Raw genomic sequence first — 72,089 nt, forward strand, 5'->3', positions numbered from 1 at the left:
TGGTTCAGAGTCAGACCCAGAGCATGAGGGGGAGGCAGCTGCCTGGCCGGTGGCAGAGCAGCGGCTTACCAGACTGCATGCAGTCAATTTGAAGGGACCACAACTGCTGGTGATTTTAAAGCATCGGAGCTGCAGGATAAGCAGGGGCACTACAGGCAGCAGCCACGTGAAGGGTTATTAGAGCGGCTGTTAAGGTTGTGGGATGCTGGGTCTGATGTGGTTTATTTTACTAGAGGGGAACTGGATAAGACGGGGGCTTTGTGCCAGGATGCCAGATGTGCAACACCCTCCGCACCCTGCAGCAGCAAAACCGAAACATTTCTCCCTCCCTAATGGAGTGGGTGCTGGGTGCAGCATGGTGAACCTGGCCGACTGCCGTGGACATCGATGACGGGCTCACCAGGTGGGCTACTATCACAGCAGGAATAAACCAACTGCGGCAATTAGCAATGCTGTCCAGAATTTATTCCTCCGAGTTTATCAGACCGGATCAGATCCCCAGGAGCAAAAGCATCTGGACTAGGATGCTGTGAACCGTCTTTCCACATCTCCTGCTGTGAGTCTTCAGCAGCACCTGAATGTCACCTGCTCTGCAGTGTCTCTGGTGTTTATGGCACAAGTGAGTCTCCTGAAGGTCCTTGCTGCAGCTCAGCTTCTCTTTGTGCTGCAGAAAGTGAGCCCTGGGTAACTGAAGCCCTGTGGGGATGAAAGCTCTGATCTGCCCTTGCCCACACCTCTATGGCCTTTCAGCATGCTCTTAGGAAGAGTGAGCACGAGCCAGGGGAATGAGCACTGGTCTCTTCAAACTCATGGGGCAGAACTAGAGTGAGACAGGTGCCACAGCTTCTCCTTGCACACTCCATGAGCGGTCAGTGGGCAGAAAAGCAGAGTCAGCAGGCGTTTGGAGACTTGCAATGGGGGATGCCATGCCTCACCCTCAGAGGTGCCAGGCTCTGCCCTCTGAGGAGAGAGGAAACCCACACCTTTCCCAGAGGCAAAGGTACCTGACTTGCTGGGAGCCAGAGGAAGCCAAGTTACTGCTACAGACTCGCACACAGGATTCCTCTTTCCTACACGGGAGGTGCACAGCGTTCTCCTCCGCCCCTGCTTTAGGTCAAGGGGAGCAGGAGGGCATGATTCCTCTCAGCTCTCTTTGACTTGCACCTCGTGACAAGGAGACTCCTCTGCCTCTCCACTGAGTGTGAAAGGGAGAGAGGAACCCTGGGAGGTCATCCAGGCTGCGCAGCTGCTCAGAGCATGGTGTGTAGTGAAGTCAGACCAGGAGGCTCTGGGCTTGTCCTGTGGCGTCTTGAAAACCTCCAAGAGGGGACACTCCATAGCCTGTCTGGGCAATGTGTTCCAACACCTGACTCTCCTCGTGGTCATTTTTTCCTTTATGTCCAGTCAGAATGGAGTGGCTTCACTGCTCTCTAATTTTGCCACCTGAAAGTCTGCCGAAGGATCTCTCTTGCCCAAGTATAGATGTCTTTAATATAATAGCTACATCTGACCTTATCATCGAGCCTCTCTTCTGATTCCCCAGGAAGAAAAGGTAGAATTTAGGAGGCATGACTTATCCTACTTCATGTGGGCAGCTGAAACCACTCTAGAAGTATCTGCTCCCTTTGTGGACCATCATCTTTCCTCCAGATGAAGACATGGTCCCCTTGGCCAACAGGAAACATTATGAAGAGAGTGATTTACCAGAAGTGCTCTGCACAAATGAATGAGAAAGCAATGGATTTCCTTAAGGAAGGCTCTCTCCATGGACCCCAGAGGAAGTACAGAAGAGCAGCTTAGACTTTGCAGCTTTCTCCAAGGTGTATACAATTGTCTGAGACTGATTGCACCTCCTCCATTCTTTAGCTATTTGCAGTTATCACTTCTGTTTCTCATTCCCCATCGCAGCTGCCATTCTAGCTCTAGAAATGGGGCTTAACATGCAGTCACCCAGGACAAATCAGGTCCAGTTTGCCTTCACGCAGTGCTTGGATAGAGCAAAGAAATATACATAAGAACTCAAATTCGCAAAAGCAAAAGCTTGTGCCAAATTGTTCCTTTCTTGCTCAGAAATGCCCCAGCTCCCATCTCATCCTGGGCATCATCTTATTCTAGGTCCACATCTGGTTAACATAGTGCAAACTGCCAACAAAAAAGAGACAGTTTAGTCCTCTTTCTCAGTGTGTTATTGGGAGTTTGATCTCATTGCAGTTCCACGCTTGTGTTGGAGCTCCATGTTGCTTTCTGTTCATACGGGACACTTGAAGAACCAGGATGCAACTCCAGAAGTGGCTGATAGGTCCTGCCTCTGCCTTCTGCCTGCTCCACAGTGTAAGCCTTGGCAAGTAACTCAGTGCTCTCTCAGGTGTCAGCTGTGTGGCATTCAGAATAGCCTGAAATGGCTGCACTGCAAAAGAATGGGAGTATCAAGTATGTGAGTGTGGGATATTAAGGTCCTGCTACCCCCAGGAATAAGGAAATACGAATACAGAGATATGCAGGTGAATTTTTTCCACCTAATTTCAGTTGTCAGAGCATCTAGTTCAAGCTCAGGTCTAAATCTTAGCTCTGAGCTTAAGCTAAGCTAAGATCCGAGCTGAGACCTAAACTCTAAATCAGGCAGCTAATTGCCCTGCACTAGCCCCCGGCTGTACAAAAGCTTTGAAGATTTCATCTATTTTAAGCTTTGTTTTCTTAATTATACCATCTAGACCAGGATAATGGCTGGAAAGTCAATCATTGAAGCTATGCTGTGGGGCTAGTAAGATTGTTCCTGCTATCCACCAGGATGGAGAGGGGCAGTGAACAGCCTCTCTGTGAAGGATAGTGCCATGCCATACCCAGCAGAGCGGTTCCAAAGGTAGTTTATCTTTGATGTTAATCCAGCTGTGCTGGTATTGCACTTCTGCCAGCCCCAGCTCTCACTTGCCTGAGTGCTCCAGGGTCCTCACCTGCTCTGTGGCAAAGTCTGAGTTGGGTTTGGTGGCAAACCCGGGTGCTGGCATTGCTAGGCAGTCCGATGTAAAAAGCACTGTCCTCTATCCTCTTTTTCCCCCACTCCATCCCCCAAAATTAGATGTGTACACTTGGGAGGCTTCTATGCAACTGTTCAATTTATGGACCAGCCATAGCATTTTACCAGCAGCTGTTTCTTTCTTCCTTTACAGCAATGATCGTCTCAATTTTGTAGATTTTGTTCTCTTCAGGGTTCATTTTTGAAAGTTCTTCAGGGAAAAACGTCCCCTTGATTGCTTCCTGACTGTAGTCTATTAAACAGTACACTGCTATCCGACCCCTTCTCACAGCTCTTGCCATACAGCTCGCAAGCTACGTTTCCTTACTGCACCCCATCCCTGCCCTTCCCTGCTAGCTGGGGAGGGGGCTCCGTGGGAGGAAGTTCCTGTGCCTATGGCAGAATCTGAAACCCTCATAGCAAAGCATTTTCTCCAGCTCTCAAGTCTTGTTTCTTTTGCTTTGCCTTTTTTTTTTTTGCAGTGGGTGAGCTGGGGTGGGGAGAGGGTTGGATGGAAAAAGTGTTCTCTGTCCTTGAGAAATGAAGACCCCAGGAAGAGATTCTGCCTTGGCTAAACGGAGATATTTTAAGTGCAGACAGCCACAGCTTGATGTACCCTTCCATCAATGAAGAGAATAAGTTGATTTTCCAATGGGATGCAAATCATCCTAAGGAAGATGCCTCGGAGGAGATTCAGTTCAGAGAGCTAGACACCTGACTGTGGGTGTTCTTGTGCAGGTACCTCCACATGAGCTGCGTAGTTGATCTCACATGGAAATATACTCAGTTCATAGGGCTGGGGAGTAATTCCACCGACCAGCCTTCAATGGCTTAAGCAGCTGTCTAGTGCCATTTTACATGTCCTAGGATATCCAGCCTGTTATCTAGCTGTTGCAGCAGGTGGCTGCCAGTTTCTTGCATGCCCTGGTTTCATTTACCAGCCCCGTGCAGATAACTTTACACACTACAGAGCATCCCAAGTGCCCACTCCATGAGCCGGGAGAAGAAGGAGCTGAAGACTAAAACTTTTGGTGGTGAGTGGAAGTTCAGGGATAAAAAGGGCAGGTGTTACATAGCGTGGCTTGTGATTTCTGATTGAGAGGCACCACTCAAACAGTGGGATCTGGGGGATGCGGAGCAGTTTTCGGATACCATGAGGTTCCTTGTGAAGACATTGGGTACCAACAGATGGGGTCAGATTGCAGGGGGCCTGCAGGCTAGGCCTGAGGAATATCAGGAAGATTGAAGTTGCAAGGATTATATTTCATCCCTGAGAGGCACTGCTTGAGGATGGAGGATGATGTGGGGAGAGTTACACAGGGCTGGGGCTGCAGGGATGTGCAGACTGCATTGAAGCAAAGCATTAAAACTCTGTGAGTGCATGCATGTCAAAAATGGAAGAGGCACCCCACATCAAAGGTGCTTCTTGAGGGAAGAACCTCTGTCCCTTTCCTTTGTCTTCCTGCAAGTGGTGCCTCTGATGGTCTGGTCTAATCAGTGATTGGGGAGGGACATGGACTTCTGGCAGCAGCTCTATCTCTAACAGCCCTCAGCAAGCCCCATTAAACCTCCAAGGCACTTTAGTCCTGTGATTTCACTTCACGCTGGGAGACTTTCCCCTGGGAGTTTGTAAGACTGTGGGAACCCTAATGAGCTTGTCACTGCCTCTAATCCACAGGGTGCCTAGTAGGAGAAATTAAGAGTTTTGTTAAGCACAAAAGTTTTGAATGAGCACATGATGTATTCTGGTTTCATTTGTTTCTCATGTTTAAGCCTAACAAAGTTACACTAGAGTGTTTCAAATGAACTTCATGAATGTCCATTTCCAGTGGCCATCTAGTGCTATCCCATGGAATAGACGTGGGACAGTGGGACATCTGTTACCATAAGCAGCCTTCTAGGGTGCACTAATGTCCCAGAATTTCAGACCTTCCTCTTCCCGCTGGTTCTAGTTATCTGCATTATGACCTTCCTGGGGAATATCCACTTCGTTATGCTGGTGATTGCTGAGCAGCATTCCCATGCCTTTCAATTCTGCCAGGCATGGGATGTGTTAGTACCCTATTCACTATTTTGGGAACCCCTTCTACCAGAGACAGACAGAGGGCTTTCTCAGCCATCTCCTTCCACCTCCCTGTAGTAAAAATTTCTACAGCACCCTAATCATTGTGTATCTCTTACCAAAACCCAACACCCTGCCAACCCCTAGCAAAGGGTTTTCTGTCTTTTACACAGCCCTCACTCTTCTAATCAAGATGCTCAGGTTGCCATTGATAATCCCATCCCCAACCAGTTCTTTTTATCTTTCATATCATGACAGAAAAGATGCATTTAACCATGCATGCATGCATCTCTCTGAATGTGCGTCTTCAGCCCAAGAGAGATGGTTCAGTGATCTGCATGAAGTAGATGTATTCAGGAGATAGATTCCAAAACTGAGCAGCCTGTTGTCACCTGATCTGAGAAAGAACAAACTGAGTTTTAATACTTTCCTGTTCTAATATAGCTTTGGAACAACTTCTGTGTTTAGGATAGCTGGGAAGCAGGTGTGCCAGATGTGTAGTAATGTTTACAGGATTAAAGAAGTCGCTACCATGGCATGAAGAGGTAGTTTTGAAAATTTTAATTCTGTCTTCCTCTCTCAACAGTTGTCCCTTCATGACCATTCTCTTTCCACCCCTTAGTTCCTTTTCCAGAATACGCTTCCGTCTTGAACTTGTGTAGTGCTTGAAATATGCAGCCAGGTCCATGTCTTCCAGGGATCAGAAACGGAAGAGGGCATCCATGTTGCTACAAGCTGCTTATCCGTAGATTGTTCTTTTGTGCTTATCACAAAAAAAACTGGGGGGCTGGAATCATACTGACACAGGGGAAACTCTCTTCCCAAGCTTGTAGGGTGCATTATCAAAAGATCATATGGAGTCCCTCCGTGAAAACAGTGACTTAGCAGAAGTCTGGTAGGGTGGCCTTTGCACTTGTGGAGTTGAGCTGTCTTAGTTTGTGTTAATCATTTGGCCTCCCTTTATACCTGGGAAAAGGAATAGGCAGCTGTAGAAAATTATTTATCTCACTTGAGCTGGTTTATAATTTAGGAGGAAACTAAAGAGGAATATCATCATATTTCCGTCAGAAGGAAGCAAAAATGTTTGAAAGTTTTACACAGAAAGAAGACCTACTCTGTTGGATGGCAGCATGGGCAGAGTCTTCCGGAAAGAAAGTAATGGAATGCAAATGATTTCTGGCCTACGTTCTCTCATGCAGATCTTAGAAACTTACTTTGGGCACTTACTTTCTCCTGTCACATTCATGGAGCATGTTACTGATGCCTTTACAGGAGTAGGCAACACAAGAGCTTCAGAGCCACACTCTTGCTGGCTGGGGTGAATGCAACTTCTGTTGTCAGTACTTTCAGAAGGAACACAGCATTTTAGATCTAAGAAAGGCTTTGCAGTGGACTAGAATATTTCTGTGTTCATTTAGCAAAGTCCTCAAGGTCCACCTTTTTTTTTTTATTTACTTATTTCATTTTCAATTCACCTATTAAAAAAAAAAATCCATTATTCATACAGCTCAGGTATCAAGGAGGTGGATAGCTATTTAGGGGACCTTTATCCACAGAAGAAAGTCTGTTATTTACTGAGCACATTTATTACAGGAAGCAGACCCTGTTGTCAGGAAATGCTGCTGATATTGCTTATCTTCTGGGTCTCCTGGGTATCTGCTGGCCCACGTAGTGCCCCTGCAGCCCAGAGACACAGGCATGTCATTTTGTGTGTGCTTCCTCCATTCAAGGTACATGAAATCAAGTGAGGGCTGTTGATCACCGCTGACAAAATGCGTGCTTTGTTTTGTTTTGTAGTGTGGCAGTGAGGATATGTGCTGCATGCCTTAGGGCATAAAATACAGTTCGACTTCTGCACAGAGCAGAGGAAGCAACACCCAGCACAGTCTTGTTTGTACCCCTTGCAAGGGGGAACTCTTGGAGTGACCTGTTCCTTCAATGGAAGAAGCAAATTCCTGAACGAACTGTCCCACCACTGCACCTGGACTTTTCCCTGGTGTGAATAAAGTGAACAGTCTGGAGCCCATGCCATCAGAGCAAAGCAAGCACCTAAGATATTGGTGTAGAGGTAGCAGTGGACAAACAGTGAGGTTCTGTTATTTCTATGCTGTAACCAGAGGTGTGGCTCTCACAGATAGTCAAACCGTAGCTATCTACCCAGAAATATCAGAGCCGTTAATGCAACAGTGACTTTGAGGGGGATTTTCCACAATAAGATGTCTAAGATAGCTAAGTTAAAGCACTATCTGTGATTCCAAAGTCTCTTCACCGAAGATAACTTGTTGGGATTCTTTGCCAACTTAAAGGGGATGGGAGTCATCCAACTAACTAACCTCAAAATTTTCATGCTAGGCATTTAAGACTAAACTCATCCATCCTGTGTATCTGTACTATTGGGAGTGAGTGATTTAAATAATAAAAAAGTCTCTGAGATAGAACGATAATATCATATTTTTATTTAAAATGAATAAACAAATTCTGGTTTTGATTCTCATTCCAAAACAACGTATTTGTCTTGCAAATCGTGAGTGAAAATGAATCCATGAAAATTACAAAATGGCAAAACCATGACAAGGATTAGAGAAAAGGAATTTTTTGTTTGCTTTTGTTTGGTGAAGGGGTTGGAGAGAACTTAAGGTCTAGATCTAATCCTTGGGGCTGCCGAGGACGCACCTCACTGAGCTAGAGTCCCTCGCCTGTGCAAATTATAACACATTGCCCAGCATATGGTTGGGTGCACCTGGCATTTCCTATGAAAAAGTTGAGCTTCCAATTCTATGCTCAGTATAGTTCCTCTGAAGTACGATGGACAACTAGCGTAAGAGGAGATGATATAATCCTCTAGACTACTGATTCTTCCCCACTGTCAAAGGAGGGCAGGCAATGCACTCAGCTTAGGGCGTTAAAGTTACAAATGTTTGTTTGTGGACAAACTAATTCCACTGCGTGAATCTGTTCTATCAGATGAAGTATTGGCTCTGACGGTATTGTGTCATAAGCACTGGGCATTTATTTCATTAAGCTTGACCTGTGGACAATTGCATTGTTACTCAACAATTAAATTACTGACCAATATTCTGGATTTTGTTGCAGCTTAAAAGAGAGCTGATGTTAGGTGGGTAATTTAGACTTTATTTTGTCTCTGTTCTTGTCCTGACCAGGGGGTTAATGGGGAGAAGTAAGTGCCACTTAGCAGAGAAATAAAGCCATTGTTGTTCTCTTTTTATTTGTTCCACCTGTTTTCTGTCTCTTTCTAAAGGCAAAGAGGTTCAACAAAGTTCTGCCACCAAAATAAACAGGCAAACGAGATTGTGTGACAAGGAGAAGCTGCATCCAAACTGGAGCAAGGTGAACCATCTTGAGACTTTGGTGTGCCAAGGAAGGAGGGACTCCTCAGCTTGTTGCTTTCTGTCTCAGTTTCCACACTTAGAAAACACCATCACCAGGGTATTCACCAGGGTTTGTAAAGTGCTTTTAGACCATTTGAAAGGCATCCCTATCTAACGTTTGGGTCTTATCATGGTGATATGTTTCAGGAGAGAAACTGGTGTGATTTCATGAAACTTCACACTGCTAAGAAAGAAAGGTGTAATTTCAGCAAATGAATCCTAATCATTTGTTCCATTCCACCCCCCTTCCTTTCCCCTCCACTTACAAAATCTCTTCTCAGATGGAAAAACATTTTCTGGAGATTATCACACTTCTCTTCAAGCCCACCTTGAGAGCCTTCTTCATCTGCTCGTTCCTCAGGCTGAAAATAAAGGGGCTCATTAGAGGAATTACCATTGTGTTGAGCAGGGCCACTGTTTTGTTATAGGAAGTGTGGTGACTTGAAGGCCGCATATACAGGAAGATGCAGCTACTATAGGCCAAGACGACAATGGTGAAGTGAGAGGAGCATGTAGAAAATGCCTTGTTCCGTGATGAAGCTGAGGGCAACTTTAGTATGGTGTTAATGATGTATAGGTAGGACATTGCTGTCATGACCAGTGAGCCAAAGAGGATGATGAAAGCGTTCATGAAACTTACCAGCTCAAAAGTCTGTGTTTCTGCACAGGACAACTTGATCAAAAGCACAACGTCACAGAAGAAGTGGTCAATACGATTGTCATTGCAGAAGGGCAGCCTGACAACTAGGAGAGTGGGGACAACGGTGACCAGGAAGCCTGCAGTCCATGACCCCAACAGGAGCTGAACACAAAGCTGACTGTTCATGAGCATGGGGTACTGAAGAGGGTAGCATATGGCCACATAACGGTCGTAGGACATGACAGCGAAAAGGACAAACTCAATGTTGCCCAAGAGGAAGTAGAAGTAGCACTGAGTTATGCAAGCTGGGTAGGAGATGGCTTTGCTGCCCATCAACAAGCTTGCTACTGTTTTGGGTATGATGGATGTAGTGATGAAGATCTCCAAAGAGGAGAGGTTGCAGAGGAAAAAGTACATAGGTCTGTGGAGGTCTCGGTCAGAAAGAATGAGGGCAACGATCAGCAGGTTTCCAACTAAGATCACCAGGTAGGAAGCCAGGAAAGTGATTGCTATTAGGTACTCCTGATGGTGGAGGGAGGGGAAGCCCAAGAGAAGGAACTCTGTGACAGTCGTATGGTTCAACATATCTGCAACTGAGCTGCAGTGAGTAAGAGAAGATGGTGAGTGGAGGAAACGATTCCTCAGAAGGTTAGAGGAAGTGGAGACAGGTAGAGAAATGTACTGTAATGAAAGAGATGCATGCGGTTACTCACAAAAAGTCTGTAAGGAAAACAGAGAAGAGAGGAGAGGCAAGGAGAAACAACATAGAGCAAGGAGACACCATTTCAAACAGTAACAACAAACTTAGTTTCTAGGTTAGAGTAGGAATCCACTATTAACAACACGTAAGTTTTTGCATTTGAGCTCCTCACTCAAGTGTCCTTTTATAGCCAATGGAGAAAAAAATAGACATTTCTCAGTCATTCTTTCTCTAGTCTATCTTAAATCTGTATTTTAGGATGAGAGAAAATGCATCCTGGAGAAAGATAAAAACATCTCTTTAAAGCGACATTAACTTTTTGTTTAGGTAAGGAATGGAGAGAAAGCAGAAAGAGGATGGTGATAAAGGAGGAGGCCACTGGGAAATAAAGGTAATAGGAGGGACAAAGCCAAAAAGAGGGAAGACATATATTCTATGATTAAAACTGTGGTCTTTCCCTCCAAGCTTGAACTATTCCCTATAGAGCAGAAATCTTTGTAACCAGATTTTTCTTCAGTTGCAGCAATCTTTCTTGCTGAGAAATGGTTTTGATAAAACATGCTGGCCATCAGAAGGAAAAATAAAAAAGTAATACAAGTAATACAAAGGAGAGAGAAAGAAAAAAAAAAGAAAATCCTAGGAGATAAAAAGATAAGTAGGGAATTTCATCAGCTGGGGATAAAAAAAAATAAGCGCCCTATCTTGTAAAACAAATAAACAAACAAACAAACAGAAACCCAGAAGACTTTTTTTTTTTTTTTTCTGTGAACACTGGAAAAAACGAAGCTTGGTTTCATGTGGAGTCGGTCCTGAATTCATTACCCGAGCTCTTGAAGATGTTGAATTCTCTATGCAGTCCTCTCAGGACAGTCTACCCCTATGTAGACCATTTCCTTTCCATCCTGCCGCTTTTGCTCACAGAACTTGTATAAGCCCAAAAGAGAGAAAGAGGTGGTAGGAAACTAAAAGCACCATCTCAGGAAACTGGCTTCTCCTTCAGGAAAACCCTGCGTTTGCCTTCCTCTTGAAAAGTCCCCTCTGAAGGTCCTGTGCAAGAGCTGGAGCTGTGAGCAGTCCTGACCCACGCAGCACTCTCTCAGCAGGAGAATGAACCTGCCCTGCTGGGGGTCCATCCTCGTACCCAGAGCTGCTCCCTGCAGCACTGTGGGGAGTTGTCCAGGCAGGCTGAGTGCTGACCCTTGCAGGTGGCAGAGTCACTGCCCCGGGCACACAGCACCCTGGGGCGCAGGGACACTGTTCTGAATTACAGCCCTGGGCAGACCTGTGTGCACACCCTGGCTTCATCCCCCTGCATCGTCCCTGGGGTGCAGGGACACTGCTCTGAATTACAGCCCTGGGCAGACCTGTGTGCACACCCTGGCTTCACCCCCCTGCAGCGTCCCTGGGAGAAGGCAGCTGGATGCCGTGTCCCGGTGATGGTGTGGGAGGGAATCCCTGCTCTGAATGATCTCCTCCTCCTCAACCCTGGAGAAGCCAGGAGAGTGACCCTGCCAGGAACCTCAGGAGTGTTGTCCTTCAGCCAGAGACTTACCATGCAAAGGGCTGTGAAGATTTCTCCCACAAATGAGCTCTCCTCTGTCTTCCCGCTCCAGACTGCCTTTCACATCTCTCGGTCTTGTCTCATCGCATGTCAGAAAGAGCAGGCAGTGCCTGGATCCCTGCCGCTCTTTGCAGAGGAGCTGCTCCTGGATGCAGCTCTCTCTCGGCAGTGCTGCCCTGTTGCCACGAACTCCCTGCATCCAGGAACCCGGCCCTGCTCAGGAGCTGAGGCCCAGCAGAAGGTGTGATTTTCTCTGTCCCTTGTGCTCCCTGCTCCTGGGAAATGTTCACTGAGGCAGACCAAAATACTCATCCATGATCCCTCTCTAAACAATGGAGAGAGACCAGTTAGAGTATTGCAGTTTGTCTCATCAGAGGATGGTTATCTAGGAGAGTTGGAAATGTCCCACTCCAGATGCCCCTATTCCCATCTCTTAGCTAGGCAGGACACCTCGGCAGGGACAAGACGGGAGTTCATTTTCCCACACTGCAGGTATTGATTCAGATCAGTCAATCTAGGCATCTCCTGCTGGTTTAAAGCCCCTAGGATGGAGCGGGATTCAGATCCCTCCCATGAGCTCTGCAAAAACACTGGAGGTGGGATCCTCCTTGCCAAAGCTGAAGTGAGCACAACAGAGATGTCTGCATGCGAGCTCCTTGGCTACACTCCCATTATAATCAGTGGAGATGAAGGGTGGGAGTCAGCTGGTCACCCACTAACACTTGGTGAAATTTTAAGAGACAGAGGTGGTCCAAGGCATGTTCCAGTGTCTGCTTGCTCTGATGGCGCAACTCTGAGACCTCTATCCTTCTAGAGCATCAGGTGGGGGCCAGGTGGGGAATTTCCTTCATCGTATGAACAGTAGAAGCCTCACAGTGCTAGATGTCCCCTCACTCTGAAGCTGAGAAACATGCAGATCCCTCCATTATAAACAGCTGATGTATTTCAGTGCAGACACTCGATTCAGTGATGTATATTAGGCCTGCAGTGCCCTGTCCAATGCCTGGGGTGTCCAGCACAACCCCCTGTTTCTAGCAGATCCAGCATGGGACCTAGAGGAAAACCATGCCCCTTTGGAGTGTTTGCTCAGGAGGTGTCCCAGGGCACCTCGAGTTTCCTACCTGTGCCTGAATAACTGAATCCCACCACTGCATTTGGGCAAAGTCTGAACCATCAACATCCAAGCATGCTGCATAGATGGGAGGCACATCACACCAAGGCCTCCACTCATGTCGCTGCAGGCTGTCCCAGCTCAGGGACTTCTTCATTGGCACCTTGTCCTGCCTGGAGATTGGTTCACCTCTGTCACAGGCCTCAAGGTGCTGCAGATTCAGCTTGGGCAGCAACCCCCTCTCCTGCCATTCCTGCATGGCCCAGCCCTGTTTCTCCCTGGCCTTGGGTACTAGACAGTTTGCCATCTCAGTGGGAACCTCCTTTCACCACTACATTGCCACCTGCTATCTATGCCAGCATGTCTCTGCTCTGAAGTAGAGCCATTGCACACACAGTGTCCTTGGCCCTTGGTCACAGGTTTCCCCATGACCAATCTTGGCTTTGTGCTACAGCTGAGGCTCTACAGCCCAAACAGACACAAGTGCATGCAGCCTGGGGCACAGCAGGAGGCACTGGAGACACACAAGCTGTCACAGGGCTGCCACATGGTTGGAATAACTGAGATGTGGTGGGTTCACTCGCACGACTGGAGGGCTGTGACAGTAGGGTACAAGTTCTTCAGGAGAGACCAAGGCAGAAGATGAGGAGGGGGATGCCCTTTGTGTGAAGGCACAGCTCAGATGTATGGAGCTCTTCCATGGGACAGACAAGGGGAGGCAACTCTGAAGGGCAGGGTAGCTCGGGAGAGCCAGCAGGTCTTTAAGGACAGCATCCACCAAGCACAAGAATGGTCCATCCTGATACTCAGTTAAACTACTAGACACCTCAGGAGACCAGCTTGGCTGAAGAGGGAACTCATGCCTGAGCTCCAGTGCAATAAGGCAGCATATGGGAATGGGAAGGAGGGAGAAACTGCAAAGGAGGCATTCAGAAATATTGTCCAGTGAAGTAGGGATGGTGTTAGGGAAGCCAAAGCTCCCGTGGGATTGACACTTGCAGGGATGTCAAGAGCATGAAGAAGAGCTGCTACTGCTTCAGCTGCAGTAAAAGAATGCAAAGGAAAATGTGGGCTCACTGCTGAACGGGGCAGGGAATCTAGTAGTAGCAGATGTAGATAGGTCTGAGGCACTCAATGCATTCTTGGCTTCAGTCTTCACCAAGAAGGTCTCCTGGGTCGTAGCACCTAGAGTCAGAACTCCAGAGGGGAAAAGTGACCAGCAGTGGATGAGGTCTGAGCGAGGGATTACTTGCAAGAACTCAGCCCATACAAGTCTAAGGGACTGGATGGGTGGCATCAGAGGGTGTTGAGAAAGCTGGCTGCTGTCGTAGCAAGGCTGCTCTCTATTATTTTTGAAAGGTTGTGGAGATGAGGGGAGGTCCCAGTGAGCTGAAAAAGGGCTGTTGTGCCCATCCTCAGAAAAGGCCACAAGGACAACCCGGGGAGCTACAGGCTGTTCAGCCTCACTTTGGTGAGCAACGTGTCATGGAGCAAATGCTCTCGGACCATAGTTCTGGGCTCATGCAGGGTGTCCCTGCTCCAGCGCAGGTTGCCTTCAGGCCACATTATCTCAGAGGTGTACCCTCTGGGAATGGAGCGCCTCCTTCCAAGGGCCTCTCGTCCTGCCACGGGGCACCACGGAGAAGATTCTGGCTCCACCTTCTTTACTCCCTCCCATCAGATGCTTATAAACCTTGATAAGAGCCTTTTCTGAGCCTTTTCTTCTCCAGGCTAAACAATTCCAGGTCTCGCAGACTTTCCGCATGTGAGACATGCTCCAGTCCCTTAATCATCTTTGTGGCCCTTTGCTGGACTTGCTCCAATATGTCCACGTGTCTCCTGTACTGGGGAGCCCTGAACTAGACACACCAGTCCAGATGTGGTCTCACCAGTGCTGAGTAGAGGGGGAGGATCACCTCCCTCAACCTGCTGCCAATGCTCTTCCTAAGGTAGCCCAGGATGCCATTGGCTTTTGCTGCAAGGGCACATTGCTGGCTCACGGTCAACTTGGTGTTCACCAGGACACCCAGGTCCTTCTCTGCAGAGCTGCTCTCCAGCTGGGGGGCACCCAGCCTGTACTGGTGCATGGGGTCATTCTTCCCCAGGTGAAGGACTTGGCATTTTCCTTTCCTGAACTCCATGAGGTTCCTCTCTGTCCTTTTCTCCAGCCCGTCAAGATCACTCTGAATGGCAGGGCAACCATGTGGTGTATCAGCCACTCCTCCCAGTGCTGTATCATCAGCAAACTTGCTGAGGGTGCACTCCTGAAGCCAAGGGCATGGGACAGAGCTTTGTAAGCTCCTGACAGGGTTCTCCTCCTCCAGGAAATGGTCTTCTGGTTGGGCAGCAAAGTCTTGTTAGAAGGCCAGTGTCTCTGTAGTTTCCTTCTCCCAAGCGGGACCAGGGAGATGCCATGACTTTCTCTGGGTCAAGCCCCAGCCCCTGCTGCAGAGACACATGGCCTGGAAGACCTTAGAGTCAGCCTCCGGGTACACAGAGCAGCAGGAAGTCAAGCTTCCAGCTTCTGCTTGAAAGCCAGTTCATGCTCAAAGCTAACAGGCGTGTTTCCAGGAACCATTTGAAGCACAAGGACAGCAGTTGCCTCAGTGATGAAGACTTCACACTTGCTCTACAGGCAGTGAAAGCAATGAAGAAAACCCTAGCTGATCAGTTCAGTACTGAGCTCCACCTCTTGGTCACTTCCTTGGGTGTCACGGGCCCTCCTCCTGCTCCTCACCCACTTCTGTCTACCAAAAGCTCTCCCAAGCCTCCTCCGCTCTTTCTGTCTCCCCATCACATTCCCCAGAGCCCTTTGGACCCCTTGTCCCCCTGGTTTGGCCCCATGGGGGAGGAGGGATTCCAGCACCACTTGTGTGCACCCCTGTGCACCCAGAGCTGCGAGCTGCGGTGGCTGGTGCTTCCCCCCACCCAGCAGCACCAGCCCTGACCCCAGGGGATGGCTGTGGTGGTGCCAAATGCTCCCACAACTGGGGTCACATCTGGAGCTTTGCTCCAGCTGTGATTGGAGACTGGTCCAGCAGAGACCCCCACCAGGAACAGCTGCTCTCTCTTCAACCTTACAGTTACAGAAGGATGCTGAGTGTGGATAAAATGCCACCCTGACTGGTGTACATGACCACACTCACTAGAGACAGGTGGATATATTTCATATGGACAATCACTCATAGCACACATTCTTCAGAATTCCTTCACGCAAACCCTTTGCAAGCAAATGCTGTGGTCAAAATGGACCCCAAGATGCAGGAAGACTGGCCAAATGTCTCTGTGCATCAACCCTACACGAGGTGATACATCAGCTGGAAGCACAATGACATGGGGACATGCTTCCTGAAAGACTGGTGAGGAAATTGAGGAGACACTGGGCTACTCCAGCCACTCCTCTGCACCCCCTGGATGTATTGGAAAATGAAGGAATGGGTTGAAACAAGAAGAGATCTAGAGCCCAGCTTAGACAAAGACAGGGTCCAATAGTCCCCTGGGAACACTGGAGTTCAGTAACAAGCCTATGGGCAGAGGCTTATGCTCTGCTGGGGCTGTCCACACTGAGTACAAAGGAGGTGGACTAAGAGCCTGCCTATACTCAGGGAAAGGGAAAGCCTTGCTCAGTGCCACCACGGATGAGATTGCTCTCATTGAACTTTAGGTGAACAATTCAGAGGTCAGAACAGAGGTGCCTAGTCCTAACTTAGATGCATTAAGATGGTAAGAGAGGTCTGCATTATGTTGGCAGTTATAACTCTGAACCCTCAGGTTCACACTTCCTTTTGGAGGGGTAGAAGATAGTCAGGTGGCCCTTAGGAACCAATGTCTCACTGCTGAAGAGCTCCCAGAGGTCTGCAATGAAGATGCCTACATGTCAGTCTGTCACTCCAGCCTCCCTCTGCCCTTAGAGAGGAGGAATCTGTTCCTCTCCTCTCCTTTAGAAATCCATTCTGTGAAAAGTTGAATCATGTCCTAAACTCCACTGACTAACCTAAGGCAACCTAAGGTGTCTACCTCTTGAACATTTAAAATCTATCCTTTCGATGTCCAACATTAGAAAGATAAGGCAGGGAGTGTGACAGTAGCTCCACAGAAGCTGCTTTCACAAATTACATTTCTTGATAGCACTTTTAAAGATTTGGTGTTTCTCTCTCTTAGACTGCTTCACAAAATGGATCTACATTTCTGCAGGGATTAGGTCACCTGGGTACCAGCTATCATTTTAATTAATGTCCTGTCACCCTCTCAGACCGACTCTGCTGAGGAGCATCTCAGGAAAGCACAGGGGACCGTGATTCTTCAGGGAATACCAAAGGGCTTTGGGTGGTTTTACTTGAAAGGAAAAAAAATTCAGAGCTTACTTCTGTCTGGCAGCACAGTGCATCAGAACAAACGGCATTAGCAGCTGACTCAAAGAGGCTCTGCAAGAACCTTGAAATGAGACATGCCAGATTGTTCTCTCAAGGTTGTGGGAGGAGAGGGAAGGAGATGATGGTCTGCAGAAATTCTGCTGGCCTTCTATTTCCCCTTGACAGTGTTTCCTGCACATAGATTAATGTAAGTAACTGCTTTGCTGCATTTCACCTCATTTTTCTTTGATTCTTATTGTTGTTGTTGTTGTTGTTGTTGTTGTTGTTGAGTTCCTAGACTGCCTGCCTGCCGGTGACTGTCCTCCTTTGCCTGTGATATTTCTCAGGCAATGAGACCTTGCTGAACAGTTTGTGTCTATGTGCCTGAGTCTCTGCCCCTTCCTCTGCTTTAGCTTGTTGGCCAGGTCCAGCTAAGCTGCACAGAGTAGTATTGTTCTCTCTTTTGGGCTTATACAAGTTTTGTGAGCAAAAGCAGCAGGATGGAAAGGAGATGGTCTACATAGGGGTAGACTGTCCTGAGAGGACTGCATAGAGAATTCAACATCTTCAAGACCTCAGGTAATGAATTCAGGACCGACTCCATATCAAACCAAGCTTCATCTTTCCAGTGTTCACACACACACACACAAAAAAAGTCTTCTGCAGTTCTGTTTGTTTGCTTGTTTATTTGTTTTGTAAGATAGGGCTTTTTTTGTCTTATCCCCAACTGATGAATTTCTCTACATATCATTTTGTCTCCTAGGATTTTCTTTTTTTTCTCTCTCCTTTCTATTGCTTGTACTCATTTTTATTTTTCCTTCTGGTGGCCAGCGTGTTTTATCAAAACCATTTCTCAGCAAGAAAGATTGCTGCAACTGAAGAAAAATCTGGTTACAAAGATTTCTGCTCTATAGGGAATAGTTCAAGCTTGGAGGGAAAGACCACAGTTTTAATCATAGAATATATGTCTTCCCTCTTTTTGGCTTTGTCCCTCCTATTACCTTTATTTCCCAGTGGCCTCCTCCTTTATCACCATCCTCTTTCTGCTTTCTCTCCATTCCTTACCTAAACAAAAAGTTAATGTCGCTTTAAAGAGATGTTTTATCTTTCTCCAGGATGCATTTTCTCTCATCCTAAAATACAGATTTAAGATAGACTAGAGAAAGAATGACTGAGAAATGTCTATTTTTTTCTCCATTGGCTATAAAAGGACACTTGAGTGAGGAGCTCAAATGCAAAAACTTACGTGTTGTTAATAGTGGATTCCTACTCTAACCTAGAAACCAAGTTTGCTGTTACTGTTTGAAATGGTGTCTCCTTGCTCTGTGTTGTTTCTTCTTGCCTCTCCTCTCTTCTCTGTTTCCTTAGACTTTTTGTGAGTAACCGCATGCATCTCTTTCATTACAGTACATTTCTCTACCTGTCTCCGCTCTCTCTAATCTTCTGAGGAATCGTTTCCTCCACTCACCATCTTCTCTCACTCACCGCAGCTCAGTTGCAGATATGTTGAACCATACGACTGTCACAGAGTTCCTTCTCTTGGGCTTCCCCTCCCTCCACCATCAGGAGTACCTAATAGCAATCACTTTCCTGGCTTCCTACCTGGTGATCTTAGTTGGAAACCTGCTGATCATTGCCCTCATTCTTTCTGACCGAGACCTCCACAGACCTATGTACTTTTTCCTCTGCAACCTCTCCTCTTTGGAGATCTTCATCACTACATCCATCATACCCAAAACAGTAGCAAGCTTGTTGATGGGCAACAAAACCATCTCCTACCCATTTTGCTTAACTCAGTGCTACTTCTACTCCCTCTTGGGCAACATTGAGTTTGTCCTTCTGGCTGTCATGTCCTACGACCGTTATGTGGCCATATGCTACCCTCTTCGGTACCCCATGCTCATGAACAGCCAGTTTTGTGTTCAGCTCCTGTTGGGGTCATGGACTGCAGGCTTCCTGGCCACCATTGTCCCCACTATCCTAGTTGTCAGGCTGCCCTTCTGCAATGCCAATCGTATTGACCACTTCTTCTGTGACATTGTGCTTTTGATCAAGTTGTCCTGTGCAGACACACGGACTGTGGAGCTGGTAAGTTTCATGAACGCTTCACTCATCCTCTTTGGATCACTGATCATGTCAGCAATGTCCTACATATACATCATTAACACCATCCTTAGGTTACCCTCAGCTTCCTCGCAGAACAAGGCATTCTCCACCTGCTCCTCTCATTTCACCTTTGTCATCTTGGCCTATGGTAGCTGCATCTTCCTGTATGTGCAGCCTTCAACTCACAAAATTTCCTATAACAAAATAGTGTCCCTGCTCAACACAATGATAACTCCTCTGATGAGCCCCTTCATTTTCAGCCTGAGGAATGAGCAGATGAAGAAGGCTCTCAAGGTGGGCTTGAAGAGAAGTGTGATAATCTCCAGGAAATGTTTTTCCTTCTGAGAAGAGATTTTGTAAGTGGAGGGAAAAGGAAGGGGGGATGGAACAAATGATTAGGATTCATTTGCTGAAATTACACCTTTCTTTCTTAGCAGTGTGAAGTTTCACGAAATCACACCAGTTTCTCTCCTGAAACATATCACCATGACAAGACCTAAACCTTCGATAGAGAAGCCTTTCAAATGGTCTAAAAGCACTTTACAAACCCTGGTGAATACCCTGGTGATGGTGTTTTCTAGGTGTGGAAACTGAGACAGAAAGCAGCAAGCTGAGGACTTCCTCCTTCCTTGGCACACCAAATTCTCAAGAATAATGCAATTATTCTCAGATCAAGCTAATAAAATAAATGCCCAGTGCTTATGATACAATACTGTTAGAGCCAATACTTCATCTGATAGAACAGATTCACGCAGTAGAATTAGTTTGTCCACATATAAACATTTGTAACTTAAATGCCCTAAGCTGAGTGCATTGCCTGCCCTCCTTTGATCATGGGGAAGAATCAGCAGTCTGGAGGGTTATATCATCTCCTCTTGCACTAATTGTCCATAGCATTTCAGAGGAACTATACTGAGCATAGAATTGGAAGCTCAACTTTTTCATAGGAAATGCCAGGTGCGCTGAACCACACGCTGGGCAATGTGTTATAATTTGCACAGGTGAGGGACTCTAGCTCAGTGAGGTGCATCCTCTGCAGCCACAAGGATTAGATCTAGGCCTTAAGTTCTCTCCAACCCCTTCACCAAACAAAACCAAAGAAAAAAAACCTTCTTCTCTAATCCTTGTCATGGTATTGCCATTTTGTCATTTTCATGGATTCATTTTCATTCATGATTTGCAAGACAAATATGGTGTTTTGGAATGAGAATCAAAAGCAGTATTTGTTTATCCGTTTTAAATAAAAATATGACATTATCATTCTATCTGAGAGACTTTTTTATTATTTAAATCACTCACTCTCAATAGTACAGAAACACAAGATGGATGAGTTTAGTCTTAAATGCCTAGCATGGAAATTTTGAAGGTAATTAGTTGGATGACTCCCATCCCCTTTAAGTTGGCAAAGAATCCCACCAAGACATCTTCAGTGAAGAGACTTTGGAATCACAGATAGTGCTTTAACTTAGTTATCTTAGACATCTTATTGTGAGAAATCCTCCCCAAAGTCACTCTGGCACTAATGTCTCTGATCTTTCTGGATAGAAAGCTACAGTTTGACTATCTGTGGGAGCGCCACACCTCTGGTTACAGCATAGAAATAACAGAACCTCACTGTTTGTCCACTGCTACCTCTACACCAATATCTTAGGTGCTTGCTTTGCTCTGATGGCATGGGCTCCAGACTGTTCACTTTATTCACACCAGGGAAAAGTCCAGGTGCAGTGGTGGGACAGTTCGTTCAGGAATTTGCTTCTTCCATTGAAGGAACAGGTCACTCCAAGAGCTGCCCCTTGCAAGGGGTACAAACAAGACCGTGCTGGGTGTTGCTTCCTCTGCTCTGTGCAGACATCAAACTGTATTTTATGCCCTAAGGCATGCAGCACATATCCTCACTGCCACACTACAAAACAAAACAAAGCACACGTTTTGTCAGCGGTGATCAACAGCCCTCACTTGATTTCATGTGCCTTGAATGGAGGAAACGCACGCAAAACGACATGCCTGTGTCTCTGGGCTGCAGGGGCACTACGTGGGCCAGCAGACACCCAGGAGGCCCAGAAGTTAAGCAATATGAGCAGCATTTCCTGACAACAGTGTCTGCTTCCTGTAATAAATGTGCACAGTAAATAACAGACTTTCTTCTGTGGATAAAGGTCCCCTAAATAGCTACCCACCTCCCTGACACCTGAGCTGGATAAATAATGGATTGTTTTTGGTTTTTTTTATTAGTGGGTAAATTGAAAATGAAGTAAAGAAAAAAAACAAAGGTGGACTTTGAGGACTTTGCTAAACGAACACAGAAATATTCTTGTCCACTGCAAACCCTTTCTTAGATCTAAAATGCTATGTTCCTTCTGAAAGTACTGACAACAGAAGTTGCATTCACCCTAGCCAGCGAGAGGGTGGCCCTGAAGCTCTTGTGTTGCCTACTCCTGTAAAGGCATCAGTAACATGCTCCATGAATGTGACAGGAGAAAGTAAGTGCCCAAAGTAAGTTTCTAAGATCTGCATGAGAGAACATAGGCCAGAAATCATTTGTATTCCATTACTTTCTTTCCGGAAGACTCTGCCCATGCTGCCATCCAACAGAGTAGGTCTTCTTTCTGTGTAAAACTTTCAAACATTTTTGCTTCCTTCTAACAGAAATATGATGATATTCCTCTTTAGTTTCATCCGAAATTATAAACCAGCTCAAGTGAGATAAATAATTTTCTACAGCTGCCTATTCCTTTTCCCAGGTATAAAGGGAGGCCAAATGATTAACACAAACTAAGACAGCTCAACTCCACAAGTGCAAAGGCCACCCTACCAGACTTCTGCTAAGTCACTGTTTTCACGGAGGAACTCCATATGATCTTTTGATAATGCACCCTACAAGCTTGGGAAGAGAGTTTCCCCTGTGTCAGTATGATTCCAGTCCCCTCCCCCCACCAGTTTTTTTTGTGATAAGCACAAAAGAACAATCTATATCTGTGGATAAGCAGCTTTCAGCCGCTTGTAACCACTATGTAGCCGCCCTCTTCCGTTTCTGCTCCCTGGAAGGCATGGACCTGGCTGCATATTTCAAGCACTATGCAAGTTCAAGACAGAAGCGTATTCTGGAAAAGGAACTAAGGGATGGAAAGAGAATGGTCATGAAGGGACAAATGTTGAGAGAGGAAGATAGAATTAAAATTTTCAAAACTACCTCTTCATGCCATGATAGCGACTTCGTTAATCCCATAAACATTACTACACATCTGGCACACCTGCTTCCCAGCTATCCTAAACACAGGAGTTGTTCCATAGCTATATTAGAACAGGAAAGTATTAAAACTCAGTTTGTTCTTTCTCAGATCAGGTGACAACAGTCTGCGCAGTTTGGGAATCTATCTCCTGAATACGTCTACTTCATGCAGATCACTAACCATCTCTCTTGGGCTGAAGACGCACATTCAGAGAGATGCAGGCATGCATGGTTAAATGCATCTTTTCTGTCATGATATGAAAGATAAAAAGAACTGGTTGGGGATGGGATTATCAATGGCAACCTGAGCATCTTGATTAGAAGAGTGAGGGCTGTGTAAAAGACAGAAAGACCTTTGCTAGGGGTTGGCAGGGTGTTGGGTTTTGGTAAGAGATACACAATGATTAGGGTGCTGTAGAAATTTTTACTACAGGGAGGTGGAAGGAGATGGCTGAGAAAGCCCTCTGTCTGTCTCTGGTAGAAGGGGTTCCCAAAATAGTGAATAGGGTACTAACACATCCCATGCCTGGCAGAATTGAAAGGCATGGGAATGCTGCTCAGCAATCACCAGCATAACAAAGTGGATATTCCCAAGGAGAGTCGTAATGCAGATAACTAGAACCAGCGGGAAGAGGAAGGTCTGAAATTCTGGGACATTAGTGCACCCTAGAAGGCTGCTTTTGGTAACAGACATCCCACCGTCCCACATATATTCCATGGGATAGCACTAGATGGCCACTGGAAATGGACATTCATGAAGTTCATTTTAAAAAACACGTTAGTGTTTCTTTGTTAGGCTTAAACATGAGAAACAGATGAAACCAGAATACATCATGTGCTCATTCAAAACTTTTGTGCTTAACAAAACTCTTAATTTCTCCTACTAGGCACCCTGTGGATTAGAGGCAGTGACAAGCTCATTAGGGTTCCCACAGTCTTACAAACTCCCAGGGGAAAGTCTCCCAGCATGAAGTGAAATCACAGGACTAAAGTGCCTTGGAGGTTTAATGGGGCTTGCTGAGGGCTGTTAGAGATAGAGCTGCTGCCAGAAGTCCATGTCTTTCACCAGGCACTGATTAGACCAGACCATCAGAGGCACCACTTGCAGGAAGACAAAGGAAAGGGACAGAGGTTCTTCCCTCAAGTAGCACCTTTGATGTGGGGTGCCTCTTCCATTTTTGACACACGTGCACTCACAGAGTTTTAATGCTTTGCTTCAATGCAGTCTGCACATCCCTGCAGCCCCAGCCCTGTGTAACTCTCCCCACATCATCCTCCGTCCTCAAGCAGTGCCTCTCAGGGATGAAATGTAATCCTTGCAACTTCAATCTTCCTGATATTCCTCAGTCCTAGACTGCAGGTCCCCTGCAATATGACCCCATCTGTTGGTACCCAATGTCTTCACAAGGAACCTCATGGTATCCGAAAACTGCTCCGCATCCCCCAGATCCCACTGTTTGAGTGGTGCCTCTCAATCAGAAATCACAAGCCACACTATGTAGCACCTGCCCTTTTTATCCCTGAACTTCCACTCACCACCAGAAGTTTTAGTCTTCAGCTCCTTCTTCTCCCAGCTCATAAAGTGGGCACTTGGGATGCTCTGTAGTGTGTAAAGGGCTGGTAAATGAAACCAGGGCATGCAAGAGACTGGCAGCCACCTGCTGCAACAGCTAGATAACAGGCTGGATATCCTAGGACATGTAAAATGGCACTAGACAGCTGCTTAAGCAATTGAAGGCTGGTCGGTGGAGTTACTCCCCAGCCCTATGAACTGAGTACATTTCCATGTGAGATCAACTACGCAGCTCAAGTGGAGGTACCTGCGCAAGAACACCCACAGTCAGGTGTCTAACTCTCTGAACTGAATCTCCTCCGAGGCATCTTCCTTAGGATGATTTGCATCCCATTGGAAAATCAACTTGTTCTCTTCATTGATGGAAGGGTACATCAAGCTGTGGCTGTCTGCACTTAAAATATCTCCGTTTAGCCAAGGCAGAATCTCTTCCTGGAGGTCTTCATTTCTCAAGGATAGAGAACACTTTTTACATCCAAACCCTCTCCCCACCCCACCCTACCCCACACCTCCCTCCCTAAAGAAGCAAAGCAAGAGAAACAAGACTTGAGAGCTGGAGAAAATGCTTTGCTGTGAGGGTTTCAGATTCTGCCATAGGCACAGGAACTTCCTCCCACGGAGCCCCCTCCCCAGCTAGCAGGGAAGGGCAGGGATGGGGTACAGTAAGGAAACGTAGCTTGTGAGCTGTATGGCAAGAGCTGTGAGAAGGGGTCGGATACCAGTGTACTGTTTAATAGACTACAGTCAGGAAGCAATCAAGGGGACATTTTTCCCTGAAGAACTTCAAAAATGAACCCTGAAGAGAACAAAATCTACAAAATTGAGACGATCATTGCTGTAAAGGAAGAAAGAAACAGCTGCTGGTAAAATGGTGTGGCTGGTCCATAAATTGAACAGTTGCATAGAAGCCTCCCAAGTGTGCACACCTAATTTTGGGGGATGGAGTGGGGGAAAAAAGAGGATAGAGGACAGTGCTTTTTACATCGGACTGCCTAGCAATGCCAGCACCCGGGTTTGCCACCAAACCCAACTCAGACTTTGCCATAGGGCAGGTGAGGACCCTGGAGCACTCAGGCAAGTGAGAGCTGGGGCTGGCAGAAGTGCAATACCTGCACAGCTGGAATAGCATCAAAGATAAACTACCTTTGGAACCGCTCTGCTGGGTATGGCATGGCACTATCCTTCACAGAGAGGCTGTTCACTGCCCCTCTCCATCCTGGTGGATAGTAGCAACAATCTTACTAGCCCCGCAGCAAAGCTTCAATGATTGACTTTCCAGCCATAATCCTGCTCTAGATGGCATGATGAAGAAAACAAAGCTTAAAATAGATGAAATCTTCAAAGCTTTTGTACAGCCGGGGGCTAGTGCAGGGCAATTAGCTGCCTGATTTAGAGTTTAGGTCTCAGCTCGGATCTTAGCTTAGCTTAAGCTCAGAGCTAAGATTTAGACCTGAGCTTGCACTAGATGCTCTGACAACTGAAATTAGGTGGAAAAAATTCACCTGCATATCTCCATATTCGTATTTCCTTATTCCTGGGGTAGTAGGACCTTAATATCCCACACCCAGATACTTGATACTCCCAGTGTTTTGCAGTGCAGCCATTTCAGGCCTTCTCTGAATGCCACACAGCTGACACCTGAGAGAGCACTGAGTTACTTGCCAAGGCTTACACTGTGGAGCAGGCAGAAGGCAGAGGCAGGACCTATCAGCCACTTCTGGAGTTGCATCCTGGTTCTTCAAGTGTCCTGTATGAACAGAGAGCAATATGGAGTTCTAACACGAGCACGGAAGTGCAATGAAATCAAACTCCCAATGACACACTGAGGAAGAGTACCAAACTGTCTCTTTTTGGTAGGCAGTTTGCACTATGTTAACCAGATATGGATCTAGAATAAGATGATGTCCAGGATGAGACGGGAGCTGGGGCATTTCTGAGCAAGAAAGGAACAATTTGGCAGAAGCTTTTGCTTTTGCAAAATTGAGTTCTTATGTATATTTCTTTGCTCTATCCAAGCACTGCGTGAAGGCAAACTGGACCTGATTTGTCCTGGGTGACTGCATGTTAAGCCCCATTTCTACAGCTAGAATGGCAGCTGTGATGGGGAATGAGAAACAGAAATGATAACTGCAAATAGCTAAAGAATGGAGGAGGTGCAATCAGTCTCAGACAATTGTATACACCTTGGAGAAAGCTGCAAAGTCTAAGCTGCTCTTCTGTACTTCCTCTGGGGTCCATGGAGAGAGCCTTCCTTAAGGAAATCCATTGCTTTCCCATTCATTTGTGCAGAGCGCTTCTGGTAAATCACTCTCTTCATAATGTTTCCTGCTGGCCAAGGGGACCATGTCTTCATCTGGAGGAAAGATGATGGTCCACAATGGGAGCAGATACTGCTGGAGTGGTTTCAGCTGCCCACATGAAGTAGGATAAGTCATGCCTCCTAAATTCTACCTTTTCTTCCTGGGGAATCAGAAGAGAGGCTCGATGATAAGGTCAGATGTAGCTATTATATTAAAGACATCTATACTTGGGCAAGAGAGATCCTTCGGCAGACTTTCAGGTGGCAGAATTAGAGAGCAGTGAAGCCACTCCATTCTGACTGGACATAAAGGAAAAAATGACCACGAGGAGAGTCAGGTGCTGGAACACATCGCCCAGACAGGCTATGGAGTGTCCCCTCTTGGAGGTTTTCAAGATGCCACAGGACAAGCCCAGAGCCTCCTGGTCTGACTTCACTACACACCATGCTCTGAGCAGCTGCGCAGCCTGGATGACCTCCCAGGGTTCCTCTCTCCCTTTCACACTCAGTGGAGAGGCAGAGGAGTCTCCTTGTCATGAGGCGCAAGTCAAAGAGAGCTGGGAGGAATCATGCCCTCCTGCTCCCCTTGACCTAAAGCAGGGGCGGAGGAGAACGCTGTGCACCTCCCGTGTAGGAAAGAGGAATCCTGTGTGCGAGTCTGTATCAGTAACTTGGCTTCCTCTGGCTCCCAGCAAGTCAGGTACCTTTGCCTCTGGGAAAGGTGTGGGTTTCCTCTCTCCTCAGAGGGCAGAGCCTGGCACCTCTGAGGGTGAGGCATGGCATCCCCCATTGCAAGTCTCCAAACACCTGCTGACTCTGCTTTTCTGCCCACTGACCGCTCATGGAGTGTGCAAGGAGAAGCTGTGGCACCTGTCTCACTCTAGTTCTGCTCCATGAGTTTGAAGAGACCAGTGCTCATTCCCCTGGCTCGTGCTCACTCTTCCTAAGAGCATGCTGAAAGGCCATAGAGGTGTGGGCGAGGGCAGATCAGAGCTTTCATCCCCACAGGGCTACAGTTACCCAGGGCTCACTTTCTGCAGCACAAAGAGAAGCTGAGCTGCAGCAAGGACCTTCAGGAGACTCACTTGTGCCATAAACACCAGAGACACTGCAGAGCAGGTGACATTCAGGTGCTGCTGAAGACTCACAGCAGGAGATGTGGAAAGACAGCTCGCAGCATCCTAGTCCAGATGCTTTTGCTCCTGGGGATCTGATCCGGTCTGGTAAACTCGGAGGAATAAATTCTGGACAGCATTGCTAATTGCCGCAGTTGGTTTATTCCTGCTGTGATAGTAGCCCACCTGGTGAGCCCGTCATCGATGTCCACGGCAGTTGGCCAGGTTAACCGCACCATGCTCAGCACCCACTCCATTAGGGAGGGGGAAACGCTTTGGTTTTGCTGCTGCAGGGTGCGGAGGGTGTTGCACATCTGGCATCCTGGCACAAAGCCCCCGTCTTATCCAGTTCCCCTCTAGTAAAATAAACCACATCTGACCCAGCATCCCACAACCTTAACAGCCACTCTAGTAACCCTTCACAGGGCTGCTGCCTGTAGCGCCCCTGCTTATCCTGCAGCTCCGATGCTTTAAAATCACCAGCAGTTGTGGTCCCTTCAAACTGACTGCATGCAGTCCGCTAAGCCGCTGCTCTGCCACCGGCTGGGCAGCTGCCTCCCCTTCATGCTCTGGGTCTGACTCCGAACCAGGGAGGTCGTCACAGTCCCAGATATTGCCATCCCAAATATTCATTCACCACTTCTAATTTTTCAAATATACTTCAGAAAGGAAACAGACGGGTCTTTTCCAAAGTATTCATATTCATATTTCCAAAGTATTCATTGATGAAAAGAAATGAAAAAATGGAAAGGCTACATCTCTGATTACTATGGTATACTGAACCAAAGTTAGTGTAAGTCTGTACTACTTTTAGAATGACAGCGTATGAAGGAAAAAAACAAAACAAACCATGCATTTCTCTTTAATGGTAACTCCTTTACACAACTAAAACTGGAGAGCATAAAAACAAGCACTCAGAAGTACCATCTTCTGCATCTGAAATATAGTCTATCCAAGAAAGAAAACACATGGAAGCTAATATCAAAGGTAATTCACAGGTGGTGGGAAATGCAAAGAGCAACAAAATACATTTTAGTGTTTACAGAATGCTTTGTCTTTTTTTTTTTTTTTAATATATATTCTCCATGATTTCCAGCCCGTATTTGATTTGGGCCTTCCTGTCCCGTGAGCTGATGCTTAACCAAAGATAGAAGACATTCCAGATGTCTTGTGAAACACATATAAATATGCAGCTTAAATGATTTAGATCATAATAGGTCACCTTTCAGGAAGGGTTCCTTGGAGGAGTTTATTGAAGATAACACTTCTGAGACCTGTCAAATCCCAAGTTTTCTTGGATGAGAGGCATAGCAGTTGCTTCTCTCTCCTGTTAATAAAGGCTTATTGGGGGGTAGTAGCAATAAACATGATTGGTGTGGACACTCTTTTCTTCTAATATGGCAGTATTCTAGAAACTCTTTGCTTCTAAAGCAGTAGTATCCCCCACTTAGCACTTAATTAACCATCCAAGTAACTCCCCAGTGCAGTGAAATAAGGGGCTGGGGGGGCAGGGTGGGCAGACAGGGTCCTGATCTCTCCCTGCCAAAGGGCTCGCTCCTTGGGCATCTCTGCTGCAACCTGCACACTGCGCACTGCCCCGGGCACCAACACAAGACAGCCAGGGGCTGACATCCAGGAGGAGACCACAGAGAAAAGTCTTGACACAGTGAGATATTTTTCTCTAACATAGTTAACAAGGAAACGGTCTTGTCATGATGGAGCGCTCAGAGGAACTCTTGTGAGTGGCAATGCCACGGTTGTTACCTTTCCAAATGGGCAAATAAGGAAAACTTCCCAAGACAAAGTATTTCTTCAGAAAAGAATTGGCCTCTTACAACCACTTCTCCCAGATGCGCATACTACAGTGAGTGAGGTTGCAAGGCCTCAGAGCTTATTATTGAGCTGAAAACAAAGCAAATCCCAACATTGCTTTTGGACCCTGAAAATACTCGCCTGATGCTCAAGCACTTTCCTCTAAGTCAGCAAGAAATACTTGTAGGGTCATAGCTGAGGATCAGCTTGCAAAGTTGAAGCGGTTTTATGCAAATAACTCTGCAAGGCCCCCCAGAGTTATGGTCCTCACCTTCGCACATGCTCCTCTCTTCTCTGAGGGAGTTGTTTCTAACCTGGCAGGTCAGCTGTCCATCTCAGCTGAGCACATTTCGCAATGTGTCACTAGGTTGGCTGAGGCCTGCAGTTTGTGAAACTCTTGCCAGGATCTCCTGCCAGGATGACCTAACTAAACCCCCAGGCTCAGCTGCTCGGAGACAAGTAGCACCACCAGCACCCAAGCCATGGGCCTGCTGCTGGTCTATCAGCTGCTAAGGCAGGAGTGACCTTGCATGCACATGCCCCAGCCAGGAGCCTGCTGCTAGCCTCTCAGAGGCTGAGACAGAAGTGACCTCCCAAGGAAGAACACAAACCTTCTCCATCAGAGAAGCTGAAAGGCCATCAGCAGCCGTGTGGGCTTGGGAGATGATTGTAAGATGATCTCCTCTGGCTGAGCAGCTGATAGGCCAGCACTTGGCTAATGCTTGGGGCAATTGGTTGTGAGGTCACTTCTGCCTGAGGACCTGATAAACCACCAAGAGGCACAGGGCTGGGATGTTGATGGTGAGGTCATTTAGAACTGAGTAGCTGAGAGGCCAGAAACAGTTGCAGGGCTTGGATGGTGACTGTGAGATCACTTCTATCTCCGCCGCTGACAGGCCAGCAGCAGGCACATGGCTCACATGGTGATTGTGAGGTCATTTCTGAGTATGTGACTGGATGGAAGCAAGAGCATGCTGATGCCATTTCCCTAAGAGAAGGAGAAAGATGAGCAGCAGGCCCCTTGGCTTGGCAGGTGCTTATGAGGTCTGTTGTGTCTGGTCAGCTGAAAGGCCAGCAGGAGGCTGATGGGTGGGGACATTTTTGTGAGATCAGTTGTGTTTCAGACGCTCATAGGCCATGAGAAATTCCAGAAGAAGAGCCCATGTGGCATGGGAGCAAGCCAGGAGGAGAAAACCCATGCCCTGTGTTCTGGCAAAAATGCTGTGATCGGTGGCACAAGGTCCAATGGTGGCCAGTTACTAGCAACATCCCTCGGTGATCAACGCCTAGGGCAACGCTCTCTAACTTCTACATTAATGCCATAGGATGGAGCACACTCTCAGCACGTTTGTAGACAATGCGCAATTGAGGGGAGCCCCAGAGCAACCTCATCCAGTTCCCTCTGCTTTGAGCATGGGGTGGGACTAGGTGACCTCCAGAGGTCTCATCCACCCTAAGTGCTGTGATTCTGTGAATCTTTCCCGAGAGATCTCGGTAAAGACGGCATAGGCAGAGGAAGAAGAAAGGACAGAGAGGCAGAAGAAGAGATAGGAAATATGTCAGTTTAAAAATAGTACTTCCTCAGAACAAAGTTTCTCCATTCAGAGTGTTGGGAAGAAAGGTCTCGGCATGACTGACTGTACCTGCATATATATATATGCAAATACAGGGAGCAAATACTATAATTCATGCACATGGTCTTGCCACTAAAAAAGAAAGAAAAGCTTCATTAGAACTGAAAAAAATATCTGAACTTCTGGAAAGGAATATATAATTTCTTTTCCATTTTTGTATGGAGATATTTTTTGGATAGGTTTTCAGGCCTTTATTCCTTTGCCCACATAGAGGGGCTATTGCTGCCTGAAATGCCCAGGGGTACCTGTGTTCCCATGTAGTGCTGGGAAATGTGACCCAGGACCTGCAGGAACCTTTCTGAAGCGTTAGCTGGTCACCAAGAGAAGTCTCTCAAGACCTCTCAGGAAGAAACCTTCTTTCTCTCCCTTGACTAAAAGGGAAGTCCAGACAACTGCATTAGACAGAGACAGCTGCACTGAAGGGCTCTGGCGTCGGGTGAGACCTGTCTCATCCCTGTTGTCACCTCAAATGGAGTTGCACTTCATTTACTGTGCAGGGAATGCAAAGGGAGTGCACCTCGATGTTTAGGGACTCCTTTAAGACATCACCACAACACAGGTGTGCTGAGATTTGTGCAAATTTGGCCATCCAAAAACAGAGTGTTTCATTGAAGCTGGTTGCCCTGCTTCCCCCTATCAGTCGAGAGAGCTCGACACCTCAGAGCAGGAATGGCTCTGCCCAAAGAGTAAGGAGTTGCATGGACTGTCCCAGGCAGGCAGTGGTTTGGGCCACTAAGCTCTGTGCGAGACATAAAAGTATTTCTTTTTAATGATGTGGGCCTGATTATAACAAAAATGTTTAGAAAATGTCAATAAAAATGAAACAAGAAAGAAATTTTAAAAAGGATGTAAACAAGGAAATGTTTAGTCACACTTTTCAGTTTTTAACATTCTTTGTTCTTATAGCCCTCCTTGATTATGTTTTTGTGTTGTTGTTGTTGCTGGTGGTGTATTTTGTTTCTTAATATACTGGTCTTTAGAGGTGATTTTGGTGGTCTTTGTTAAGGAAAGTGATTTTCAGAATTGGGGTGGGATGCTGTCACAGGGTCATGGACGTCTGGTGCCATTGTAGGTGCCCTGGTCCCTCCTGCCCAGCCTCCTTCTGCAGCCCTGAGGGGCTCTGGTCTCCCACAGGTCCCCTGTGAGAGTTGCCAGGCCCAGGCAGGTACCTCAGAGACACCGGGGCCTCTCCAAGTGCTGCTGGGTGTTTTTTGGGTAGACACCTGAGCCAGGCCTGGAAAGGTGAAGAACTGTTTTCAACATTCCAAAAATATGAACACACTTTCATCAGCAAAAATGATTGACTAATGTCAACGTCAATGTTTTCCCATGATGAAATAGTGGAAATTTTCAGGAAGAGTATTAATCTCAGGAGAAGAAATGTTGATCTGTCCCTCTCAACCTGCGTTACCACTGCTCTGTCCGTTATGCTGTGGATGTGGTATTAGTAATCTTTCACATAGTTGCACATGTCTTGATTCAACTGATCATTTCTAAAGGCATCTTTGCATCAGACTGTCTGGACTTAGGCACTTTCCATAGCTGCCCAGTTTTCCTCCTCCTCCCTTTACTCTTTAGCCATTCAGATACCTCTCAACTCTCTGGTTGCTGCTCTGAGCTTCAGAGGGTCTGAAGCTTGCCTCGTCTTTCAGGAGTCGTATTGTCTCTTTAGCCAACTCCTTAGCTGTGTTTCCGTCTCTCCTTTCCTATCTATCATCTGTCAAAAACATCTCAGGAAAAGTTTTTCTTGTGGAAAGTGCACCTCACTGGAGGCAGCTTGGCCTTAACATACAGTTGGGGAGTGTATTTTATTTTTTTACTAAACTCTATCACCTGTTGTATTTGTTTATTTGCAGTTAAGAAAAATCCTCCTGTGTCTGCAACTAGTTCTCTAAGGAAAGTAGGTGGGAATCAGTACATAGGAGCTGTAGCATTCAGCTACAGACTTGGGTGGAAAAGGTGCGCTCTAAGCCCCCAGTGGCTGATGAGGGAAATGGCAGGGCTGGGGAGGTGAGGAGGAAGGTTGGCCATAAACGTCTCACATGAAGGATGCTGCTTTTCCTACATGTCCAGACTTCCTTAGGGAAAATGAATTCCCTTCTTGTCCCCGGCCAGGTGTCCTGCCCAGTTAAGAGATGGGAATAGGGGCTTCCAGAGTGAGACACTGCGACCTCTTGCAGATAAACGTCCTCTGATGAGACAAACTGAAATGCTGGAATTGGTCTGTCTTCAGTGTTTAGAGAGATCATCAGTGCTTATTTTAGTCTTCCTCAATAAACATTTCCCAGGAGGAGGGAGTACAAAGGACAAATTAAGTCACATCTTCAGCTGGGCCGCTGTTCCCAAGGGGGGCCAGGCTCCTGGGACAGAGGGAGCTCCTGGCAACCTGGCAGCACTGCTGAGAGACAGCTGCGTGCAGGAGCAGCTCTTCTGCAAAGAGCAGCAGGGCTCCAGGCACTACCTGCAAGTGCCAAGATGAGATGAAGAAGATGAGCAAGATGAGTGAGACAGAAGTTCAAGGCAATCAGGAGTGGGTAGACGGCTGAGAGCTCACTGGAGGAGAAATCTTCACAGCCCCTAACACAGTAAGTCTCTGGCTGCAGGGCAATGCAGCTGAGGCATCCTGAGGTTTTCTCTAAAGCTAGCACATCCCATGGCTGATAGGGTCTGTCAGGATGGGTATCCCAGTCCCTCTCGTGTGGGGCAGGAGATGCTTTAGAGCAGGGATTCCCAGCCACTCCGTCAGAGGGAAACGGCGTCCTGCTACCTTCTCCCAGGGATGCTGCAGGGGTGTGAAGCAGGGGTGTGCACACAGATCTGCTCAGGGCTGTAATTCAGAGCAGTGTCCCTGCATCCCAGAGTGCTGTGTGTCCGGGACAGTGACTCTGCCTCCTGCGAGGGTCAGCACTCAGCCTGCCCGGGGAACTCCCCAGGGTGCTGTGGGGAGAAGTTCTGGGTGGGATGATTGACTGCCAGCAGGACATGTTCATTTTCCTGTTGAGAGGGTGCTGCATGGGTCAGGGCTGCTCTCAGCTCCGGCTCACCCTGAGAACATTTCTGGAGGGGGCTTTCCAAAAGCAAGGTCAAGACAGGCATACCTGAAAGGGAATCAGGAGTCTCTGCTTTCAGTTTTATTCACTTTGTTGGGATCTGTCAGGTTTAAACAGGGGATTGAGACTGCAAAATAGTGACAGTGAGAGAGGAACAAATGCCTTCATGCACCCCTCAGCCTACAGACAAAACCAGCATCACCTTTACAGCTTCATCAAGGTTTCTCTCAGATGCTCCTTAGCCCCTGCAAACACCGAGGTGCCCCTGGGCAGTGCCCTGCCCCCGGGAGGTTTCTGCAGGGCAGAGCTGAGCACCCAGTGGGTGGAATGGGGTCTGTGAGCACTGACATGACATGTGGCACAGAGAAAGAGCTGCCTGCAGGGATAGCTCCAGGCATAAGAGTCTCGTTCAAAGTGTGAGAGGAAACTACAAGCTCCAATGTCTCATCTCCTCTCCCAGCACAGCCCTCAAGGCTGTGGGGTCCAGGGCATGGGCTGTTTCCTCGCAGATGGACATCCGGAGAGGAGAAACTCCTGAGTGTCCCCTGTCTCTCCATGTCCCTTCTTCCTTTAGAAGAAATATCATGCTATTGCTGTGTGTTTCCCCACCTGTCCATGCTGCCCTTGTCCTTCCCCTTGGACTCTCTGGGCAGGGGCATTTCAGAGGCAATTCAGACACCAATCCTGCAGGTGCTGCCATGCAGACATGTCCTTGGCATTGAAGTGCCCAAGTGCCCCTCTAAACTGTGGGGCTCCGGGCAATGCCGTTTGGGGGCTGGGAAGGAGCCAACTCTCTCTTCAGGACACCCCATCTTTAGGATGTCTGACTGTTTCTTGGGGGTGTCTGGCTGAGCTTCAAGCTGCCCTCCAGAAGGGCACAGCTCTCCCATTGCATCTGTGTGTTATCTAGGTGCCCCATGGAGAAGCCACCTAGATGCTAAGGCCGTGAAAATACTGCATGTGGGCAACTGGCAATACTCCGATGTCTTCCTGGCTAAAAGGGGAGTGCTGAGACCTTCCTCAGATACTCTGAGAAAGGCTCCTGGGCTTGGTGATCTGCATTTTGAAACCAGATTCCTCTGCTCTCAGCAGAGTCTTTTCTTTTTATGGTAACATGAGTTCAGAAGTCCTCCGCCTCAGAGGTGCACGCACAGGGCAGCTGGGAACAAGACTGATGGACACGCCAGTTCTCCTCGCTCTGCACTAAAGACAGAGTGAAGCCTTTGGCCTCTCAGGAATCACAGCTATTCACTCTAAGTGCAGCTGCAGTGCTGAGGATCTCTGTCTCCAAGAATCCTCCTCAGGGGTGACAGGGGAATCTAAAAGAAAACAAAAGAATCCTTAAAGCTATTGAAGAGCACACATTGTCTAGAACGGAGAGTGAAGATGCTGGAAAGCCCTTCAGCATTGTGAGTGGATGAAATCTGACTAAAACTGTGACTTTGAAAGTTTAGTCACCTGTGCTCCCATGTTCCCACTGCTGTGGGTCAGGACTGCCTCCTCCGGAGCCCATGGGAAGAGGCCCCTGCTCCTCCCGGCAAACTCAGGCAGCACAGAGGGGAGCTCAAGCCATGGAGCTCAGTGACGGTCCTGGCAAGATGAGGAGAGATAATGTGTATGTTTGGGGGGGTTCTATGCAAAACTATTGCTCATACAAAACTGTCTCCTGTCTTCTCACTGTCTCCTCTTCCTTGGATAGTCACAGTGGGCCCTGAGGGAGCAAATGCCCAACAGCAGCTCCCCCACTGAGTTCCTCCTTCTGGCATTTGCGGACACACGGGAGCTGCAGCTCTTGCACTTCTCGCTCTTCCTGGGCATCTACCTGGCTGCCCTCATGGGCAATGGCCTCATCATCACTGCTGTAGCCTGCGACCGTCGCCTCCACACCCCCATGTACTTCTTCCTCCTCAACCTCTCTGTTCTGGACCTTTGCTCCATCTCCACCACTGTCCCCAAATCCATGGCCAATTCCCTGAGGGACACCAGGGCCATTTCCTACTCAGGATGTGCTGCTCAGATCTTTCTGCTTGTCTTTTTGGTCTCAGCACAATATTCTGTTCTCACAGTCATGGCCTATGATCGCTTTGTTGCTATCTGCAAACCCCTGCACTACGAGACCCTCATGGGCAGCAGAGCTTGTGTCAAAATGGCAGCAGCTGCCTGGGCCAGTGGTTTTCTCCATGCTGTGCTGCACACTGGAAACACATTTTCACTACCACTCTGCCAAGGCAACGTCGTGGAGCAGTTCTTCTGTGAAATTCCCCAGATCCTCAAGTTCTCCTGCTCAGACTCCTACCTCAGGGAAGCTGGGCTTATTGTCATTACTGCCTGTCTATTCTTTGGGTGTTTTGTTTTCATTCTTCTGTCCTATGTGCAGATCCTCGCAGTCGTGCTGAGGATCCCCTCCGAGCAGGGACGGCACAAAGCCTTTTCCATGTGCCTCCCTCACCTTGCTGTCGTCTCCGTGTTTGTCAGCACTATCATGTTTTCCCATCTGAAGACCCCCTCCATGTCCTCCCCAGCTCAGGATCTGGTGTTTGGAGTTCTGTACGTGGTGGTGCCTCCAACACTGAACCCGCTCCTCTACAGCTTGAGGAACAAGGAGCTCAAGGAGGCACTGAAGAAATTGATTCCACTGGGACAATGTCAGCACCCATAACTGTCCCACATGCATCCACTCATCGTTCACAGGGTATCTGGCATCAAGGCTCTGTGTTCTGGTCTTTCTTTCCTACTTTTTTACATCATTGTTAAAAGAACAATTGTTTTGCTTCATACCACTTTCCTCAGGAAACTCTCATTTGAATCTGACGCAGAGACCGTGTTGAAGCAGGAAGCCAGGCTTCCCCCTTCATCAGCAGAGATGGGGGAACCTCGGAGGCCGCTAGTCTGAGCTCCCTCAGATGCCCCCAGTGCAATGAGGGGAGTTTCCCTTTGCAGTGTCGCTTTTGGCACTGACACCAAGGGAGTTCAGGGGAACAGAGTCAGGCTCGGATGAGCACAGATGGGCTGAGACCATGGGTCCCGTGTCCATTAGGAGAGCAACACTCAAAGCAGAGCAGGAGCAGAGAGGAGGGGAGGGGAGGAGAATCCGGACACAGCTTGTGGGGACAGACCCTGTGCTCCTCACAACCATCCCCCCACTGCCACAGCAGGAATTTCTGGGTTGCAGCCTTTGCATGGGACCAGCAGCTTTCCTGGAGACACATCCAGCAAAGCCAGCAGGACTTTCTCCTTTCAGGGCTATTCTCCCTATTTCCACCTGATCCTGCTGTGCTCTAGTGTGGCTATATGGGCTAAGCGCTCTCCTAACGTGGTGGTGGTAGCATTGTGCTTCCCTGTGCATTCCTGTGAAGACAGGCAGGAGCAGGCTTTGAGCACCTTTATGCCAGAGCTGGTCTCCAGAACAACATTTCTATAATAAAAGGGGATCTCCTCTGTGATGTGCCTGAAGTCTGGCCTTTCTTCAGAAGGGGGGGAGTCAAGAATACTCCCAAGGGATTGCACCACAAAAGGGCTTGCTGTTCTGCTTGTGAACTCTGTGGGCTCTGGAGAACAAGCTCAGAGTCTCCAAGTGATCTGTTAGGAACCACAGATTGGATTTGGGGCTCATTTCTCAGTGACCAGTGCCAGTGGAGATGGAGAACAGTCTCTGAGTTGCCTACCCAGGGCTATCGCACAGGTGACAGTGCCACTGACAGATGGCCACTCTTCTGGAGGGGAATCTGAGCCCCCAGGAGAGCTCAGGGGATCTCCAGGGACAATGTGTGCCTGGGGGTGGGCAGTGAGTGGAGCCTCACAAAGTGAGAGACAGTCCATGGTGGAGTAAGCAGAATGTACAGCACTAAATCCAGGTATGCACAGGGAAAGGAAGGCTCTGCAACCTGCGGAGAGGCAGTGGGGACCCTGGAGGACCGGGAAGGGGGCCTGGAGAGGGATTCGTGCACCCTCTGTGAAACACCACAGGCTACAGTTAGTGCCCACCCAAACACATCTCCTGCCATTGCAAACACCTTGGGGTCACTCTGAGCACTGTCCATGAGCACAGGCACGTGCCAGCAGTGTCAGTGGTGGTGATGCCTGTGTGGTTGGGCCCGCTTGCCACCTGAGCAGCATGGCCAGTGCCGAGTCAGGAGTTCCCCTGTGGTCCCATGGTCCCACAGTTCACTCACGCTGCAGAGCAGCAGTGTCAGCGTGGGGCCCTGCGGGGAGCACCAGGGAAGGGTGCAGGCAGGGCTGGACAGGCCAGCGTGGACATTCGCACGTGGGGAAAGGCTCTGTGGGGAGCAGGGATGTCCCAGGAGAAAAGCAGGGCAGCATTCAGCGATGGAAAATGAGAACGAGAAACAGGTTTCTCTGCGCCGCAGCTCAGGGCAGGCTGCTCTGTCCCTGAGGCAGCAGGAGGTGCCGGAGGGGCTGCAGGGCCAGGGCTCTCGTGCTGTGCTGGTCAGCGGGGTGGGCATGGAGGGTCTGCAGGCAGACAGGGAGGGGGATCTGCTGGACACAAGAGCAGGGGAGACAGAGTGACGGGTGTCATTGCGGGGCCTCCTCCCCCTTGCCGGGGAGCTGCTGCCCTTGTCCTTGGGCCTGGCCTGAGTTACGCTGCGGACATGCCTGTGCCTGGCCCTGCACCTCTCAGGCCCTCACCCAACCCAGTCCCCATCCTGCTGACCTGACTCCCCATCTCTATCTCAGACATACCTATGCACTGCAGTCAAAAAAGCATTGGCAAAGAAAGGTGGATGCAAGCAGATCCCAGAGAAGGTTGTGGACACAAAAGGTCCCCATACAGCAACTCTTGCTTGACAGCCAGATTAAATATGGAAGGAGTGATTTGGGTTTGGACCTGCTATGCAGCTACACTGCACAGCGTGTTATCTGGATGAAAAAGTGAAGGCAGCCCCTTGGGTCTGGTTTTACGATGGGCAGTTAGGAGAGCAGGGCTTTCTGTATCACAGCTCAAGTGTTTATGCACCATTTGTGACTGGGTTGCTGCTACAAAGAGTATGCTGTCAGGAGCAGCAAGAGCGGAGCTGCTGCATACGGGAAGGGGATCTGGGAGCCGAGTGTGGCGGCAAGGCAGGCAGGGCAGTGACCCACTGGCGAGAGGTGCCATCCTGCAGTGCCCGGCCAAGAGGAACAGAGCAGGTTTGGGGATGGTAACCAGCATCAGGCATGGTCCAGTGATCACCAGAAAAGACCGTAGGGCTCCAACCAGCCCTGCTTGGCATGGGAGGTTGCACTAGAGACCTCCAGAGGTCCCTTCCCACCAAAACTCCTCTGCGACTCCATGTACAGAAAGACCGTGGGCACAGAGACAGTCTCTACCTGTCCTGCAGGCTGCTCTGTTGGTGGGCAAGGGACAGAGCCCTTGGCCATCCCCACGCTTCCTCGTCCTCCTCTGCCTCTGAGTGGGACATCGCCTGGGTCCAGATAGGGCCCCGCTCATGGCCCCAGCGCAGGTTGCTCCCTGCAAAGGGTGAAACCCTGACATTCCCAACACGGAGCTGACGCCAAAGCAGCATCCAGAGCCCAGCCAGCCCCAGAGCCATCAGCCCTCCCTGGCCCAGCCACAGGGCCCTGAGAAGGACTGCTCACCCTGCCCCACTGTTCCCCTTTCCCCTGTGGTCAGCAGCAGCTCTGCCTGGCCAATGTGGGGACTGTGGACCCCACAGGACTGGTGTCCAGCGGTGCCGGGGCACTGGGCAGCCCTGTAGGCGTGTGGGGTGTTCCCCGCTGTGCAGGCACAGATGTGTGCAGGTGAGCTGTGCTGCCCCAAGGCAGGCAGGCAGTGTGGCCAGCAGCGTGGCGTTGGGGGGCTGTTGGGGACCGCCAGCTCTTCCCCCACCAGGGCCTCTATCAAGCACTTCGTGGAGGGGTCGGAAGGAGAAGGCTCCCTCCCGATGCTGCTGGCTGTCTGGCGAGAGCTCAAGTGGGCTCTGCCAGATGGGGATGCCGGCAGGGCCTGGGACGCTCTGTTTCCACCCTGCCCCACTCCCAGAGTCCAATACTCTATGACCAGGGTCTCTTACTTTTCCCATGCAGAGAGGATGTAATGCTTAGTATCAAATGTACATATCTGAAGACATTTGACATTACATGTGATTTGAATTTAGCAGAATGATACAGCTATATACTGAAATCACAACACACGTCTAACTTAAACTTAGCAGAACATTGCAATTGCAATATACAGTTGGGACACAGTGCAAATGTGATTCCCATTACTGGTCCCTGTAACATGCTGGAAGCCATGGAGGCTCATGGGCATCTCCCAAACACAAGAGATGGACACAAACCGGGGGGGACATATCCATAGCTCCGCTCCATTCAGCCCCCAACCTGCCAGGCCCCTGCATCTCAGGGCGCAGAGCCTGGCACCCAAGGGGAGGGGGGGGCTCACCCTGTCCCACAGCACAAGTCTGCATGCCTGGGAGGAAGTGCCTGTGACTCGGCCTCTCCCTTCCCACTGACCATCATGGGAGGCTGGGGGACCAGCTCAGGCCATCAGGGCTCTCGAAACCTGAGAGAGTCAGTGAACAGACAGTCATCTGCAGGGAGGTGAGGGGAAGCCCATGCATGGGATCTCTCCTCCTGACTTTTCCTCAGGAGTTTGGAGGAGTCCTGATGATTTCTCTGCCTCAGTTTCCTTTTCAAAGGGGCATGTCCCAGGTTTAGAGCGAATGAGAGTTATGGGGAGAGCCACATGCCAGAGGAGTTTTCAAAGTTTCCAGGAGCTCAGAGGTTTCTTTCTCCTGCCAATTAAGCACTGTTCTTTCTCTGCAGTCCCTGGGGAGAGACGAGCTGCAGCTTTATCCTTCAGAGACTCCTTAGTGCTATTAACCCCAGGACAGTGTGGAGAGCAGGGGGCATGCATGTGCTGCTGGACACATGCCACAGGAGCTGCTAGAAGAAGATGGCAAGGGCAGAGCAATGCTTGAGCCCTGGGACAAGGTTTGCAGAGAGCTCAAGGAAGAGAAGGACACGGTGGGGAAGAGACAGGAGCTGAGACCTCAGCTTGATCGTCCTTCCCAGGAACAATCAGCACAGAGGTCGTCACATCATCCTGAGGATTGCAGCTTTGTGTTGTGTCTTCTGAGTCAGGTCTGTTCCTCTGGAGCTGGTGAGGCTTTGCATGGTGGCACCTCTGGGCAAGAATGGTACGGGCATGTCCTTTTTTGCATGCCTTTCCCCCACCATCTCCCTCTTCCCTCTACGCATTTCCTCGATTCCCTTGTTTGATGAGCAGAGTGCTGGTGAGCTTGCCAGTGGGTGCAGAGTTAGACTTTATGCCTTTGCTGCTCCTGGGCCACCCCAGGGCCCTGTCGGGGGCACCCACACCTCAGCTGGGAGGTGGGATCCAGGTAGAGGGCTGTGTTTCTCCAGCAGGGAATTCCCTGGCCATGCACACGGGCATATCGCAGAATCACGGAATCGCTGAGGTTGGAAGGGACCTCTGGAGATCATCTAGTCCAACCCCCCTGCTCAAGCAGGGTCACCTAGAGCACATTGCACAGGATTGCGTCCAGGCGCGTTTGGAATATCTCCAGAGAAGGAGACTCCACCACCTCTCTGGGCAACCTCTTCCAGTGCTCTGTCACCCTCACAGTGAAAAAGTATTTCCTCATGTTCAGATGGAATTGTCTGTGTTTCAGTTTGTGCCCGTTGCCTCGCGTCCTGTCGCTCGGCACCACTGAAAAGAGTCTGGTCCCATCCTCTTGACACCCTCCCTTCAGATACTTGTACACATTGATAAGATCTCCTCTCAGCCTTCTCTTCTCTAGGCTAAACAGGCCCAGCTCTCTCAGCCTTTCCTCATAAGAGAGATGCTCCAGTCCCCTAATCATCTTTGTAGCCCTTGGGCATATCTTGGGCATTTGCCTTTAACAGGAGGGGAACAATGCTTCTTCCCAATCTCACCCAGCACTCACCATGGAGACACCCACCCCTGCTCCCAGCAAAGCTGCTCAGGGAGCCTCGCGAGTACAGCTGTCAGGGCTGAGGTCCAGCTGCTGGGCTGCACCGCGAGGCAGCCCCAAAGCCCTCAGAAACCATTGCTGAGGGGGGAACTACACAAAGCAAATGATCTTCCCTGTGCTCTTCTCTTCCACCCTGCTCAAAATCTCTCTTGCCCATATTGGCTGATCAGCTCAGGTGTCCATCTTCTCTCACATCTATCTCACTTTTCTCTCTCAAGCCTGTGGGGGGGGGGGCGGCTCTCTGAGAGCCCTCTCACGCAGTCATGCTGCACGGTGCCATTGATGTCAACTCCTGATCCACACACTGTCAAAGGAAGCATGCAGCCTGTCCCTTCCAAGACAAGTGTTTCAGAGAGCTGAAATCAGCTGCTTGGTGCAGTGCCCCTCCTCCTCCTTTGGGGAGAAAGGGCTTCTGGCATGATGTGCTCACATAAAGGGATTTTCTTGCCTGGTAGGGACTGTGGTTGCTCTTCAGAATAACTTCAGGTGTAGGAGAGACCCTGTCACAGGCTGAGCGAATGCTTGCTCTCCTCTAACTCCCCCCGCAAGCAGGAAATGAGCACCTCCGTGGAGCAGCTCACCTCTGTGGTTCCCCTAGAAGGGGCTTCTCTTTAGATACACGGCTTAAGTCTCCGGGAGAACCATATTCTCTCCTTTCCCTAGTCCTGGAGGCCATAAAGCGGACACAAACACAGTCAGAGAAGGGCCAAAGTCCGTGTTTTCTCTGACAGAAACTTCCTCCACAATTCTTTTATACAAGAACAAAAGAAAGAAATGAATCCTCTTTCTTGTAGGTTGCCTTGCTGGCAAAAGAGGAATGAGGGACCTGCGGTGATTCATGGAGAAAGGGGAATGGGACAACCGCACATCACCAGTAGAGTTTCTCCTGTTGGGAGAGTGTCCCCTCACTCCAGACACCACTCTTCCTCCTCTTGCTTATGATCTACTTGGTCATCGTGTCTGGGAACATCCTCATTGTTGTGCTCGTGGTGGCAGACCAGCATCTGCACGCTCCCATGTACTTACTTCTTCCTGGGCAATCTGTCCTCCTTGGAGACTTGCTACAGCTCCACCATCCTGCCCCGGCTGCTGGCCAGCTTCCTGGCTGGGGACAGGACCATCTCTGCTCATGACTATATGGCTCAGCTCTATTTCTTTGGTTCTTTTGCAGCTACTGAGTGTTTCCTGCTCACGGCCATGGCCTGCAATCGGTACTTGGCCATATGCCAGCCCCTGCTCTATGCAAGTCTCATGACCTGGAAGGTCTCTCTACGGCTGGCAGCAGCATCGTGGCTACTGGGATTCCTTCTCACTACAATAGCCACTTTTTTCTTATCCCGCTTAAGGTTCTGTGGCCCCAAGGCAATGGACCACTTCTTCTGTGATTTTATCCCTTTGCTGGAGCTTGCCTGCAGTGACACCAGTGTTGTCAAACTACTAGGTTTCACACTGTCTCTCTTGGATGTAGTCTCCCCCTTCCTATTCACACTGGCATCCTATGTGTGCATCATAGCTGCTGTCCTGAAGATCCCATCTAGTGTGGGCAGGCAGAAGGCCTTCTCCACCTGCTCCTCTCACCTCACCGTTGTCACGGTTTTCTATGGCACCCTCACCGTTGTCTACCTGATAGCCAGAACAGCCCCTCTGAGGCAGCTCAACAAAGTCTTCTCCTTTTTCTACACCGTCCTCACGCCCCTGCTCAACCCTCTCATCTACAGCTTGTGGAACAGGGAGGTCAGGGAGGCCCTCAGAAAAGTGGTCAGGAATGCTCTGGCTTGTACCCAGAGCTCATAGCAGTTTTGCACTCCTCTGTACAACACACTGCTGGTTCTGCAAAGTAGTAAAGTCAATATGGGAAATAGTAGGCTGCACATTAGGTAACCCCTGAGAAGAACACAGCAATGAGAATATTGGTGGAAAGCAGAAGGGAAGAGAGGATATTAAATCAATTAAATTGCATGGTTTAGAAGGGAAGGGAAATAATGTCCCATTCTTGTTGCTTCCTTGACAGACAATAAAGTGGTGTTGCTGTGCATGGGAAATTTTACAATGTTGTCTTTTTCTTTTCTTTTTTTCCTCCTGTGTTGAGAGGGAATTCATCTGGGGTGAAATGTGAGCGGACAGGGAGGGAGATGGGGAGTGGCAGTACTTTCCTGACTGCAGGTTCCTTGGATGGGAGCCATTCCCTTCTGCTGTGACCACTTCCAGGGTAGAGGTTGGTGCCTCAGCCCGTAGCCCTCGTTACACTACTGTCCAACGGAAATGCATATACTGCCCAAACACATGTTGGTGTCTCCTGTCATTTGTGACGGCCTTGAGTCTCCCAGACATTTGTGGGTTCCTGGCAGATAGCGAGGGGAAATAGTTGTTAAAGAATATTGCACTGAAGCTGTCTAGAGTTGATCGCTTAGCATAACTTGCTTAGCATAAGTAGCTGAATTTGCTGAAGTCTTAGGCCACAAGCTGTGAACTTTCTCCTAGATATTACCTAGTTATGGGAAAGAGGGCCCCAGAGCTGGCTCAAGGCGGGAAGATAAAGAAGTTAAAACCGAGAGCAGAAGCTGCAACCTTGAAAATAGGATAAGAAGCAGCCTGCCTAGAGACAATGAAGGAACCCAATGAAAAAGGGGAAGACCCCATGTCTAAATATTAATATTGGTCCGAACTATCGCATGAGGGTGGGAATTTAGATTGTAAGGGTATAATTGCCCAGGGATTTCTTTGTTCGGGGTTTCTCTTCAGAGACACCCAGCTCAAGCTGTAATTACTGTACGTGCATCATTAAAATTTGTTTTGCTCCATTCTGACTTTGAACTTCTGCCTCAGCGGGAACCTAGGGTCAGACCCTGTTATGGTGGCCAGCGAGCCTAACTGTCCATAACACCAGGCATATGGCTGCAGTTTGTGGTTGTGATGTCACTTGTGGCTCAGGGCCTGATAGGCCAGTGCTGGTGATGTGGCTGCAGTTTGTGGTTGTGAGGTCACTCGTGTTAAAATCATCTTTTTTCTTTTGTGTGTTCACGGGCAGCGGTAATGAGCAGCAGGAGTCAGATTTCTAAATTTTAAATTTTTACTGCTAGCAATAAGGTGCCTCTTAGAGCAGAAGAAGGGACCCAAGCAGCTTTCTGTTACCACTTTTAAGCAGTAGTAAGTTGTTACATATTCAACACTTTAGTTTACATAACTAACCAGATCTAGCCACGATTCTCAGTTCTACCAATCCCCTTGCCATGATACAGTAAGAAGTAGTTCCATTCCAGCCTTATTTGATCCATCTTATAATTATTCATTTGCTAATTTACACCTCCTTTGGTGTTACCTTTGAAGAACTTTTTGTGCTGCTGGCTGGGTTAAACTGGCTTCTTCGCAGTTCTTCAACTTTGTACGAAAAACAGGGCTAAGGCAAGGTCAGAGAAGATGTTCTGCTTGCAGGGCGCTGTGACCTTGCATGTTCTTTCTCTGCAAAACTAGAGTATAGTGGAAATTTTCTTAACATTCCCTCCTTTTATTTCATGCATGCCTGCTTCCAATGTTATGCCGGTCTATACTTTTATCCCCTTACACGAGAGGCGTATTTGACCCATGCATGAGATACAACAGAAAAGCACAGTTCCTACTGCCAGAATTAACATTAAAATTATTAAAACACATCTGGTCCACCCTCCCAGATCTGGTAGCCATGACCACAACCACGACCACTCTGCTGCTAGGCTACTGGACAGGGACTGCTCTTTGGCTATCCGATGGAAGGTACGAACATGTCGTTGAATGACATTTACATCATATTCAGTTTGTTTTGATTTGTTTGCATAAAAACAAATGTGGCCAACAGGTAAACTAAAGCCCATCGATTTTGGATGGCTAATTGAGAGAGAGAGCTCACTTCTATTTGTAGATTTTTTAAGGCATGTTGACATGCCATGGAGCTTTATCATAGGAATGTGCCTTAAAGGGTTGCTGCCAAAAATCTGGCACCCTAGGGTGTAAATATGTCAAACTGGACTGATAGCAGCCCAAACCAGAAACAGGCTCTGCTAGACAACCAAAATTGGTGTCCAGGGATTGAGGCTGGTATAGGCAGTACCAACATTCTGACACATTCCCTACTTGTGAGACCTTAGTCATAAATTGTACAGTGCGATTATTTTCCCAGCCTAGGGTTAAACTTGTAATAGCTATAAAAGACAGAAATGACCCAGAAATCACATTTAAACACAGAGCACAAAATAATTACAGAGTGTGACAAATCTATACAGTTTTCCTTGAAGAGGTTTTCCTGCTGTTGCACAGGAATTCTCTCTTCTGCAGCAGATGCTCAAGAAACTGGAATGGCCTCTGAGGAGGTCGCAGTGCTGGGGGCCGCCTTTACTTGGGAGTGATGAATCCAGGTTTCTTTACCTGCAACCTTAAGAGCAGAATAAGGGCACAATAACACCTGTACAGGGCCCTCCCAGTTTGGTTGTAACATGGTTTTGGCTTTATGAGTTTTTACAACACCATAATCTCCCAGTCAGTATGGATGGAGGTAATCTCCTAAAGGCAGAGGTTGGGTAATTACAGCTGTATATCTCTTATTCTTGAAACTATTCTGCAGACACATAACGTATTGGGTAACAGCTTCATCTCCTGCCAAAAGGCAGGTATGTGCTGGCACAAAAGTTCCTGGCATCCTACCTGGTCTGCCAAACAAAATTTCAAAGGGGTCAACCCATGGCTTGGGCCCAGGCACCGCCTTAATTCCCGTAACGCTAATGGCAATGCTTCTGTCCCCTTCCACTGAGTCTCCCTGCAAATTTTGGCTAACTTCATTTTTAGTATACGATTCATCCTTTCTACCTGCCCTGAGGATTGAGGATGATAAGGTGTACGTAGTCTTCTCTGAATTTCCAGTGTTTCATATATTGCTTTTAGTATTTCAGCAGTAAAATGAGCTCCTTTATCAGAATCTATTTCCTCCGGTACCCCAACGTGTGGTATGATATATTTCAGTAAGGCTTCTACTACCGCTTGGGCTGTAGCCTTCCTGACTGGGAATGCTTCCACCCAACGGGATAATTGTTCAACTATGACTAACAGATGTTTCTGTCCTTCTTTCAGGGTCATGTCTGCAAAATCCGTTTGTAATTTTTGAAACGGCATCCAAGCCTAACGACGCCCTCCTTTTATTTTAGCTTCTAGCTTTGATTTAGTGTTGTATTCCATGCATACTAAACACTTTTTCGTTATTTGTAAAATTGTTTGAGTCAAACCTGGTGCTGCCCATGAGTGGGAAATGTCGTTGTCTAAATACAACATCCCCCCGTGCATCTGTCCATGGAGTTCTCTTACTAGTGTTATCAACATGATCTTAGGGAGCAACGGTTTTCCCTACAAAAAACATATCCCCTTTTTTTGTTCTGCTCCCAAACGCTTCCATCCTTCTACCTCTTCCTTAGGTGTTGCTTGGTGTTCTTCCTCCAGTTCTTCTATAGTTTCAGTCATTACCATTTCTTCTCGTGGCCCGAGTTTGGTAGGCAGTGGTTGTAGGGCAGCTGCTTTTGCTGTGGCATCAGCAAGGTTATTTCCCTTAGTTATATCCAAAGCGTCTCGTTGGTGAGCCCTCTGATACAGGACTGCTAACTGCAGAGATTTTTCCAAAGCCCTTAATAACTCTACAATCTGATCTCGGAGGGCTACTTGATGTCCTGCCACAGTCAAAACCCCTTTTTCTCTCCAAATTATTCCCATTGCAAATATCACTCCCAAAGCGTATTTGGAGTCCGTATAGATATTAGCAGTCTTACTCATGGCTATAATACATGCTCGGGTTAAGGCTATCAATTCCGCCACCTGAGCCCCAAAATGTCCTGGAAGGGATCCCGCTTCCAGCACTATATATACATTGCGTAGTTACTGCATACCCAGCAACCCTTCGACCCTTTTCATAGTATGATGATCCATCACAGAACAATATTAAATCCGGATTGTGCAGGGGCTCTTCTTCCACAGTAGGCAGAACAGTCAGCCTCAAATCTATTGTTTCCAAGCAACTGTGAAATAATTTTTCCTTAGCTTGCAGTATTTCTGGTAACAGAGTAACTGGGTTTAGCGTATCACACTGTTCTAACATTACATTTGGTTCAGTGAGCAAAACTAGCTCATACTGATAAGTTATCGCATGCCAGCGCCGGGCAGTTTTGTGAACTAGCACACTGCTTGTGATTCGCTTTCGTTCATTCAGATATAACACAAAGGGCTTACCAGAGTCCGGTAAAGCTAGAGCGGGAGCTTCCATAACTTCCTGCTTTAACTCTTAAATGCTTTTTCCACCTCTGGAGTCCACACCATTAAATCTGGTTCACTATCCTTAGTTAACTGTGTTAATACCTTTGCTTTTTCACTAAATCCGGGTATCCAATACCTATTAAATCCTATTGCACCTAAAAAGGCCCTAACCTGCCTTTTCATCTGAAGGACTAGTATTTCCTGGCTTGCTTCTATTCACTCCAATGAGATCAATCTCTCTCCTGACCGAATTATCATTCCCAAATAATTAACTTGTTGCTGGCACAACTGCCTTTTGGCAAGGGAGACTTTATGCACCTTTTCCGCTGGGGCACACAACAATGTTTTACTATCTGGCTAACAAATATCACAATCAGTACTCGCAATCAACAAGTCATCTATATATTGTATCAGTTTAGGGATGGTTTTTGACAGCATAATCGTTTGTAAATCTCTTTTCAATATTCTCGAAAACAGTGTGGAAGAATCCATGAATCTTTGTGGCAGTCTGGTCCATGCACACTGCTGTGCTTTCCAAGTAAAGGCAAAGAGGAACTGTGACTCTTCATGGACTGGTATAGTAAAGAAAGCTGCCGTTAGATCCACAACAGTAAAACAGTTTGCATCTGAGGGAATTTCCGTAAGGACTTGGATCAGATCAGGGACCACAGGGTGTGGTAGATCCACTATTTTATTAATTGCTTGCAAATCTTGTACAAAGCGGTATACCAGTTCCCCATTTGGGTCCAGTTTTGGTTTCTTCACAGGCAATACAGGGGTATTACAAGGGGAAGTACATTGTACTATAATTCCATTCTTAATCAAATCAGCAATCACAGGCTCAAATCCCTGTTCAGCCTCCCAGGAAAGGCGGGTGCTGTTTTACACCCATTCCTGCTCTTCTGGTCCCTCTTCCTCTTTGACCTCATCCACTCACATTTATTCCCTTTCCTTTCATCTTTGGAATTCCTCCCAGCGCTGCTGCCAACATACTCACTTCCTCCCGCTTTCGCCTTTCCTTCTCCTTCCTTTCTTTTGCTGATCTTCCATCGTATATGAAAGTTGATAACGATAGTATCGTCTGTAAATTCTCTCCCCGCCACCCGGGAGCATGTTTTCTGAAATACTCGTGGATATCTGGTGCTGCTTGCTGGACCAATACGCTCGCTGCCAGCTTTTCATTAACATTTTCCACAGACATCCCTCCATAGCATAAGAGCATAGTTTGCTGCAAGCAGACTGTTTCAAAAATTGAGTGTTCCTCAGACTTTTGCTAACGCTAGTACCTTTTCTGAGATAACACCCATTTGCCCGGCAGTTCTTATAGCTAAAACCAGATTTTGGCATGCCATTTCACATGCTGCCCAATCATTTGTATTATTATAATCCCAATTCGGATCTACTCGTCAAGGTTGTCGGCTTCTATCTCAGTCTGCCAATTCCCTATCCTTTTCCCAATATCCGTTCTCTATCCCCTGGCTAAAATATCTGTCGTAACAATACTTGAACACCCCCCTAACAAAGGTAATGTCCCTTTACTATTGCAGAAAAAGGTCGAGCTGCCTTCTCTGGGTCCTCCCACACCCAGGGCATTTGCTGTGCCCATTGAAGTAGACCTCCGGGAGCCCGCAGCCGATAAACATAGGCATGCAAGACCAGTGCCAGTGCTCACCAGATGGGAACCTCGCTGTGTTCTGTCTGGGGAGCCAAACAGATAAAATAATCTGTTCTGTTTTGTTTGCTCTTGGGTACTGGTAATGAGCAGCAGGAATCATATTTCTAAGTTTTTAAGTATTATTGCTGGCAATAAGATCCTTCTTGTGCTCTCAGCCAGGTACTGAGCAAAAGTGATTTCCAACGAAGCTGTAAAACCTTCTGCCTGCTAGGGGCCTATCAGACGCGGAGGCAAAAGTGAACTCACATCCGCACGGCAACCATGTGCTTCCTGCTGGCCTATAAGGTACAGGGGCACAATGACATCAAATCGACAAAGAGGACACATGAACATACTGTGGGACTATGGGGTGCTGAGGCAGAAGTAAACTGACAGGTAAATCCAGCAACAACGTGCCCACCACTGGCCTATCAGGACTTGAGGCAAAAGTGACATCACAACCACAAACTGCAGCCACATCACCAGCACTGGCCTATCAGGCACTCAGCCACAAGTGACATCACAAACACAAACTGCACCCACAGCACCAGCACTGGCCTATCAGGCACTCAGCCACAAGTGACATCACAAACACAAACTGCACCCACATCAGCAGCACTGGCCTATCAGGCACTGAGCCACAAGTGACATCACAAACACACACTGCACACACCTGACCAGCACTAGCCTATAAGGCACTCAGGAACAAGTGACATCACAAACACAGACTGCAGCCACACCACCAGCACTGGCCTATCAGGCACTGAGCTACAAGTGACCTGACAACCACAAACTGCACCCACATCACCAGCACTGGCCTAGCTGGCACTCAGCCACAAGTGACATCACAAACAAAAACTGCAGCCACATCACCAGCACTGGCCTATCAGGAACTGACGCACAAGTGACATTACAAACACAACATGCACCCACATCACCAGCACTGGCCTATCAGGCACTGAGACACAACTGACCTCACAACCAGAAACTGCAGCCACGTGACCAGCACTGGCCTAGCTGGCACTCAGCCAAAAGTGACATCACAAACACAAACTGCACCCACAGGACCAGTACTGGCCTATCAGGCACTGAGACACAAGTGACATCACAGACAAAAACTGCACCCACACCACCAGCACTGGCCTATCAGGCACTGAACCACAACTGACCTCACAACTACAAACTGCAGCCACAGGACCAGCACTGGCCTATCAGGCACTGAGCCACAAGTGGCATCACAACCACAAACTGCACCCACAGCACCAGCACTGGCCTATCAGGCAGTGAGCCACAAGTGACATCACAAACACAAACTGCAGCCACATCACCAGCACTGGCCTATCAGGCACTGAGCCACAAGTGACATCACAAACACAAACTGCAGCCACATCACCAGCACTGCCCTATCAGGCACTCAGCCACAAGTGACATCACAAACACAAACTCCGCCCACAGCACCAGCACTGGCCTATCAGGCACTCAGCCACAAGTGACCTCATAACCACAAACTGCACCCACATCACCAGCACGGGCCTATCAGGCACTCAGGCACAAGTGACATCACAAACACAAACTGCACCCACACCACCAGCACTGGCCTATCAGGCACTCAGCCACAAGTTACCTCACAAATACAAACTGCAGCCACAGGACCAGCACTGGCCTATCAGGCACTCAGCCACAAGTGACATCACAAACACAAATGCCACCCACATCACCAGCACTGGCCTATCAGGCACTGAGCCACAAGCGACATCACAACCACAAACTGCACCCACATCACCAGCACTGGCCTATCAGGCACTCAGCCACAAGTGACCTCAGAACCACAAACTGCAGCCAGATGAACCAGAATTGGCCTATCAGGCACTCAGCCACAAGTGACATCACAAACACAAAATCCACCCACAGCACCAGCACTGGCCTATCAGGCACTCAGCCACAAGTGACATCACAAACAAAAACTCCACCCACAGCACCAGCACTGGCCGATCAGGCACTGACCCACAAGTGACATCACAGACACAAACTGCACCCACATCACCAGCACTGGCCTATCAGGCACTCTGCCACACGTGACATCACAAACAAAAACTCCACCCAAAGGACGAGCACTGGCCGATCAGCCACTGAGACACAAGTGACATCACAACCACAAACTGCACCCACATCACCAGCACTGGCCTATCAGACACTGAGCCACAAGTGACATCACAAACACAAATTCCAGCCACATCACCAGCACTGGCCTATCAGGAACTCAGCCACAAGTGACATCACAACCACAAACATCACCCATATCACCAGCACTGGCCTATCAGGCACTCAGCCACAAGTGACATCACAAACACAAAATGCAGCCACATCACCAGCACTGGCCTATAAGGCACTCAGCCACAAGTGACATCACAAACACAAAATCCACCCACAGCACCAGCACTGGCCTATCAGGCACTGAGCCACAAGTGACATCACAAACACAAACTGAACGCACATCACCAGCACTGGCCTATCAAGCACTGAGCCACAAGTGACATCACAACCACAAACTGCAGCCACATCACCAGCACTGGCCTATCAGGCACTGAGCCACAAGTGACATCACAAACACAAACTGCACCCACATCACCAGCACTGGCCTATCAGGCACTCAGCCACAAGTGACATCACAAACACAAAATACAGCCATGTGACCACAACTGGCCTATCAGGCACTCAGCCACAAGTGACATCACAAACACAAAGGGCACCCACAATACGAGCACTGGCCTATCAGGCACTCAGCCACAAGTGACATCACAAACACAAACTGCACCCATATCACCAGCACTGGCCTATCAGGCACTCAGCCACAAGTGACCTCACAACCACAAACTGCAGCCAGATGGACCAGAATTGGCCTATCAGGCACTCAGCCACAAGTGACATCACAAACACAAACTGCACCCACAGCACCAGCACTGGCCTATCAGGCACTGAGCCACAAGTGGCATCACAACCACAAACTGCACCCACACCACCAGCACTGGCCTATCAGGCACTCAGCCACAAGGGACATCACAAACACAAACTGCACCCACAGCACCAGCACTGGCCTATCAGGCACTGAGCCACAACTGACCTCACAACCACAAACTGCACCCACACCACCAGCACTGGCCTATCAGGCACTCAGCCACACGTGACATCACAAACAAAAACTGCACCCACAGCACCAGCACTGGCCGATCAGGCACTGAGACACAAGTGACATCACAAACAAAAACTCCACCCAAAGGACGAGCACTGGCCTATCAGGCACTCAGGCACAAGTGACATCACAACCACAACCTACACCCACATCACCAGCACTGGCCTATCAGGCACTGAGCCACAAGAGACATCACAACCACAAACTCCACCCACATCACCAGCACTGGCCTATCAGGCACTGAGCAACAAGTGACCTCACAACCACCAACTCCACCCACAGCACCAGCACTGGCCTATCAGGCACTCAGCCACAAGTGACATCACAGACACAAACTGCACACACCTGACCAGCACTGGCCTATAAGGCACTCAGCCACAAGTGACATCACAAACACAAACTGCACCCACATCACCAGCACTGGCCTATCAGGCACTCAGCCACAAGTGACCTCACAAACACAAACTGCAGCCACAGGACCAGCACTGGCCTATCAGGCACTCAGCCACAAGTGACATCACAAACAAAAACTGAACCCACGTGACCAGCACTGGCCTATCAGGCACTGAGCCACAAGGGACATCACAACCACAAACTCCACCCACATCACCAGCACTGGCCTATCAGGCACTCAGCCACAAGTGACCTCACAAACACAAACTGCAGCCACAGGACCAGCACTGGCCTATCAGGCACTCAGCCACAAGTGACATCACAAACAAAAACTGAACCCACGTGACCAGCACTGGTCTATCAGGCACTGAGCCACAAGTGACATCACAACCACAAACTCCACCCACATCACCAGCACTGGCCTATCAGGCACTGAGACACAAGTGACATCACAAACACAAACTGAACGCACATCACCAGCACTGGCCTATCAAGCACGGAGCCACAAGTGACATCACAAACACAAACTGTAGCCAGATGGACCAGCACTGGCCTATCAGGCACTCAGCCACAAGTGACATCACAAACACAAACTGCACCCACAGCACCAGCACTGGCCTATCAGGCATTGAGCCACAAGTGACATCACAAACACAAACTCCAGCCACATCACCAGCACTGGCCTATCAGGAACTGACGCACAAGTGACCTCACAAACACAAACTGCACCCACATCACCAGCACTGGCCTATCAGGAACTGAGCCACAAGTGACATCACAACCACAAACTGCACCCATATCACCAGCACTGGCCTATCAGGCACTGAGCCACAAGTGACCTCACAAACACAAACTGCACCCACATCACCAGCACTGGCCTATCAGGAACTGAGCCACAAGTGACATCACAACCACAAACTGCACCCATATCACCAGCACTGGCCTATCAGGCACTGAGCCACAAGTGACATCACAAACACAAACTGCACCCACAGGACCAGCACTGGCCTATCAGGCACTGAGCCACAAGTGACATCACAAACACAAACTCCACTGACATCACCAGCACTGGCCTATCAGGCACTGAGCCACAAGTGACATCACAAACACAAACTCCACCCACAGCACCAGCACTGGCCTATCAGGCACTCAGCCACAAGTGACATCACAAACACAAACTCCACCTACAGCACCAGCACTGGCCTATCAGGCACTGACCCACAAGTGACATCATAAACACAAACTCCACCCACAGGACCAGCACTGGCCTAACAGGAACTCAGCCACAAGTGACATCACAAACACAAACTCCACCCACAGGCCAAGCACTGGCCTATCAGGCACTGACCCACAAGTGACCTCACAACCACAAACCCCACCCACAGCACCAGCACTGGCCTGTCAGGCACTCAACAGAAGTGTCCTCACAAATACAAAAAAGGAGCAATGTGGCTCCTAGTGGCCTAGCAGATACTGAGGCTGAATGACTCCACAAACACAAGCAGCAGCAATATGCAGCAAGCTGGAATGTCAGGTCCTCAGGCTCAAGTGACCTCACAGGCAGCCATGAAGCCAGATATCTGCTCCTGGCCTCTTTGCGACTAAGGCACAATTGACCTCAACAAGCACAAACAGCAGCAATGTGCATGCTGATTGCCAATCACATACCGATGCACAACTGACCACAAATGCACCAACAGCAGCAATGGCCCTGCTCCCCTTTGATGAGGCATGCAGACACAAGAGACCTCACCAGAATCACCAAAGCTACATGCATGCTGTTGGCCTACCAGCTTCAGACGCACAACTCACCTCACAAGCACAAATGGCATTGACCTGCCTGCTGCTGCCCTATCTGGGACTGAGTCACAAGGGAGCTGAAAAGTGCAAACCTTCACAGAGGAGAAGCTCACCTGGGCCACTCTCACGTCCTTCGATTACGCTGTGATCACTCCACACAGAACAGTCTTCTGCAAATGGCTTTCATCTCCTGGCAAGACTCTCTCCACATCATGTGACAGCTCCACTCTGCCACCCTGGCAACAAATCACAAAAGGGAACGATTGGTCTTGCTTTTCCTTTAGTACCATCAAGTCCCAGCTGGGAGCCTTTGCACTGCAGCACCTGCACAATGACAGCAGCATGCCACTTCCATTTCCAGTGCATTTCTCGGGACAGAGATCAGCTGAGGCAGCAGCTGCACTGCAAAGGCTTTCTGACACTCTCAGATCAACTCAGCACTGCACCAGGCATCAACCTGATGCCAGACCTCTGCTCTGACACCTACTCTACAAACACACTGCCTCTGCCCCACACAGCTGCCTCTTCTGCTAGATACAACCAAGTGCCAGCAAGAACAGATGCATGCAGGACACTCGCCACTTGCACACTCCACAGCCACTGCTCTGCTCGCTGCCTTCCCTTGGCTCCTCAGCCCAGACACTCAGGGAAGCTCTTGCGGTTACACCACAAGGTGGCCAAGGCACTCTAGGCTCACAAGGCCTCTGCAAATGAGCAGCACAAGATCAGGCACAGAGCTGCCTCCTTGGGTGATGCTGCTCTTTTCAGAGGGAAGGATCCTGCTTGCTTTGGGCACAGCAGGCTGCTGCTTTCCACCTCCATCCCCTCAGGAATCTCCAGCTAGGGATGGGGGCATGGCGATTTTCTTTAGTAATATAAAAGTTACAGATACAATGCAGAAACAGTTGAGAATCCTGAAGGCCTCCTGAGCCCAAAGTAACCTCCGTTCCTTTCCTTTAGTTACTTGGACAAGGAGCCCTGGGGAAGGGAAAAAGGGTGCAGAGCCTTTGAAATGAGGCCGAAGGAATGAGGCAGCCCCACACTGGATGGCTGCTGAAATGACAGCTCTCCTGGCTGCGCAGTCTCTGCAGCAGCAGTCCGCGCTCCACAGCTGGCTTCACAGAGCACGGAGGGCTGGGTGCCACGGGCAACCTGGCCCTGGGCACATCTTCACCCCTCCCAGAGCCAGCAGCCCAAGAGCTCTGAGACTTCCTCAGGTCAAGCTACGCACGCTTTGGGGCACTCACACAAAGGCACTCAAGACATGCTGGCATCTATTATAAGGCACTTGGACTCATCCTGTGTGGCACCACAGCCTCCTAGGAAAAGGAGGGGGCACAATAGCATTTGCTGAGCGGGCTGGCAGTAACAGCAGTTGTGGGAGGAGGAATTTGCAGCACAGCAGAGGTACCAGGAGGTGAACCCACACCCCAAGGCACCCAGGGAAGACAGGCGCATTTATGGAGGCCTTCACATCCATACGTAGCCTCTTCTCAGTTACTTGCAGCTGCTTTCACAGAGGGCTCACGACGCTGGCCAAGATGTTGACAGGTACAGGGACACAGCCTGGCATCCTGCCTCCATCCTCAGCGCCTCTAGCACTGCACTGGGAACCTCCATGAGTGCAGCAACCTAGAAAGAAAGAAAGAATTGGAGTGGTACTGTCAGTTCTGCTGGCCTTACAGAGTCGCAACAGGCAGGGGCAAATGTCTCCCCTCTGTGCTGAGCTCTATTGCTGAGAGCACAGCCAGCAGATCCACTGAGATGTTCCACTCCTGTTTTTGGCACAGCTGACACCATGTCTGTATACCGGGTCGTGTTTGGGAGACAGCATTCAGACCTTGCAGGAAAATCTCACAAGCTCCCTGCTCTTTTGACAGGGGCAACTTCTAAAGCACACACACCCTGGCAAGAAGAGATTATTCACACCACTGCTCACACCAGCACTACATTCATTTAGCAGCCTCAAAAGTCTAGCTGGACTCGCTAGCTGACTGCGAGGACGCTGCAAGCTTCTACTTAGCAACAAGTGGAAAGGCAAACTCCATGGCCATGCTCACCACAGAACATCATCTGCATTTGAAATGTAGCAGTACTAACTCATGATGACGGAGTGGAATAAAATTTGTGTCAGATAACGTGGAACATCCACTTCTGCTTGATTAATGAGTTGCATTTCTGTATTGCTGTAGAGCTCTGCAGGGGTCAATCCCTCCTCTGAGCACACGCAACAAACCCAGAAGTGACCTCACCACCAGCATCCAAGCCATGTGTCTTCTCCTCACCTGTCAGCTGCTCACATAGAGGTGACCTCACAAGTCCATACACCCACCACATGCCTGCTGCTTGCCTATGCCCTTCAGAGACAGAAGTTCCCTCCAAATAACTCCCCCAGCCATCAACTACTGCCTGCCTAGCAGGTACTCTGACAAAAGAGACCTCACAAGCAACGCCCATGCCTAACTGCCTGCTGCTGGCCTAGCAGGGACTCAGAAAGACATGACCTCACAGTCATCTTCACGGCCATGTCTCTGTCACTGGCCTAGAAGCCTCCAAGATAGAAACTACCTCACTATAAGTTCCCCAGCCATGAGACAAATCCTGCCTTATCAGCTCCTCAGCCTGAAATCATCTCAAAAATAAACATATCCCAAACATAGCCCAGATGTGGATCTGCTGCTGCCCCATCAACCGCTCTGGTAGAAACAACCTCAGAAACACCTTTCCACTCACAGAGCTCCTGAGATCCAATCAGTTCATCACTTACAAGTGACCGTACAAGCAACAGACAAGCCTTCTTCCTTCAGATGGCCTTTCAGGTACTCAAGTAGAAATGACCTCATCAGCAAGAGCCAAGTCATGTGCCTCCTGATGGCCTATCAGCTACTTACAAAGAATTGATTTCACACTGGTGATTTTCTGGCATAGCTCTCATAGACAGTGCTGACCTCACTACCCACACCCTGACCATGGGGCTCTTGCCACCTGCAGCTTCCCCTCCCATCCTCCAGGGCTGAGCCACCTACTGAACGGCCTCCCTGATCCACATCATCACATCACAGATTCACATCAAGGCCTCATAATACTCACAGTGCTCTGAAACACCCATTGCCTACCAGTTACTACACCAAAAGATTAGCTGCCGCTATGCATTATCAACACCTAGCCTATGAAACTTAAGAATTGCAGAACAGCCTGCAAGTAATTCTTGGCAACATTTTCTAACGGGAGGATTGCATGGGAGCAGCGATCATGAAACTGAAGACAGCAGGGCCTCATGTCCCAGGCACAGGGAGAAGCCTTCCCGCAACTCAGAACTCTGCTTCCTTCCCCAATGCTGAACAAAACCAGAAAATCCTCTACACATCCACGACAACAAGCATTCTCCTATTTTAGGCCCTGACAATTGGAGACACGTGGAAGGACTCAGGCCAGGGCATCTCAGCTGGTGAAACCAGCAGAGACACAATTCAGCAACTCTTCACCCTGACCTAGGAGCATGGAAAGAACAACAGCAAGTGCAAGCACTGGCCGTTCATCAACTTTCAGGGCCCCTGACAAGCAAAACAGCTCACACTTACACAGCTCTTCTGCAAACACCCTTCACCCTGCTGCCAGGCTCACAGGTCTCGGCGCAAAGCAAGAGGCAGGGAGCAAAAACAACGGCTAAGGCACGGCATGACATGCGGGCACAGCCTCTCTCAGAGACACTCGGAAATGCAGTTTTCACAACAGAAGACACCATTGGGAAGGGCACCTCGCGAGGACACCAGCAGCCTGCTCACACTTTGCCCAGCACCTCCCAAACGCAGCTCCGAGCAGCACCTGGGGCTGCGCTGGCAGCAGCACCTCAGGGAAACGCTTTCACAGGGATCCCAGAGCCACCACAGGGCCAAAGCTTCCTGCCCCCAAACCCCACCGAGCCGCCCCGGCCCAGCTGCTCGCGGCAGGCCGCCACGTCTGCCTGCAGGGCAGCTCCCCCCTCTGGCCCACGTCGCTCTGGCCCCTGCTCACGGCCCCACCAGCCCCTGCTGCAGCTCCTGCAGCAAAGCAGCCCCGGTGCCAGCACCGCTGCCCCGCCCCGGCGGGAGGGCACCCGCCGCCATTTGAACGCGTCCGCTGCCCCCACCAAACCCTCTTGCCCGCTCGCTTCTCGCCTGCTTTGCTCCCGCTCCTCTTCCACCTCTTTCTTTGACTTTTTTTTTTCCACATGTTGGACTGCAATTGGCTGACAGAGCCATCAGTGAAATCGATGCCCGCCCTCCTCCTCCTGACAGCCAATAGGAGGGCTGAACTGGGCGATGCCATGGCAACGCTGGGCCCTCCTGTCCTGGCGGCCAGCTCCGCCCCCTCCCCCGCGGTCGGGCGCCATGTTATGGGCAGCAGGGCAGGGCGCGGTGGGGCCTGGGGGCAGCGCGGCGCCGTGTGGGCGGGCAGTGCGGGGCCCCGGGGCGAGGCCGCTACCCCGGCGGGGCTGGGCTGTGCGGCAGGGGCCCCGCGGGGCTGCTGGCTGCCCTGCGCCCTGGGGGCCGTGCGGGGCGCGGGGGGGCAGCACTGGGGCCAGTGCTGGTGGCAGCCATGGCGCTGGCGTGGGGGCCCTGGGGCTGGCCGTGGCACTGGAGCCTGCAGGCAGCGTCCTGCTGCCCCCAGGGCAGGGCAGGGCAGGGCAGTGTCCTCTCGCCCCTCCTGCCCCAGCCCCCTGCCCACAGCAGCCCTAGGGCTCGGCTAGGGAGCGGTGGTGTGGGGTCGTGAGGGGGCTGGGGGAGATGGCTGTGTTGGGCTCACCTCAGCACTGCCCACCCCAGCTCAGAGAAAAGACCTTGGGGTCAGCCAGGACCTATTGAATGGGGATTGCACCTCTGCCTGTTTCCCATCTGCTCTCTCCAATGTATGTTCTTTTGGGTGCAGAGGTTTGAGCCCAATTTGCAGGAGGACAGGGGCAGTGGCCATCTGAAGGTGGCATCTCTGAGCGCAAAACATGCTGTGCCAAGTTGGAAGGATCCAGGGGGAAGAAACAGAGATTTTCCCAAACACGCAGAGGACTTGGTGTTATTACAAGGTCATGGTTTCATTATGGTATATGGACATTTCCAGCAGGGTCTTGAGAGCCTCATGGAGCTGCAGGCCACCTCAGCCTCTGGGATGCAGGACCCCTTTCCTCTCAGAGCCAGACCCCAAAGGGGGACCCACTCCCAGGGAAACCTGTCATGGATTCCCATGCCCCCCCCACCCTAAGAGGCGATGGAGCTGGCCACACAGAAGCCTTGGGGCTCAGGACAGCCCCAGCCCCAGGACCCAGCAGTCCTGGCTGCCACATTGTCCCCCAAGCAAGAGGGGACCCTCAGGTAGGGCTCTCGCAGCAGCCCCCAGCCCTGTCCAGCCACCCCCACAGCCCGGGATCCACAGCGGTTTTGGCAGTTAACAGTCTCTGTGCGACACCTTGGGAAGGAGCTCCCAAAGCCCTTACCCTTGGTGGAGAGCCGCAGGAGTGTTGGGAACAAGGAGCTGTGGTCCTGGCTGATGGTGTCCATCCAGCAGTCCTCCATGTTGCTTGCCCTCTTGCTCTCGTTTCACCTCTCCAGCCAGAGAAACAGGACGCTCTTCCCATCTCATTACCCAAAACTCCTTTCCAACATGCCCCTGCTCCTCCTGCTACCCCAACGTGGTCCCCACTGCCTCCTGTCCCCTCTCCTTGCCATGGAGCCACTATGAAGGGCAGCCGTGGGGAGGGTGTGAGCAGTGCCCAGGAGTGCCTCGGCCTCACAGGGAAGTGAGGGACCCTGCCCATGATACCGGGGAGACATCCCTGTGATGGGGCATGTCCCATTGGGACCTCAGCTCGTGTCATCTGGGGGCTCAGTAGGTCACTGCCATGGAGATGGCACAGGCAGGGAGAGAGCAGAGAGATTTCCCCTCATGTGCTGGAAAGCAGCCACCTGCCTTCACTGCAGTTATTTTCCATAATTTTCTGATAAATCCTTCAGGAATGTCTCCAGACACTGTCAAAGACTGTGAAATATCTCAAATGGGGCACTGGAGATGTCACTTCTGCACCCCTGCACTGACAGGTCACTACACTGGGCAGACCTGTGCAGGAATCTGGGGTTTTGGGGGTTGGCATTTTTACAGGATCCAAGGCATGTGGGATGAACCAGCACAAAGCATGGCCACAGGCTGAGAAATGCTTTGGTGAGCCTCAAAACTGGTTTCTGCTGTGGACCACTCTTTTTGTGGAAGCAGGATGCAGGACAATGTGGGACAGGACGTAGCTTTCCTCCTTTAGGCACCAAGGCAGACTCTTTGCTTTTAAAAGTGCTCGGCAAGGTTTCTCAGTCGGCAGTGCTTGAGCTAGAGATGCTATGCCAGAGAAGAGCAAACATACCCTTGACACACATCATCCAGAGGCCCTTATCCAGGACCCTGGAGCCTGCCAGGCTCCAAAGCCATGGGCGAGGCCAGGTAGCAAATGTGGGGAAGTTTTCCCATTTCCCATGAAATTTGCCCATCTTTCCTTCTGGCTGAGGCTGAGGAAGCCATTTCTCATCCCTGGGCCTCATTTGGTCCTTGTGCTTTTCAGTGTCACCTTGGGGCTGTGCTTCTCCCCTGGGTACGCTCCTCAGCCCCCTGCCCTCCTCCCCGCAGGCACCCTTGCTCTCCCGGGGTCTGTACAGCGCTGACATCCTGGATCTCCCACATTTTATGACTCTGGGCTTCGCAGGACATGCCCACACACTGCAGTGCTGCTGTCCAGGCTCCAGTGCAGAGCCTATGAGGCAGTGCGATGCCTCAGGACCTGCATTTTGACTCACTCCCAAGTTTGTGAGATGACCAGCTCCCAGCTCTGCAGCTGCTGAAGTTTGAGAGCATCCCTGCAACCGACCTTCCTGCTCTTCCTAGTCTCTGCACAGTCCAGGGACAAATCTTGCAGAAGGGAGACTCCATCCCCCTTGAATACTGTGAGAGATGTGGCTTTCCAAGTCACTGCAAAAGGAAGGACTCCTTTACTTGTTTGGGTTGCTTCTTGAGCCTGTGGCACCCCCTCTGTGATGCTGGGAGCCCCAGCTCTGCACTCTGATGTCTCTGCCCTTTCTCTCCCCTGTCTCCTGCTTGTCTACCCAAAGTCTTCTCTCCACACCAAGGGCATGGGAAGTGCTGCTTTAGAGAGCTCATTTGAAGCTGTGACACATTGTGAAGCTGAAGACCTGAAGGAGGCTAGTCTGGGACATGGCTGTGCCCCCACACCCCCTCCTGCTGCCAGCCTGAGGATCCAGGAAGGTCTCCGGGGAGAGCAGTAGGTTTGGGGGTGGGTGGGTGGGTTTCCTTCAACATCCCTGGGTCCTGCATGGGTTTCTCTAAGCGCCCAGGAAAATCCCTCTTCTCTAGTGCCTTGCATCAAGACTTTTCCAGACTTTTGTACAAAAACACAGCATGGTCCAAGATCCCCAAGAGAAGCATGGTGGGTGGGTCTGGATTTCACTGATGGCTCTGTCAGCCAATTGGATTCCACTGTGTGGAAGAAATAAAGACGTGAAAGAGAGAGGTGAAAGAGGAGAGGGAGCAAAGCAGGGGAGGCTTTGGGTGGAAAGCAGGACTGGGCTTGGGCAGCTTGTTTCTCACAAGACCGTGAGAAACGCTCTGCCCCCCCCTGCCCAGTAGAACTGCTCTGCCTGGCACTGAGGCACTGGAGGACTCAGGGTGGAGATCGGGCTCTGCAGATAAGAGCCCCAGGGGCAGAGTTAGGAAACAAGAAAAGACCTCGAATGCGGAAAGCCAGCATCTTTAAGTACACCAGAAACCAGCAGGGGCTGGAAAATGCCCCAGGCTGTAGTAAAAGTTTCTGAGCATAAAGAAAAATCAATGAAAAAAAAAAAACTGTTCAAATTTGAATAATAGATGGATGCAACCAAGTAACCTTAAAAGAAGTAGCTTCAGCAGTTACAGTTAAAACCAAACTATAACAACTGAATGGCCTTGGTAGGGTTTACTTTTTGTTTGGGTTTTGCAGAGTGACCCTCTGAAGAGCAAGAACTTGAAAAGAAGCAGCCAGAAAGAGTGGTAGAATTGTTAGGCTAAGTAATGTGTTTTTTAAAAGTATCTAAATAATAGAATGAATCTAGGAGCCAGAAGAGAAGTAACACCAAAGGAAGATGGCAGACCTAAGAATGAGAGGATACTCATACCAGGCTGATAACGAAACTCAACAGCTGTATTCTAGTGTCTGTAAAAATTGATGCTCCTAAGGAAGGGGCTAACACCTTCCCTTGATGAAAGGAAAGGAAAGAAAGAGAAAAAGATGGTAAAATCTAAGCATAAGGGTAACAGCTGTTGATCTGAAGTTAAAGTTGTCTGTTTACTATAGAGAAGACAGGGAAATATGGAAAAATAATAAAAAAGTGACCAACTCTATTTGAAGCTCCTCTAAAGGGAACTATTCCAGCTTGGGGAACAAACTGATCTTTCGGTGCAGGAAAGAAATGCTTGCAATTAAAGGAAATAAGATTTCTGTCTTAAGATATTGAACTGGAACAACACTCGGATTCTCCGAATTTGGGTCAATAGGCCAGACCAATCATGTTGCTATTAGGATTAAGACTGTTAATTTTAACAGTTGTTTACGTGTTACTGCAAACGGGCATGCTTTGCTTTTGGCGTCTATTAATAGCAGTGCGCATTTCCCCAGTACACTGTGCTTACCAAAAAGCCGCCCACTGCACACCAAGGGGAATTTGCTGACTTCTGAAATAAATGCGTGTGTCTGACAGTGTCAAGGGGTGGAGTGACAGGCGCCACACAGGCAAGCGTGGGACTCTGGATGGTGCAGCCCACAGAAGAGGGGTTTGCTCTGGGGTGCTCCCAGGAGTTAAGGAACCCCGGGTGCATCACAGCTGGAGCCACCACACTGTGGGGTTGCTGCAGCCTGGGGGCAACCGTCTAACGACCCCACAACTGACAATTCCAGACAGAGGAGAAGTGACACCACAGACTCACCCCATAAACATCTAGGTGCTGTGGAACCATTCCCCACAGAACGACCTGTTAGTGGGCAAATTGTTACTAACTGAACAGTGCTGTGGGCTGAGCACTAGGTTACCTGTTGATGTGCACGCTGTTATTGACTGAGGCCATACGGCCTTTGTGTAACTGTGGGCTGGCGTTGTTTGGACTGGCTATAAAAGATGGTAAGACACTTAAATTGGTGTGGACTCTGACCGACCATCAGCTGGCCTGTGGATTTCAATGGCATGATGAGGAGAATCCAGGCAAAACTGTACCGGAAGGGTGGCCAATAAAGGGCGAGAGCAGTCGCTGTATCGTGCATCTGTGATTTAACTGTAGAGCTCTGATATGTGTATATATTTTTTCAGTTGTTATATTTCTAGCTTTTTTTGTTATAACTTCTTATCTCTAATAAATTCTCATACTTGACAAATGATGATCTCTCGGAGTTCAGTGCAAATAACCCCCGAATCCGATAGAATCCCAGAGGCCCCTCTATTGGCATGTCACAGGTAACACTCACAAGGGGCATCAAATCTCTTGAACGGGATGGTTGGTTACTGTCCAGATGGTGGTGGCAGTCTCCTTTGCCAGGGTCCTTCCAACAGTGGTTTCCACTGGATCAGATGAGACTGCCCAAACTGTTCTTCTGGGGAATTTTTATAGTCTAGCTGGCTTGTGGTCCTGTGTGACCTCTCCAGCATATGCATGACCCATTGCTACTGATTACCTCAAACTACATACCAAAGCATCTCCTAACTCTCCTAAGAATGCACAAAAGACTGTCCTACATGGCCGCTTCTTCATTTGCAGGAGCAGTTTCCACTGCCAATTTTCAAGGGCCTTAAGTATTTACAGTTTAATCAGTTCTGCAGCAGGAGCTGCTGCAGAGATTCTGAAACAGCCAGATACTCCACCTGTGATGGTACTCACCACATTTAAGCACAGGAACTGGTCCAGGCACAGCAGGATCTGCCCCTAGTAATCTCTAGAACTGTCTGAAATACCCACTTGGAGAGGTTCTGCACCAGTCAGTCCAACACTTAATTTGGAAAGTGGTAGGAGTTCAGTCAATCTCCTAGTTTCAAGTCTGAAACTGCCTGTCTCAAACCTGCCCATCAGCTCACCTGTGTGGATACCCACAAGTATTGGTTCTTAGCTAGCAGTGCAGACTCCCTCTGCAAGCGAGTGAGGCAGAAGAGTTATTTACTGTGTCTAAAGATAGGTGGGATGAATCAACCTTTATTTCATGGCATTGGATATAAACAAAGAGAAAATGAGAATCCCTTGTGCAGTTCTGGTCTCCCACCTCAAGAAAGAAAAGTAGGACTAGGAAAAGGGAAGGGAAAGTTAATAAAGGTAACAAGACGAATTTCACCACTCATGACATTAGTTACTCTTGTCACACCTTCAACTGACCGGGTTCTGAAATGGATCCTCCCAACCATACCATAGTGGGAAAATTCTTCCTCAAGGCCTTTTCAGTCACTCATGAAATGCAAATCCTCTTCTTCACACTGCTGTCGTGGGTGATTTATCTGCTCACTGCTATGGGGCATATGGTCATGATAGCCATCATTTGGCTCAACCAGTTCCACCGCTAGCGTATCTCTTCCCCAGCAGCTTCTCCTTCCTAGATATTTGGCTCCCTTTGCCCCTAAAAGGTTTGTCGGCCTCATCTTGGAGATTAAGACCATCCCATGGCTGCTTGCCAGTTCCAGACCTTTGTTTCCATCTTCCTGGGCACAGCTGAGTTCAACCTACTTGTTGTGATGTCTTTTGATTGCTGCGGGGCCATTTGCAATCCATCGCACTGTACCATCTTTATGAAGCCCTGGTTGGACTCCATGCTCATCTTTATCCATTGGGTGACGGCATCTCTGTCCTTGCTCAGCCCCACCATCTTATTTACCAAGGTACCCTGTGTCCCCAGTAAAGAGACTCTTTCTTCTGTGGCCTCATCCCTTTGATGAGAGCAGCCTGCACGGGCACCAGCTACCTTCAAACATGAGCTTTGTTCCCTTCTCTGCTATGTGGCTGAGCTCCTTCACACTGACCCCTGTGTCTTATATGTGCACTAGATGCTCTATCCTGAGAATACCCTCTGGGAAAGCCATAAGAAGCCTTCTTCACCTGCATATCTCACACTGCCATCGTCACTATTGCATATGGTAGCTCCATTTTTGGCTACGAGGGGCCTGAATACAGCAAATCCTTTGAACCAACCAAAGCCAGATAAAAGGCTTCAACAGAGGGTTACCCCCATTGTGAGCAGAGAAGCTGCTTTACTGTAAGCTCTCAGCAGCTTTGCAGGTTCCTCTAAGAAAGTACATTCAGGAGAAGCATGATTTTAGCTGACATGCAGCAAATGGGGAGCTGAGACTGTCACCTCTGATTCACTGAGGCTACAGTGATATTGCTGTAGGTGAGCAGGCTTGAGTTTTTGCTCAAATAATTACAGCCAGTGGTTCAATTTCAGCATATCTTCCAGATGAACCCAGTCCAGAGATTCCCCTCTGCCAGACTAGAAGCAGAGAGCAAGACAGGGCATTTGGGATCTAGGATGAACCTGAGCTCCAGGTTAAAACACCAATGCAAACATGGGCTATTGCCCACTACTGAGCTTCCCGTTTTACTCTCTGTATAAAAGCCACCCACTATGCTCTGAGACAGGGTCTGGGGGACAACAGAGTCTGTGGAGAACCTCTGGTTCACTCCTTGAAACCCATCATCTCCTTCTCCCCTCCGCCCCTGCATTTTTGAAGCATCCTATTTGTGGAGTCATCTGCTCCTTTCCTTTATATGTCTAAAACCAAATGCAAAGGTGGAGGGAAAAATGTCAGTATTTATTGCCTATGTTTTCCTTGGACTTCCTTCTGTTAGACGTGTTCTTTGGTTTGAAAAAGAAATTAGCTACTTAGTAAATTAAGAAGTTTGAGACTGAAATAGTGAGTTTCATCAACTTCATTAGAGGTGTCTGTGAGCAGCTGGAGTCTGCACTTGTTTTCCCTTGTTCCCTATGTTGTTAATGGAGGCAAAGAGAGAGCTCTAGAGAGAGGCTGGCTCCTCCCAGACTATAACTGGCATGTGAAGAAGTGTTACCAGTCTCTTCCAGACACTCTTCTCCCTCTCTGCACTGACAAGATGGGAGGAAGCTAACTTGCTCAGACTGCAGTGCCTGACTTTTAGACATCTAAAACATCACCCTGCTTAGTATTATTTTGTTCCAGATGCTTCCTATGTCAAATAATCAAAAGGACAGCCTTTAAGTTCTTTAAGATGAGAAGATTTCCCCCCTCCCCTAAAGGGAAAGCAAGGCATTTAGGTCAGGACATTTAATAACAATGTTCCTCAATGTTTCTGGAGAAACAGAGAGGAAGAAGATGTGGAAGAAAGCAGGGGATTACAGAAGAGATACTCAATATTGGCTTGTTTTGAGACCAGCAGCCTCACAGATTTTCCAAGTCAAAAAAGGCAAGCACTGAAAAATAGAAGGAATAACTTTCAAAATACTTATCTAAATGGATGGGCTGGCATCTGTAGATACTAGTAAGTATTTTTGCCAGGAGATTAGGTTGGCTTTTGAAGCACAGATGTGATGGATATTTGCAAATGGTCGAAGTGAACAGGGAATTTCCCAGGCATGGCATGAACTAGTTCACAACCTCTTTACAGTACTGTGCTCTTGAGAAAGAATGCTTTGTGAGTGGCTGGAAAAGGTAGAAAGAAGACAGTAAAATCTCTGAGGACTCTCACTGAAATGTGAAGCAGAGAAATCAGGGTGCGATGAATGGCTGAGAGGAATATTTCTGTCTGTGCTACCTAGGAAGCAAGCAAGGGAGCAAAGAAGGAAGGATCTACCCTCCTATCCAGACTGTGAAATTCTCACACTTGTTTCTTCATGCTCCTGTCTCAGCAGGATGTACTGAAATTAGACATGGGACCAGGAAATGAAACTGCAGTTGCTGAGTTCATCCTGGAGGGTTTCTCAGGGCTTGATCAAAGACTACAGCAATTTCTCTCCCTGCTCCTTCTACTCACATACCTGACAACAGTGACAGGGAACACAATGATCATTTTCCTCGTGTGTGTGGATCACCACCTGCAAACTCCCATGTACTTTTTCATCAGCAATCTGGCATTCCTGGAAATCTGGTTCACATCCTCCACAACCGTCACATTGTTGGCGATTCTGAGCTCTGGAAGGAGACCAATCTCATTAAGCAGCTGCTTTGCCCAATCCTATTTCTATTCTGCCCTGGGTTATACAGAGTTCTCCCTCCTTGTTGTCATGTCCTTTGATCGCTATGTTGCCATCTGCCAACCTTTGCATTATGCTGCTGTCATGAGGCAGCAGCTCTGCACCCATCTGGTTGTTGCTGCCTGGGCCATAGGCTTCACACTCTTCAGCTACCACCTGGTCCTCCTCTCAAAGCTGACTTTCTGTGGCCCCAACAAGATCCACCTTTTTTTTGGTGACAGCTCCCCCTTATTCAAACTGTCCTGCTCTGACACCAGCCTGCTTTGGAAAGCAGACCCCATTTTGATATTGTTTCCATTGCTCGGTTCCTTATGTTTAATCCTGGTGTCCTACATGGGCATCTACCACTGTATTCTGCACATGCCATCAGCATCTGGGAGGAAGAAAGCTTTTGCTACATGTTCTTCCCATCTCACCAACTTAGCCATCGCATATGGATGCTGCATTGTTCTCTATGCACGGCCCTCAGAAGGGGTTTCCTTGGAGACCAACAGAATTGTAGCTTTGCTGAACACTGTCCTGTACCCGTTCTTAAACCTCTTCATCTACAGTCTCAGAAACGAGACTGTGAAACTGGCCCTGAAGGAAGCCATTGGCTGTGCAAAGGTTCGGCTTTTTCCCCAGTCATGATGCTTTTCATGACAGCAGTTCTAATTATGTACCATATATTACATCACACACATATATATATAGCTATTAAATACAGGTGCCTCAGGAGATTTATGTTCTCATTGGATTGTAGTGGTGAAAGGAAGGAACGTGAATTGTGAGTCTTGGTTACAGGGGGTTCTTATAAACAAAATCTAAAAAATATTAATAAAGTGTTGAACACACACACACACACACACACACTTCTTAGGACTGGGGCATAGACTGCCAGTGCATGCTGACACAAGGAAGTTTTCATAAGTCATCTCAGGAAATTGAGCTGAAAACTCTGGGGACAATATCCAGGGGTTGTTGAGAAAAGCTCAGAACACTTTCCCTGAATAACAGAAGGTGCTCAGCATGAAAATTAAGCTCAGACACTACAATGGGTTCAAATTCATTGGATTCAAATCCATAAAACACTTCTCAGTTTCATTAGTGTGATGAAGACAGCCTCATTGATTTGTCAATGATAGCATGCAGACGATAGTTTTATTATTCACTTTGGAGGAAGGTTTCTTAAAAATTCACATTTTTGTAACATGTCCACTTTTGTGATCGTATGTCCATTTTTGTGAGCATGTCCACTGTTTAAAGCCCTGCTTTATCAGTCTCCATTGATGACTCTAGGATGCATTCTCCTGAAGGAAAAAAAAGAACATCATATTTCTTCTTGGAGAATTAGGCATTTTCTACCTTCCTTTTCTTTCCTGAAGGATTATTTCATCATCAAGATTTTTTTCAAATAAACTATGTATGCTTCTATCACACTTTTTTCTTCTTGTCCATCAATGAAATTATATATTCCTCCCTATCCCCCCTTATTTTATACTTCTGTCTCCATCCATATCTTTACATGGCAAAGTGATGGGCAGAAGCATGTACAATTGATAAAAGGAAACATATTTTAGAGAAATAATCAACACACAGAGATCCCTTTTCTCCTTTTATTTTGGATTCCACAGGGAAAAACAAAGCACAGAGGAAGGGAAGGCATTGCCATTGCTTTACTCCTGTGCAGTTGTTTCTAATCAGCATTTCATTTTGTTAGGGCCTCTGAGGGGCAGAATTGTCCTTAACAGCTCTTTTAAAGTTTGTGTGTGAGTGTCCCATTTCCAAAGGGAATTCTACAAGGGTGAACTCTTTATAGCAAAATCCATCTCCTCATGTGGGACCCCAGGGAAGCTATGGCACGTTGGGTGACCAAAGCTCAGCCCAGCAGAGCACTTGGGCGCTCTTGAGCAGCTTGGTCATCCTGCTCCAGGTGGATCCTTGTGCACCACAGTGAAGGATGTGGTGGCCCTGGGTCTTCCCATCCAGGCCCGCAGCTCCACCAGCAACACAGGGTCAGGGTATGCAGGCAGACGACTAGGCTCTGCCTCGGAGTTGAGATAACTGAACAGGACGTGAGAAACTAGTGGCTATGAGAAATCATTGGACACTGCAGGGAACAGAATGAGACCCTGCCAAGTTCCAGACAGCACAGTGAGCAATGGCTGGATTTCAGCAGTGATTAAGGGAGAGTTATATGAGAAAAGGACAAGCGTCACACATAACTGGTGTATTGGGGATCCTTCGGGGAGTAGACTCTTGCAGCACCAGCAGTACTGAGGTAATGATATCAGAAGCACCACATGAGCCAGGGGTTACCTAGCTAACAGTACCAGAAATATTAAACTTGAGTACATAGGCAGTAAAAGTGGGACCAATGAAGAAAAAAATACTTAGAGATGGGCTGTTTATTTCAAAGGGGATAAAGCTGGAGAAAGGGAGGGATCAAGCTGCATCATGGAAGAAGCAGCATGGGAAAATGGAGGCAAAGGGAATAAAAGGGGCCAGTCATGTGTAAACAAGCTGCTGGCAAGGACACTTGTCTGGCCAGGCTGTGTACCTGCTCTCTGCGGTGTAGCCTATCATTGTATTAAATCCTTTTCCTAGCTCTTTTCTGGGTGAGCGTGCTCGCTGTTCTGCGTGAGCGCATGTGTGGAAGGCTTGCAGACGTCAAGGCAGCCAGCTACCAGAGACACCCGTGTGAGGGTGCGTGTGAGGTCTCCTGCAAGCTTTGAGTCTGATTAGCTGGTGAGCAAGAACAGGACCAGGCCGTTTGTATCGTTCATGTTTATGAGTGCTGCTCACGTCTCTGTGGTGCCTGTAAAGGTACTGTGCCCCTGCCGGAGTTGATTCTTTGGTGGTCGACCATGTCCGTACAGAGTGTGTGTATGCCTCTTGGAAGTACATGCCCTGTCTCACTGCTGGCAGGACCAGGGAACAGAGAACCGCAGCAGTCTCCCTTCCAGTGGACCAGGAAGGAGGAATCCCTTTATTCAAAAATCCACTGGATCCAGCGTCCTCTAACAGTGCAGGCCTTGGAGGTGCTGCAGCCACTTGGTCTTGATGTCGAGGTCCCACTTCTCTGTCACCTTGTGGTTCCCAAAGGGCACAGAGGCTTAGGCTTTGGGGCTGCAGCATGAAGGACCGGCTTTGGCACACATCGTTCTAGTTCCCCACTATTGATTTAAGCAATACAAATACAGAGATCTTACAAGTGTTTGGGTCAGTGATCCCCTAGAGTCAAAGGGAGTTTTGTTTTGTTTTGTTTTGTTTTCTGATCAGACTTTCCATCTGCCAGCCTTTATCATAAGAGTGGCTGGGGTTGGACAGGCAGTGCCATATGATCTACCCTCCATTTCTAAACCATCCACAGAAAGCAGCACAATTTAGTCAGTCTAAATAGCAGGGGCAATGGCCACTGTTTTGTTGGTGGTCCATAAACAGGACAGTTGTGCTGAGCAAAACTCTGTTGTCTGAGGATCTGCTACATATTATTAAACACATCTTCATCATGTCCAAGGGTAAAAAAAAAGCTGGGGGATATTTAAGCCAAATAACTATCTCAAATATCTCAAGACCTGTTTTCTCCTTTTGCACAACAAACGTTACTCTCCTGTTAAGGATGGTAGGAAGGTGTTTGGGTCGAGAAACTTTTTTGAGCTCCGTCAGGCATTGCACAAACATCTCCATAGCTGCATTATTGCCATTTCTGCCTGCTCTGAGACTGGGCACAAGATAACATGGGCACAAGAATAAGGTGCCTTAACTGTAAGCTGATGTGTAGATCTGGGGCAGCACAAGGCCCTGGCTATTAGTCTTTAAATGGTTTGTCCCGGATTTTGTGAGAGAGGAGCCCAGTCTACATGGAAAAGCATCACAAATGTAAAAGCTGGGAATGCTTTTTGTACCGTGAAAAGATCTTGAAC

At 48.8% G+C, this 72,089-nt stretch overlaps 3 protein-coding genes across 3 annotated transcripts; 2 read left to right on the top strand and 1 right to left on the bottom strand.

Moving 5' to 3' along the window:
• Positions 1-8,765: 8,765 nt before the first annotated feature.
• LOC136996377 (olfactory receptor 6M1-like) lies at positions 8,766-9,590 on the bottom strand (the record flags this gene model as incomplete). The annotated part of the gene is made up of 1 exon (XM_067317301.1): positions 8,766-9,590. A coding segment is annotated over one exon (825 nt), but the record flags the coding sequence as incomplete, so codon positions are not given.
• Positions 9,591-18,430: 8,840 nt separating this feature from the next.
• LOC136996340 (olfactory receptor 6M1-like) lies at positions 18,431-36,305 on the top strand (the record flags this gene model as incomplete). Its single annotated transcript, XM_067317269.1, has 2 exons — positions 18,431-19,237; positions 36,024-36,305. Coding segments are annotated over 2 exons (1,089 nt in total), but the record flags the coding sequence as incomplete, so codon positions are not given.
• A 6,258-nt stretch (positions 36,306-42,563) lies between these two features.
• On the top strand, positions 42,564-43,419 carry LOC136996341 (olfactory receptor 6B1-like). The gene is given in 2 exon segments (XM_067317270.1): positions 42,564-42,644; positions 42,646-43,419. Coding segments are annotated over 2 exon segments (855 nt in total).
• Positions 43,420-72,089: the final 28,670 nt, after the last annotated feature.

This window comes from Apteryx mantelli, unplaced genomic scaffold (assembly GCF_036417845.1).
Source record: "Apteryx mantelli isolate bAptMan1 unplaced genomic scaffold, bAptMan1.hap1 HAP1_SCAFFOLD_34, whole genome shotgun sequence".
NCBI classification, from domain to species: Eukaryota; Metazoa; Chordata; class Aves; order Apterygiformes; family Apterygidae; genus Apteryx; species Apteryx mantelli.